Source organism: Labrus mixtus, chromosome 7 (assembly GCF_963584025.1).
Source record: "Labrus mixtus chromosome 7, fLabMix1.1, whole genome shotgun sequence".
Taxonomy (NCBI): Eukaryota; Metazoa; Chordata; class Actinopteri; order Labriformes; family Labridae; genus Labrus; species Labrus mixtus.
Window position 1 is genome coordinate 1,133,550 of NC_083618.1, and position 51,880 is coordinate 1,185,429.

Consider the following 51,880-nt stretch of genomic DNA (forward strand, 5'->3'; position numbering starts at 1 on the left):
TGGGATTGGGTCTAAAAGACAGGTTGACGGTTTCGACGCAGAAAAAATGGAATATAGCTCTGAAAGGTCGATTGGAGAAAAACAGTTGAGACTAATATCTGGTCCTGGAACTGTCTCTGCCATATCAGACGTATCTGCACCAGGTAAGGGCAGGAGGTTACCAATTTTGTCTCTGATGTCTAGAACTTTGTTGTTGAAAAAGCTCAGGAAGTCATTACTGCTGAGGGCTAAAGGAATACAAGGCTCAATGGAGCCATGACTCTCTGTCAGCCTGGCTACAGTGCTGAAAAGGTATCTAGGATTGCCTTTGTTTTCCTCGATTAGAGAGGAGTAGTAGGCAGCTCGAGCGTGACATAGAGCCTTCATATATCTTCTATGACTATCCTGCCAGAATAAACGAGATTGTACCGTTTTGGTCGAGCGCCATATTCTTTCAAAATTCCGCGACGATTGTTTCAGAGTACGGGTTTCTGAGTTGAACCATGGAGCCACTCTCCACCGCTTGACAACCTTCTGTTTCAGGGGAGCAATCGAATCAAGAGTAACTCTCAGCGAATCTACTGCACTATCAACAAACTGATCTAGCTGAGAGGGACTAAAGCTATCATAAGAGTTTCCAACTGGGTTGAAACACGGTACTGAATCAAAAACAGCTGAAATAGCTTCCTTAAATCTAGCCACAGCACTATCCGACAAACTTCTAGAGAGCACACCTCTTCCAGGCAGAGATAATTCTGGTAGGACAAAGTCGAATGTAATAAGGAAATGGTCTGATAGCAGAGGATTTTCTAGGAAAACTGTAAGGTTATGGATTTCAATTCCATAAGCTAAAACAAGATCCAGGGTGTGGTTAAAACGATGAGTAGGTTCGTTTACACCCTGGGTGAAACCAATAGAGTCTAATAGTGACATGAAAGCTGTGCTCAGGCTATCACTATCAACAGCCACATGGATATTGAAGTCACCTACAACAATTATTCTATCACTGCTAAGGACTAAGTCTGATAAAAATTCTGCAAATTCAGATAGAAACTCAGAATATGGGCGAGGAGGGCGGTAAACTACAGCAACTAGAACTGGCTGAAAGGTTCTTGAGACTGGATGTGAAAGACTAAGAACAAGGCTTTCAAAAGAAGAAAAATTCAGCTTTGGTCGAGGGTTAACTAGGAGACTGGAATTAAAAATAGCTGCTACTCCACCACCTCGTCCGGTGTCTCGAGGTATATGAGTACTAAAATGACTGGGAGGAGTGGATTCATTCAAACTAACATATTCATCTCGACACAGCCAGGTTTCAGTCAAACAAAGTAAATCAATATGCTGATCTGATATCAGATCATTCACTAAAAGAGATTTGGATGCTAAGGACCTAATGTTCAAAAGTCCGCAGTGAATTTTCTGATTTTTTAGCAAAATCGTATTCGTAGTTTTGATTCTAATGAGATTTTGACGATCCACACCGTTTGGATGACTTATAAAAACGGGTCTGGGCTGGGGGACAGACACATTACCTATAGTATAACTACAGTTCGATTCAGAATTACAGCTATAGTGACTGGGAGACAGATCTAAGGGAGGCGCAGAGAAGCGTGTAAGACTGCAGCTCTGCCTCCTGGTCTGAACTCTGTGTTGTTGTCAAGGTTTTGGTCAGCGCTTTACGCTTCCTGAATTAGACCTTGAGTTGGATCAGATATTGCAATTTTAAGGCTAATTGCGGCTGCAATCCAGTCTTAGTGAATCAGGCCCTAAGTGTATAGATTCCACTGCAGATTAGAGTATTTGCTAATAAAATATAGAAAAACAGTTCTGTATAAGACACTCTTTACATTACATGCATTTAAAGTGACATAGGACACATGTACGTACACACTGCCAGATGAATTCTGTCAAATGCGTCAACACCATCTCTGAATGTGGTCTGAGTGATCGTATCTCAATGTATGCTCAGCATCTGCACTTCATTCTTACCACTAGTCAACAGATCTCTTACAAAACTAAAACCAGGTGTTAACAGGACCAAAGAAAACATGTGCACACTCAGAGACATAACGTAGTCACTTTTTACACCGTACTGTAGGTGTTGCTGACTTTTTGTCTTTGATGTGTTAATTCTCTCACCTGTACACACGTGCACACAGTTAACAATACAACAATGCACGTTGTTATGAAAGCAAAGTAAAACATTACTGAGGTATTTGGCTGACCACCTGGGGAGGCCAGAGACCCTTACTCTGCTGTGAGGAAGAAATGTGGAAAATGTGAACTTTGAAACACACTTGTACAGAAACACACAGCCGGCCCTCATCAGCGTCTATGGACACAGCAGGGGCTGAAGATGGGGCAGCTCGCATGCGAAGCAAGTCGGAGGTGGAGTAAGAGAGACAGAATAAAAAGAGAGGAGGGACTCTGAAACACGCAAAAAGTGAGAGGAGGGTGGAGGGGAGGGAATAAAGGGTGGGTAGCAAATAAGAGAAAGTGGTATGAAAACATCTGCAATAGATTCAGAGGTAAGATTGCCAGAAAAGCCAGAAGCACATGCTGTTCCCACTCTTCATCATCTACCCCTCCTCTCTCTCTGTCTTCTCCACATGACACAGTCCTCTCTCGCTTTCTTTTTTTTTACATAGCCTATATGATTCATATCACAGAGCAGCAGACTAGCAGGAGCTGTATTTTGTCTCACATAACCGTCTGGCAGCAGTGACTCTGTTGTGCAATTTTGTCTCAAGGGCTCTGGCAAAGTGAAAGTGTGCACTTGTTTCTTAATCTACCAACCAGACAGGGAGACGGCAAACCCGTACAATAACACACACCTCATCGTCTTGCTACTGCGGTTCCTGTCTGCCAAAGCCCACAGTCTGCTACTGAAATGAAGTGAGAAAGCAAAAGAGGGTATTGTGGTGTGCTAATACTCCGTTTTCACCGCAGCACCTGCAAAACTTCTAATGGGAAATGCAGACTCTGTGAGAGGAAGAGGCTAATCAAAACTATCAGACGAGAACATTTTTTATCATGTGATTTAGGAGCTTCATCCTAATAATTTGCATATGATGAACACATGGTCCATGATGTTAAATCAAAGCTCTCTGGACTGCTTTATTATCTACAATGATTTGACAAGACAGAAATAAGCATATGGCTGTCACTCTGGTGAATAATGACTCTTTCAAAAAAGAATATGGTCTTTCTGTTTTTTGAAAAAAAAAAAAAAAAGATCCTGTCTCTGTTTTTTTTTTTACCACAGGGTTCAACGTGACTAGTTTCTGCAGAGAGGTGGGACCTCTTTCATACTCCAGGATGAAGATTTTACGACTGGATGGAAACAAGATGACCTACCAACAGCTGCCCCCTGACTGGGTCTTCTGTCTGCGAGTGCTTGAAAGTATTTACGTGTGACTCCACCTCCTGACACAGTATGTGACAGGCATTAAAGCTCTAAACCAGAGAAGAAGAGTCTGAGTAATCATTTCTTCAATATGTAGATCCACTGCCAGGCTCACTTAAGGGAAAACACCCCTTCAGACATGCCAGATTTTGAACTTGTACAATAAGCCAGTGTTACTTTAACATAATGCCAAAAGTTGTTGTGAAAACATTTCTTATTACAACAACACATTCCCAAGGGTTTCTTTCTTGTAGTCCATCTTTTCCAAGTTCTGCCTCAGCAGAGCTGTACATCTGTGTGTCATTACTGAATAGAAACAGTGTCAAACCCTTTCAGCTCTGACTGTACAGAATAATGAGCTCTGTTGAAACCAAGCTGTCAGAGGCAGACATGTATGAATGGTAAACATCGGTAGCTTTCCTGTAAGAGAATGTGACTCAGTAAGCCCAACCATATTTAACGGCCACACTGGGATGGAATATAAAAATGTTTGACTCAACTTTAAAATATCTTCACTTTATAAAACAGTTTTTTTGAAAACTGAAATAAAAGATCTAATGACCACTAACCTGAAAATCAAAACTATATTTGCAGAAGCAACAGAAAAAAACAAAGGTTGTAAAGATTATAAGGAGCAAGACAGCAACTCAATGAATATATTTTGACTCCCATATTGCTTAATTATGATTCCCTATCTCCTCATCTACTCAGCATTTAATACAATTGATCTGTAAGATGTGTAAAATGCCTACATAATGCTGTCAAACTTAATCGAAAAATAGTATGTACATTTATTTTAAATGCCATAGAGTTAGAAGGAAGTTTTGGGAATTTGAGAAAACAGCACCATGTGCCTGTTCACTCAAATGAAAGGTTGTTATGACCATGTGTTTCTTGTCTTTGAGTGAAAGAACCTCATAATTATGTAATTTTATTCTGTTGTTACGGGGTTTCACTATTGCATTCACACAGAGCCCTAGTTTCAGGAGCTGGGTGAATGCAATAGTGAAACTGTAACAACTGAATAAATGTACGTGATATACACCCGATATACACAGAAGAAATTACTTTTCACATTTCCTGTTATTATATATCTAACCATTTCTACCTTTTGGTTTGTTTATTATATGGAAAAGCTCTCAGAGTTGAATTACTTCTATCTTACCATTATTGGAAAAGTGTAGTGCAGTTATAAAAGATTCACTCAGAGACAAGAAACACATGGTCATAACAACCTTTCATTTGGTGCTGTTTTATCAAATCCCCACAACTTCATTCTAAATCTATGGCATTTAAAATAAATGTACATACTATTTTTCTATTACGTTTGACAGTATTATGCAGGCAATTTAAATTTTTTACAGATCAATTGTATTAAATGCTGAGTAGATGAGGAGATACGGAATCATAATTAAGCAATATGGGAGTTAAGATAAACTCTTTCAGTTGCTGTCTTGCTTCTTATAATCTTTACAATCTTTGTTTTTTTCTGTTGCTCCTGCTATCAAGTTAGTGGACATGAGCTCTTAAAAAGCTTTTGTGTGATTATTTATAAAAAAAATACTTTGTATTAATTGAAGATATTTTAAAGTTGAGTTAAACATTTTTATATTTTTATATTCCATCCCTGATTGGACCAGTGTGGCTGTTTAATATGGTCCAACTTACTGAGTCACAAAAACATATCAACTGAATACAAAAACATCTTACATTCCTTACAAAAGCAAACACATTGAAAACGATTCATAATGCAACACCCAGAATAACAAGAAGTCTCACTTGTGTTGAACATTGGCAAACTCAATTTGAAGACCACTCCATTCAGGCCAGGGAGAACATTGCAGGCGATGTGGATGAGGTCCTCTGACCTGACCAGGATCAGAGGCAGACATTTTTTTGTCAGTTCAGATGAACACTGTATTTCAGACAGAAATAAATACTTCTTTGCTACCTTTTTGTATCGGTGCACTGGTTTTCTTTGTAGTGTACATCCTTGTACATACATTGGGGAAACTACTGATTTTCGCTGCATACTACATAAAATAGGTAACAGTTGTATTATACATGTGGTACTGTAAATATAAAGAGCCTACACTTTACCAAAAAGGAAACTTATTTACACATACTGGTATGCATTTGAATATATATGCTTTTTTTTTTGTTAATGCAGCTGTAATGATAAATTGCAGCTCTTACCTGATTATGCATCTACAGGTCTCTCAGAGAGGGCAAGAATTACTCATTGAATATTATAATGTTCATGTTTTAATCATCTTCTGAAGAGTATCTTAACCCTCACACACAGCATGTGGATCTATGTAAAGTGTCTACAGCAGAGCTCTTGATGAAGTAAAGGTTGTATGGTGTGCACTCCCATTTTTTTCTCCAAATTGAATCTTGTCATGACTGTAAGAGCAGCTGAGAACTCAACAGGCTATTCCCGATGCCCTCTTAATAACGTAAAGTAACATAAAAGGTCATATTAAAAGTAGAAAACTGTTATCTTCTAACTCACTTGGGCCAGCTTTCATTCAAACATGCAGATGTTGTATGGAGATGCCACAGCAGGCTGTGAGTGTGTGACTGTGTGTGTTCAGTGTACCGTTACTGAAGCTACTGCCATATTTTCCAAGTGACACCATGTCTTTTAAACGCTGTGAGTGTGTTGGCTGGTCTCATCAGACTTGTGTTATGTCTGGACCCACATTAACTCACTCACAAAGGTTTCTTTGAGGGATGAGTATCAACACCGTCTTTGTAAGCTTTTTTAAAAGACTCCAGTTTACTAAGAAAGTATTGAGTCATGAATGAAAGCTCACATGTACCATGTGGCTAATGTGAAGCTGTAAACACAATACAAGTATATCAGCTATATCATTATTTTTAAAATATATTTTGCAAAATGGCCATTTCTTTTGCCTGGCTTTAGATGAGAAGAGAGGCCAGTCTCAAACCCATCAGTAATGGTTGAGGTAGGACATGGTTAGCTTAGCCAGGTATAGCCTGGTGTTCTACTGCCAAGAAATAGGCTAGTCACGTAACCCCCAACAATGTGTAAGAAAAGTTTTCTCTTGCACCATGTTTTTTTTTTTTTTTTTTTGTACAGGCTAAACTTAGAGGATTTATAAAGTAGCATAAGAAGATCTGGTAGGTATTTATTTTATTTTGTTTTTTCATTTGGACAGAGCCAGGTGAGCTGTTTCCCAGCTTTAGTTTCTATGAAATAAACAGAAATGAGAGTTTCAATTGTCCCATCCAACTCTTGGCAAGAAATCCAATAAGTGTATCTCCTAATCATCTAACCATGTTTGACTTCTTTTTGACTTTTATAGAGCAGTGGAGCCCCAACCCTTAATGACAGATATTAGCTCTCTGTCTCATCACAAACTCTATTTCACCAACCTATTTTTTTTCCTGCATGAACTCTCCGTTAGTCCTGTAAATCAGTCATGCTCACACACTAAAACAAGACCGGCTGCATTATTCATTTGAGATCAAATATTAGGCAAGGATTTATATTTGAAATATGTGGTACATTATCTGTTTTATGGAACACTCCCTAGTATCGCCCAACAAATCATAAAGACAGGAATTGCCATCTGGCATTACGGGATGCTTCAGTGCCAGATGGCACATGTGAGAACCTAAAGGGCTGAACCTGACTGATGGTGTTTTTGTTTGGTATTGAGGCATTTATCACACTTATTAGCAAATTGCTTTTTAACTTTTTTATTCACTGCTTCATGACTCAGTGATGTTCTTTGTTAAGTTAATCGAAGTTCAACTTGAAAAAAAAGTATGGACACATAAAGATAATTTAGAAAAAGTAATGTTTGCAGATTCCCTATGGTTAAATCCTCAGAGCTTTTTTTTTTTTTTAAATTGTGAGAAAATAAAAATAAAAAACAAGACAATGATTCAAGTTAGTCTAGATGTTATGTCTACTAAAGCTTCATAGTGAAGGGGCTTATTTATATGCAACCATTTAAAAATCAGATCAAAACTCAGACTGGTATAATCATTAAAACTAGATGGCCACTCATTCCTCTGAACTAAACTCAGCCTAGGAAACCACCCGTCAAAACAATATGCAGAGAGGCTCCCTGCGCTGTCATAAAAGCGAAATAGAAAAAAACTGCTCTGAAATATCACAATTCTATACTCTCTGTATAACATTAAATGTACAGGTCAGATATGACAAAAAGGTTCAACTACAAAAAAAAACTCATTGGTGTTTTCAGACAAAACAGTTCTGAGGACTTTTTGAAGAAGAACTATCCACAAGGGAGTTCCCTGAGAACTATACAACAGACAGGGCTTTTTTTCTGTCTGTATTCGCTCGGCCATGGTGATGGCTGATATGAATCTTAAATTGACGTAAGCCGGCCGACAGTTGCTAGAGCAACGTCACTTAAGCGACACAACTGGAAATATGAAGGAGCGTTGTTTTTTCTCTGTCGCATAAACCCTCGATAATGCCTAAACATAGTTTAGCAAAATAATCTAATATTTAGCACACATCATCTATTGCAGGACATGCTTGGCATATGTGAACCAAATGTTATTTTTCTTTTTCCTGACACAAATATACAAATATAACAAAAATTAAATCAACATTTGATCTTAGGTATAGTCTGTACAAAGACTATTAGTTATAGGGACTAGGAACTAAACACAATATAGTTCATTGTTCCTGGGGTGAGGAATCAATAAAAAAGGAGAGGGTTCCAACAGTTCATAGAACCATTTAAAAGTTCCTATTGCTCATGTCATCATTGAATCTCGTTTAGTTTTAGTTTAGTTTAGTTTTAGTTTTAGTTTATTTGCACATTTTTTTGAAAGAAGAATCAAACAGAAAAAAAAAATATATATATATATTTTTTTTTTACAATTTTCTTCAGCGCTTTTGACGTCACATGCTTATGAAAGGCTCCCGAGATGCATTTGGCTGAAAGTCACCAGTTAATGGTTAAACGTAACACCAGCAAGGACTGTGCCGTTTCTAGCGATTAAAATAATGTCCTGTGTGCTGTATAAGGATTGCAAGTGCCCAAAACTCACAGTTAATCTTAATATCTGTTTTTTACTTTGGTTGTCAGGTGATGTCAACATGCATCGTTTAGAGGAGATGAAAAATTAAAAAGCCTGTGCTGCAGTGTTTTCAAAACTGGCAGCAACTTTCCTTCGCTCTTTTTGGCCTCAAACCCTTCATGCTGGTGACGTGACAGAAAGCTTTGACTATGGTCTGTATTAGCGTTATTTAAATCTCAGATTGTTATACATTTATTGTGCATTATTTTGTAGGAAAACAAAAACATATTTTTAGCTTCTAAAAAGCTGGGAAGAGCTTGAAAGTCTGGGACCTGGATTGGGAAAACTTGCTGTGACATGCTTACATAAAGCTGTATGAGCCTACAACAGTTATGACCTTATAGCTATAACAGTAACAGTCTTTCAACTTATTGTTTTGGTTTCACGGCCAGCACACTTTGTGTTTTGGTTCACTATGATCAACTGGATCAACTTAGTGTCCAGCTGTAGCAGACAGCTGTTCTTAGGGGAAGCAGTCTAATAAACCCATCCAGATATTGAGGACAGTTGAAGCCCAAAACAGAGCTAAAAGAGTATGAATATTGCACAAACATGAATCAAGTGGTCAGAAAAACAACTCTACATGAATGATAATGATGCTCTGTATCTGTATTAGCCTAATATGATAATATGTCAGAGTTTTGTTCCCAGTTTAATTTAATTCTGCTTCCTGGTGGCCAAAACTAAAGTTTCAAAATTATTACTTCCAAGTATGCTTCTGATTTTATTGTAATGCAAACTTTAGTCTTAAAAACATACAAGAGGTCATGCAAGAGAATATGCCATCTAATTAAACAGACAATATTATTGGAAATTACTATTGTGCCATTGTGAGAATACAAATGGCAAGCATCTTGGCATTTTAAATAAATTATTTTCATCTCAGCTTTCCAACCTGCAAGCATAGGCTGGTTTGTGTTATTTGGTTACTGACTTCAGGCCTGGATGCCAGACAGGGGTGGAAGAAGAGCCAGGATATTCAACCCAAGAAACCTATTTTGTCTGCAGAGAAAGTTTACTCAGATAATAAAAAAATAGAAAAATAATGTGTGTAAGGAGTAACATTTTTATTTTTTATTTTATTTGAGTCCCTATGTCCAAACAATAATAAATCCATTCTTTATGGATGACACTTTGCAGCCTGTGCATACAATTGGCTACACATTATACATTTCTCCTTTGTATAGCTTAACTAGCTTTACACTCGAGGGAATAAGTCTCTTCAGTCACATTGCAGTCACTGTCACAGAGGTTGTCAAAAACAGCAGAAGGCCTCACACACCTCACTGAAGGTAGAAGCACCTTGTTGAAATTATAGGAGTCACTGAAGGGTCCACCTTGCAGTTTATGGTAGTTAGTCAGATTTACAATGCCATCCATGTGTAACCGTGCTCAGTTGCACTTCAAGGCAGCTGGCTAGTACAATAAATCCCTCGATTCTGTGTTGTGTGTAGAGTGATGAGCAGGAGGCTTGTTTGTCTGTTTGTACCGGCATTTATTATCTGAACAGGAACACCAGAGTAAGTACAGGTCAAGCATACAGTTGGCCCGTTACAGTAGCTCACATGCAGCACACTACAAAAGGATAGCAGGTTTAATTTAGCACAGAAGAAGCTAGCTGGCTAATGTGTATTCATTATTATGTGGACATTTTAGCACACAGAAAGTACAGTAAGCCACCTGGGCATATCTCATCAATATATCTACATTACAGCGCGTTTATGAGTCCATAAGTGTGAATACAAACATTAATACACCTCAAGTCTCTCATAGACTGGTAAAGCATTATGGCGGCACATTGAGTATCTGTCCTACACCTATGAAATGATGCCCTTGAGCCAAATACACAAAATAAATGTAAATCTCACAGTACGCAAATGGAATAACAGACAATCTTGGTCAGAAAACATATTAGGGTGTTTGATTTGGGTCACTATGATCATCTTTTGTGGCATTAAACAGGAATTTCCAGGGTATGGAAGAACGTAAATGCAACCCATAACCACACAAGATAATGATGAAATCTTGAATTTAGTTTAATTGTTTTTGCAAATTTTGGTTATGTTCACTATGCTTGCTGTTTCTCCCAGTTTGAGGATTAGCTGGATGTATTGATGCTCTGATTGTTTCATTAAATCAGCGTAATTAAAATCTATTATTATATATGACAAATAAGCATCACAAAAATGACTGGACAGAGTCAGACAAAATGCTTCTTAGATGAGAGTTATATACAGATATTTGGACCTCCCAGCTGGGAGAAGACTCTGTGTGTTGTTGGGTACAGAAACCATCTTAATCCAACACAGACACAAAATTGGTTGTGGTTATTGGCTGGATGACAAAGGAAGCCGTTAGTTTCATTTAAAGGCCTGTTTACAAGCCAGAAAACGACCTCCAGCCCCGTCATTAAACTCACAAACATTAAAACACACAGATGTTGATACTGCTTTGTTGTACTTCCTTTATCTTTGAATACTTATATTTTACAGCAATGCTTCTCACTGCAAAATAATTCTGACGTATGCAGGCAATCATTTTTTGAAAAAAAAATTCAGAAATATTGAAAGCCAAAAGCTTTCGGAGGTAAGCCTTAGAAGTAGGGCTTAACAAGTAAGCTGCTCAAAATCTTTGTTCTTCAGAAGACTAGCTTTAGCTAAAAAAAATGAGCAAGAGATACATACTTGTGGCACATGCTTTATTAAGTTTATCTTTTCATCAGAGTGATATCTAACATAGGAAAGATAGAGAATCATATCTGCTTGTAGTTCACTTTAAGATTAAAAGTCAGTATAGAGTTTCTTATATTGAAGGGTTTCTCATGGTCTCTACACGGTGCACTGCTGGATTGTTTCCTCAGGATCATGTTTAGGCAGCTGATAATCCAATTTAACTCAGAGTAGAGCGGGTAGTTGTGGTTTTACCCTGACAAACATTTTATTAGGTTGCTGACTAAACATTGAGAGAGGTGGGTGGTGGAAGGTGAAGTTGCATCAGAAAGTTAAACGAAGAAGACATGGAGTTTAGGCTCCCGACTGAGGCTGTATATGTGATCTTCATGAGATATTTGAGTACAGCTACCTGTGGAGTCTATATCTCATGTCAGGTATTTCAGTGATTATGTGAAACACATGAAGCTAGCCAGACACATTATGGACACATGCATTAGCACATACCATGACTCATGTGGGTATGTCAGCTAGTACTTCCTCTTATCTTAAAGCAAAGATTAAGAAGCTAAAATTCATGCCTCTCCTGAAGCACAAGGATTATTATCAAGATTTATTGATTTTATAATTGAATTAATTGCAACTATCTTATCCTCTCCAAAACAGCACTTTTCCATTAATAGCTTATCACCTGTTACATGGCATAGCAAGTTTGTCAAGCAGCAAACTTTAGCATGGGCTGGATAATGTCTGCTTAAATGCAGCGCAGATGAGTTTTTGTTTGGCCCAATATCCACGTGGCTCCTTGATGGTATATGCTTTACATTATGCTTATCACAGAAAACACGTTTCAGTTTAGAGTATGTGTAGTCTTGTTACATTCATTATATAAAGCTCCTTATCAGCTGTCTCTTGGATCCACAGCGACGTATAGTGTTCAGTGTGGGTTGACTTTTATAATCCACTGATATTTGTAGAATTGATAGGAACACATTTTTACCAAATTGATGATGCAGAAGTATTTTGCACTTGACTTCATAGATAAACAGCGGGCCTTCCAGCTAGCTGTCTTTTGTAATGAAATGTTGTTGTTTTTGGTATTCAGAGTGTCCTACACTGTAAAAACAAAAAAAGTCCTGATAACATAAAATGCGTTCACAGTGGCATTGGACTTCCTCCTCCGAAAATAAATTTACCGGCCTCGACACTCGAATCGCACTGATTGAAACTGTACACCAAGAAGTTCAGTCTCTAAGCCAAAGCCTTGAATTCAGCCAGGGACAACTTCCTGCAGATTCACACAAAGGAGTTATCAATTAGAACGCACCATAATTAAGCACCATTTAAAGTAAAATTGCAAAATTGTCCTTTGCTGGAGCTGCAATAACCTGTGGTCTGCATTGTTGTTAGCAGGCTAATGTTAGCACACTCAGTTAACTCATAGCTTCACATTGAACATAAATTGACACAGATTGACCGTGATCTAAACACACTTATGTGACATCCAAATAAGCAGTGAGTATGTTATTCTTCTTTTCTCTAGTCCTTGACTAAAATAACTTTAAACACAGCTCCAACAACAGCACAGCTGGGGCTTCTCACTCATTGTAGACAGTCATGACTCAGAGACATTTACAGAGGATATACTTGATTTCTGCTGTATTTATGTGTAAAATGTTGCACATTCTTCCTTTATCAAAACGTAGTTTTACTTATAGTTGCCATACACATTAATTTGGCTTACATGTGTTGATTTGAGGAATATGTTTACAGTATATAATATGTTTATCAGAGACAAACATTGTAAGAAGAGATATCCTTTATTAATCACACAGGGAGAAATTACTTTTTCACTCCATTATTGAGACATGCTACACACACATGAAGAGATGTTATAGTGATAGCCTGGCAAGAGTCCTTGGACAAGCAGAAGTCTATCTTTATTTGAGACTGGAGCCGAGTGTGTGGAGAGGTGGGATTAAAATTGTGCTTATCAGAAAATAAAAAAATAGCCCTTACAGAAGAGGGTCTCAACTAACCTCTTTCAAAAATCCTACATCCTTTATATCTACGGCTGCAATGACAAAAAGAGGAATTAATTTTGAATTTGGTCAAGGTCATGAGGCTGCGATAAAAATCTTAAATCTCTTTGATACCTGTCTCGACCTTTGCCATCGCAAGGATTGAAATGTGGAAAAACCTGTCCTTTATGAGTAGAAACACATTGTATATCCCTGTTGACAAAAACATAACACATATTACCATTACGTCACTCCGACGGAACCATGGAGAGCAATGATTCAGAGAATAATCCTGAAACACACTAACAGCACGGCTCCTTTTTTTTTTTATTGGTACAGAGTTTTCTCAGAATCATAAAAAGTTTACCTTCAGAACCCTCGTATTTCTGTGTGAGGAGATAGTGGTACGTTTTCTCGTCACCACTGGATTGTTTCTCTACCAAAACCTAAAAAAGAAGAACTCACATCTTAGGTAATGAAATCCATGGCATTATTACAACTGGTGACATCATAAAAGCCATAGGTGAAATCAGACAAACATCTCATGGCCAGACACAGGGTTTCACTTGTAGTGTGTCTTATAAACACTCTTACCCTGGTGAGAAGGATTCTCTTGTGGGGGACTGTTAGGGACCAAGTAGTAAGGCACGAGACACAGGCGTAAGTTTAAAGAAAAGGTAGGTTTTTATTTTACCCAAAAATAGAAAACCAAGTTTACAAACCAAACGGGCCTTGTGATCCGTCTCCAAGGTGAACTCTCGACCAAGAAGGTAGTATCGGAAGGAATCAAAGGCCCACTTGAGGCCAGTGCCTCCTTCTCCACCATCGAATACCGAACCTCTCTGGGGAACAGTTTCCAGCTTATGTAGGCGACTGGATGCCGATCATCCTGAAGTCCCTGAGTAACACAGCTCCCAAACCCCTGTCAGAAGCATCAGTTTGCAGAAGAAAATGTTCTTCAAAGTTTGGGTAGTACAGAAGAGGTTGCTTACTTAGTGATTGCTGGATATCACTGAAAGCTGCCACTGCCTCCTCTGGCCATTGGATCTGATTGGGACTCCGGGATCTAGTCAAGTCTGTGATTAGAGCTGCCCTGTTGGAGAAATGGGGTATGAAGCGGTGATAGAAGCCGGATAGCCCAAAAAGGATCGGAGCTGCTTCCTTGTTTGTAGCAGGGGACAGGACTCTATGTCCTGGGTTTTGTTGACCTGAGGGTGTATAACCCCATTGAAGATGACGTGGCCCTGGTACTCTGTCTCTGCAGCAGCGAAGACACACTTCGATGGGTTGCCATTCAGCCTGGCAGAATGCAGGCAATCCAACAGCTTGTAGGTGTTCCTGTCACGTGTTACTGTAAATGAATACAGTATATAGTGTGTGTTAGGAGGATGTCTCAGTGGTTGATTGGCTTTCACTTTCATCAAGGTTCATTTTCCAACTTGAAGTCAAAATGGACATAAACATGAGGTGCGTAATGTTACTTAAATAGTTTACTTTGACTTCGTAACTATAGTCATTTTAACACAAACACTGATCTTCATCTCATCCTTACCAAGATGTTTTAGTGTGCAATCGTTTCAAAAGGCTAACCACATATTCCTGTCAAGGGGTTTTATATATTGTTTTGGGACCCTATAATCTATAAATTTTGTTGGTTAGGTTTGAGGAAGTCTTTAACATTTGTAAGTACAGGCATCGTGTAGGGCAGTGTTTCTCAAATGGGGGTATATACCCCTGGGGGTATGTGGTACTTCAAGGGGCACGTGACAAATGTAATTTTTAAAAAGTTGCATCACAACAAGCCAAATTAATGATTTATAGGAAAATCCATACACTGATTTAAGACAACTTAATTAACAGCATATATTCTCTATGCAACTTCAAATAGGGCACTACTTCCATCTTGAGGATATTCATTTATAAAATAGCTTGCATTATGTGCAGAGCCCCTTCAACCAGAGGGCCTCCGTCTGTTGATGTGAATTGTTCAGCGAGCAAGCATGTACGTTCGCATGCTAACAAGAGCGCAGCCAGGAAGATAAAAATGAACAGGTTGTTGAAACAAGGTAACGAATCTGTTGGGGAAAATGAGGTGGAAGACGAAAAATGTTCTTGGCCGGACAAGGGGGTACTTGGCTGAAAAAAATTCTGAAAGGGGTTACACGAGCCAAAAAAGTTTGAGAATCCCTGGTGTAGGGGATACTGTATCATCTTGTTTTAGCGCGGCAATGCATGTAAAAGAAGCCTGTAAATGTTGGGGAGAAAATGAGTTTTCCCCTGACTGTGTTTCCTCTGGGAACATGTCTGTCTTAGGCTCATGCACGTCTCTTTAAATCCAACAGTCCAATCACCCAAATGATTGTAGATGACAGAACACACCGTTCTTAGAAGGTTCTCACATTATTATACAAACCAAGTCGTCGTGAGCTGGAGCTGGAGCCTGTCTCGCTCTCTTTGGAAAAACAGCTGCTTCATTATTAATTAGCAATGAGGACTGCTGCTTTCAGATTTCCTGCAATTAAAGGTTATTCGCATTTCAAACATCACTCTTCTTAAACAGGTTGAATACAGCCCTGAAACAGAACAACCTAGCATGTCAGTCCAGATGATCAGTATCTGAAGGCTGAAGACCAAACAGTCACATTCCACAGCCAATCTGACCTAGTTTTAACAAGCAAAAACACACCGCACAGTTTAATCCTCAAAGTTAGCTTTGTGAGCTCTATTTAACACACTGTGAAACAAAATACATAAAAACACATTCCTGGGATGGCATGCACAATACAGGAAGAATCATAGAAACATTTTGATGGACACAGACACAAAAGTCAAAGTTTGACAGAAAACCTGAAGCAATAAACAATGTCTTAAAGGCAGGGGCTTGTTTCCTGCAGCAGCTAAAGTGTAAATGTTTAAGAGATAGAAAATGAATTAAACTGTTCCATAGAAAAACAAACTGCTGCCTTTACACCAACATTGGGCGTATACAGTTTCAGGCTGTTTTTAAATAGCAAACCTTTACGGCAAGTGCAACAAAGTTCTGAAATTAAAACAAACAGATGATGCTCATTAAGTTAGCATAAGATTCAAAGCTACAGTAGAAAACGTAAATCTATCATAGAAACCGGGCTCGCATCCCGCCTGTGGCCTCCTTCCCGCATGTCGCTCCCCACTCTCTCTCCCTGATTTCCGACTCTATCCACTGTCCTATCTCTCCATTAAAGGCACAAAAGCCCCAAAAAATAAATCTTTAACAGTGAGACATGGTTTCCTCTTAATCTATGTGTAAGAATATTATATCTCCTACAGTTCAGCATTGAAAAGTCAGACCTGACCCAATGTCTGATGACTTCAACATTTTTGTGTACAGTTTTTCTAATATCTCTCCTCTCTACAGTATGCATACAAATTAAACCCCCGGGAAATTCATAGGAGTTCAAACAATCCCTGTGCACTTTGCTAACTTTCCGCCGACCAATGGCTAAGTAATAATTGTGAGTCAGTGCTAAACTTGAATACAGTTTATGCAGAGAGATCTCAATCCCCCTGATAGTTATGATTTTACACAATTTCATTTGGAGTCTTGACACAGAAATGTGCTGTGATGTCAGAAGACAAACATTGTTCTCTGTGTGGGTGTGTGAAGAGTTAAGAAAAAAGAAAAAGCCTCAAAATATTACAACTAAATTTATTTTAAAAGCTGCAGTGAAATCAGGCATTTCAGGAAACAACAATCCGAAATATGGCCTGACAAAAAAAAAAAAAAAAAATATATATATATATATATATATATATTGCAGTCCATGGCAAATTTTCACTGAACTAAGACCTGAGTTTTTTCTAAAAATGTTGGAACTGCTTTATACTGCTATCTCTCTTCTCTCAAGGCATCTGGTTAGAATTCTGAAGGAATGAGGCCTACACACTAATGTATTAATACGTATCTTAGGATAAACTTACCATGATTACTAAGTGTTTATCAGCTAAGACTCCAAAATAAAATGGTCTGAATAAAGGAGTAATATGTCCTACACATTTATTTAAAAAAGTGGGACTGGTTATTCCTGGTGTTTCTCTGTCTCTTACGATAATGGAACATGATTGGCTGCATCAGGCCTACTTTGTTTTTGATACCAACAATATTTTGCACACATCATCATAAGAATGACCTTTCGGTAATGCTATACTAAATATAAATTTTTAATGTGCTGTACTGTTCTAAGTCAATTTTTCACAATATTATAAGGACATGACACACAAAACATTCAGCTAAATAATGAGCAGTTATTTCCAATGATGTCATCCCTACAGGCAGAACAAAATAACTTTTAGAGGAAATGAGGTCACTATGGTTGATCGGTGATTCTTGGCCTCTCCCTCTATGGTAGCAGAAAAGATGAGAGAGAAAAAAGCAGCCACCCAAAAATTGACGTATCTGTTATATACTCCCATTTCTCTCCCTGTGTCCTATTAGTTGAAGTTCTTTTCTTGTTGGGACCAGTCTGGACCAGATGTTTGGCCCAGCTGAGCTCAGTATCCAAGATGTGTAGACAGCAGAGCGGTTAGGAGAATTTATGAAAAGAAAAAAAAAGTGAGCGAGAAAGTGGGGGAAGGAGGCACATGTATGTTCATCCTCACATATGTTCACCTCATTATCCTCCTGCTGCAGCTCACTCTGCAGGAATGCAGGGAAGCAAACACATGTCCCAGTACTAACCCTTAGTGACACATAAACATGCACACGCACACACAGACACACACACACATACACTGATAAACACAGTGCCACATAGCCCTCCACAACACCTCCTGCATGCCCCAGCTGGATCAGTAATCAGACTGTTTTAACCGATGCTGGAGGGCAGTAAAATATCCTGCTGGACATGTAAGTGATGAAGAAAAGATGGAGAGATGCTACTAATGAAAAGCATATGAGTGAAGGAGGAGTTCAGTCACCTAAACAATAGTTGGGTGGGTGGGAGCCATAGGGAAAATGCAATTTCAGCTGGGCTTTCCCTTACAGAGTGGACCAGTGTCCACAGCAGTTCTCAGACTTTTCATACTGAAACATTGCTTTTTCATGCACACAAATATGTAAACATACTCATGCATCCTTTCTTGTGTATTTGATAGAAACCTTCTCATGCAATGCTGGCACAGAACAAAATACTAACAAACTGTGACACGGTTCAGACACATGAAAGAGCCTGCGGTCTTCCCAAAGGGAATTAAGATTAAACCTCACTGGGCTTGAGCGAGCAAGCGGAGGGGGAGAAAAGAACCACCATGACCTTCAGAGGGAAAAGAGCCAGGGAACAAACCCAACAGGCAGCCTTGTCCACCAGGGGAGGGAGAGGAAGAGAGAGGGGAGGGGAGGGTGAGGGACCCAGAGAAACGGAGGAAGAAGGGGAGGGGGAGGGAGAGGGAGGGAGAGGGAGGGAGAGGGAGGGAGAGGAAAAGAATTAGAGAGGTACAGAGAAGTCAAGACAGAAAACTTGTGACTTGACAAAAGAGGGCAGGTACCAGAGGCAGGTAAGACACTTTTCTGTGCTGTTTCCGGGGGGGGGGGATGAGCTTTTAATGATAAGAAAATAAATGCAGAGTGTGTGTTGATCTGTGGAAAAGAGGCAGAAAGAGCAAATGTGTGTTTGGGTTTCTGGATTGAGGGGAAATCCTGGCACTGGCACCCTTAAGCCATGCTGGTGTGTTTCTGTACAAATGCAATGCCACACAGAGGGGCACTGTGTCCTGCAGGGTGCTGCTGCACACTTGGATTCTACCGATTTTCTCCATACCTGCAAACACACACCCATTTAATTCTAATTTCCTTTAATCCTCTTAAAATCTTTACCTAAGTTGATAAATGAAGAGAGTCTTATCACACTGATGACTCCCTTTTGCTGACTTTGGCTTGTGAGAAATAATTTTCCTTTTTGCAGCTCATCAGACGGATCCTCAAGCAATTTCAAGGCAGTGCTTGATTTCATATTATGCAGTGGTATTTTAATCCAGTTTTTCATAGAAAACATATCTTGAAGTAGTTCTGACCAAAGACCAGAGTTGAACTGAAAAGAAATATTCTTAGTCATGCATTTTCAGACTTCCTAAAGTCAGGATTGACTCGAGATACAATGATTTTGTTTAATTTAATTAACAATTTCATCCTCTGCTTTCAACGGTGCATCTTCTAACCCCTCCAGCTCCTAACATCCATATTGCTCTTCATAGATGTAGATCTAGTCTTTGCACAGGCACTGCAGAGACTGCCACACCCGCATGAGGAAATATTTTGGCTATTTTCTAATACAGAGTATCTGCTTGTGATGAATGTTTCACAAGGAGGGCAGATGCTTCTAAAATATTTCCAGTGTATGTATGCCCAGTAATTTTAATATGTTAAGATTTTTTTTCCTTTTTTTGGTGGTGGGGGGGCAGGTCTTAGCTTTTTTTTTTGATATATAGAGATAATTATTTTCAAAGTTGGAAGATGCAAAATCTTTGACATCACCTATTTCATAAATTCTGTTATTATGAGAGTTTTAAACTGTACTGATTAGTCACAGATATTTTCAGATTGATCTGAGTCAGATTTCTGAATTGTGCTGTGCATGACGTGGCTCTTAATCAACGCTTTTAAGGTCTTCATCATTTTCAGTAAAAGGAATGACCCTGCCTGTCTGCCAAAAAAAAGAAAGGGGAATTGGAAAGAGCTAATCTTCAAAGGCTTTGTGCTGACAAGTCACTGTGAATTATGTTTTCTATAATCTTCATCTTCTTCACAATGTAAACCACAGTTTGGTAAAACAGCTCTGACTTGGACTACAGAGGGCTTCCACCCATCACCTTTAATTGTTTTTCTGGTTCCGATATTAGAACCATTTTTTATTTATTTATTTTATTTTCAAAATGTTGCAGTTTGAAATGTCTTTAAATGGACTTGACTGTCAGTTTTATAATTTTATTTATAATTCTACCAATAGTTGTAACTTTACCTAACAGTAGGTGTAAAAAAACAAAACACTTAGGGCCAAATTACAACCAAACTTACAACTGCTGTCCTCACTCCCCCAAACCAACCACTCCATGCAAGGCTCATGAAAAAGCAAAATTCCCTCTGAAGAGAAAGATTTGGTTTCTTAGTAAAGGGATACTATCAGAACATGTTAGCACAGCATGGCAACCTTTTTCATTCCTTACATAGATATAAAGGGTTGTTGCACACTTAAAAGACTTGATTCATATTTTCAGGTGATTCTACACCAATGAAAACATACTTTAGATTGTTTTATTACTTCTCACTTTGTTAATAGTTCCCTGTTCTTTCCACATTTTTTAGACGCCTTAAATGTGGAAAAGTCTGTGTATTTCTTATTTCTGAGGTGTTTATTTCGAGGTATGGTTAATGTAAGAGCATATTTACCATTTTCTGGAATAAGTAAAAAGTCATTCAGGAGTCCAAGAGAGTTAACCTCGACAACAGCATTACCAGCCATAGTTCCACTAAACAGAGAAAAAAAATATATATATAACATTTCAAAGACATAAAGTGTTTTCTGTTTTCTTAACATCTGCAAGTAAACAGGTGATTTAAAATGAATGAACCAAGTGAATAAACATTTTTTCAGGGAACATTTCTTTAAGTTGTGTTTTTGTAGGGATGAAATTGGTGAAAGCTCTTTTTTTCCAGCTTATTATGCCTTTATCTGATAGGACAGAGGATAGACTATAAGAAATTGGGAGAGGGAGTGGGCAGATGATATGCTGGAAGGGATCCACAGGTCGGACTTGAACCCTTGCCAAAAGGACAATGGCCGAGTGTGACCTAACTGGTACAGTAGGCCACAGGGAGAAGTCAAAATATCTTGAAGAAACTATCTCACCAAATCTGTAATTCATTAATTCTTTTGGGAAAAAAAACAATCATGTGTTTCCCAGGGATTCTGTACCATGTGGTAGTCGTTCTTGAGCTTTGGATCACATTATTTGAGCTTCATCTGAAGACGTAGTTTTCCATTCGGTCACAGATGAATCATCAAACAACCTGTGAACCATAGGGTGTTGTGTCCTTTAAATGATGTTAAGAATAAAAGGCCATTTCCTCATTCAAATCATTAGAAGAGCAGTGATATGTAAAGGGAATATATTCAATGTGTAATGATGATATTCTAATAAATTCTGTTTTCAAACTGATATGATTACAAATAACAAACCAATCAGCTCTGACTTAGGACCTTCACTTGTTTGCCAGGTTCATAGTTTACACAACAGCACCACAAGAGGAAGGAGAGCTGGTTCTGTTCTTGGAGGGCTGAGAGGAAAAGGAAGGGCAGTGCCAGGGAACACCGTCAAAGAAATATTCAGATTTGTTTTTCCAGGCAGGACAAATACTGACTCCCGATTCCTGCCTCGTGATTCTCTTGTGATGTTTATCAACTGGCCGCTAGCGTGCCTCACTCAAGCAGAGTGATTGAAAACTAATGATGAATCTGTGCAGAAGAATAATGTCAAATGTTTGGACAGCTGTTTGGTGATTACTAACATCAGGCTTAAGATAACAATGGAAAGTGTACGGACACAAATGCATGCAAAAATTCAAAAGTTTAAGATGAAGACATGAGAGGTGGATTAATCTCCACTCTGACACATAAACAGCTGTGAGGCTACACATCTGCATCCGTGTGTCGGTCTCAGTTGGGGCAGGGTTGTTATATATTGTGGACACATAACAGCCAAGGCCACTTAAGTATACAATGTAAAAAATATATATTTATTATCGTACACACCTTAATGAACTCGCTTCTGCTAGTCTAATCAAGGTTCAGACTCTTGAATGAATCTAAACACAAATGTGTTCAAATATTTTCACATTTCAACCATTTACAGTCTATGATTTCAACACTGATGGTTTTAAAATATGAATATATAATAGAATTAGCCAAAAGCACTTCACATCACAACAACACTAATAAAAAAAATATTTACTTTTCCCTAAAAAGTTAAAGGCTGTTACAGTAAACGTCAGCTCTCTACAAGTGAACTTGTCGCTCCTAGCAACAGTTTTGTGTTTATGATGGTTTAAAGACACATGTTGCCTCCATCAAAGTCTCAGTGGGATTTATCTCGGTTTCCTTTGAGCTCTCTCGTGGGGTCAAGGAGCTTTAACCTTCCAGACCTGCAGTTTTCCCCTTCACAAATCTCCCTCTGGGCCGGAGCAACAATAGAGCCTTTATCCCAAAACTCGCTCCCTCATAAGTACTTATTTCCTGTATCAGTATCTACCCCTCCTCTACTGCCTGCTCTCTTGCTCACTTTATTTCACTTACATAACCTAACCGCAGGCACAAATCTTCTATTTGTCTAAAACACCAATTACTTAGCAATGCATCTGACAGTACAACAATAAGTTATTGCAAAGAGTCTACTAAAAAGTTGTTTTCTGACTGATCGTGGTTTAAGATTAAAGAAACAGAAACAGTTATAAGAAGACTTTGGAACTTAAACTGCTCTCTCTTGGTGTATATTTCTTGAGGATGTAATATTTGAAGATGAAATAAAAGGGGAGATAAAGTTGCCAGCTTAATGTATTTTTTTTAACAGATATACAGTCTCAGTGTATTCATGGATACGATTTTTTGAATGATTCATGTTGGTTTGAGATTCTAGTTTCCTGGACATTTTAATGGAAATAGTTTTGTCTGGATAAAACAATTCTCTCAAGCCCTGTTCCAAAAGAAGAACAACTACAAATACAATCAGCCGCTTTCATGAGTTTTAAGTGTAACTTAGTTTGCTTCTCTTCTTCCAAACAGAGCCAGACACACAAAAACAATCTGTGTAACATAGTGTGGGTAGGACAGGCAGACACATGGCTAACCAGCTGGTAATCTGTTGTGAGGAGAAATGTTCTCACATTATGTAACCGTACATCAGCAGAGTCTCTAAATTCTGTTTTGCTCTGTTGCAGGACCATGAAGGCCGGCGTGGGACTACTCTCTGCATTGACGCTGTTCCTCCTCCTGGGGGCAGTGCTCACCCAGAAACCTCGGCCAAAGAAGCCTACCAGGCGCCCAGCCACCACCAGGAAGCCTTTTGTCCCCCGGCCTCCTGGACCTGCACAGCCAGAGCCCCAGGAGCCTACAGATTTTCCACCACCCATCCTGGGCCCCCCCTCCATGTATCCCGACTGCCCAAGAGAGTGTTTATGTTCCCCAAGTTATCCCAATTCTCTCAATTGTGAGAACAGGAACATCCGTGTGATCCCTGTCATCCCGTTTAGAACCCACTACCTGTACCTGCAGAACAACTACATCTCAGAGTTGACAGCAGAGCCTTTCCAGAACGCCACTGAGGTGCGCTGGATCAACTTGGCAAATAACCGCATTCATCAAATACACAAACAGGTAATGAAGCTTCTTTGATTTATTGCATTATGCACTTGTTGTCATACATGGACATTAGAAATAGTCTAACGGAGTTACCTTATGAAACCAATACAATTAAAAATATATATTCACATAATTGTGGGATAACCAACAGTAAAAATATAATTATTGTTAGAGATGCACTTTGCTATTGTCACAGTAATAATAATGTACCTGTAATCATCAATCAATTGATTTTTATTTTTGTTATTTGTTATTTTTGTTATTTTTATTTTTAGTAGTAATCATTCATTTCAGTCACAAGAAAAAACTAAAACATTTTGACCGAAAAGGTGTAGGCTGAAGTTTTAGCTTATTACACCCACCCTTGTTACAAATCTTATTATTTAAGACAAAAATGGTTACAAAAAACAAAACATATCAGAACAAAATTTGTTCCAAGAATTTCTTTCAAAACAAAACAAATGAAACAAATAAAAAACAAAACAGAAGTCACACTCACAAAAAATAATCAAACTGACCTTTTATATTTGCTAAACACCATTTTTTGAAACAATATTTTTTGTTATTTGTTAGTTTTCTGTGTGGTGTCTTGACTGTGATTGCAGTTGCTGCTTTGACATTGTAATTTCCTGCAAAGGATTAATAAAGTACCTATCTATCTATCTATCTATCTATCTATCTATCTATATATATATATATCTAATCAGTTGGTTTCTTAAAGGATTAATACATTCAGGAATTTAATTAGTGTGTTTGCTGGTATTCTCATTGATCTCGTCGCATTTTTCATTCATCGGAGTCCAGCACTGATAATTATACTAAGATTAGGGTTTCTGTATTTATTTCTCGTGCAGGTGTTTGAGAAGATCCCAGCACTGCTGTACCTGTATGCACAGCGTAACCAGCTCAAAGAGGTGCCTTCAGGTCTCCCAGCCAGCCTGGAACAGCTCCGCCTCGGTAGGAACCGGATTTCTAAGATCCCCTCAAATGCTTTCAGCAAAATGGGGAACCTGACTCTGCTTGACCTTTACCACAACCAGGTAAACCTCTGTTTTATGACTATATTCCTACTGTACGTTGTACTGTTAACCATACGTAACCATGGTAACCATAAGAGTCTTATGACCCGTCTTCCAGCTGAGTGACAACGGCCTCGGACAAAACTCATTTAAGGACCTGAAGAGTCTCATGCAGCTCAATCTGGCTCACAACGCCCTGAAGAAGATGCCTGCTGGTGTACCCAATGGCCTCATACAGCTTTTCCTGGACAAGAACAGCATAGATGACATCCCAAAGCAAGTACACAGTGCACAGATGGTTACATATGCATAACATTGGTTGGATCTTAAATTTTCACTGTTGTTCCTGTCATGCATTGTCTTCTTGTTAGAGACTACTTCAAAGACTTCAATCACCTGGCATTCGTGAGGCTGAATCGCAACCAGCTGAGTGATAAAGGTCTTCCTAAGAATGTCTTTAACATATCCACTCTTCTGGACCTGCAGCTGTCCCACAACCAGCTCGCTTCTGTTCCTCACTTCAGTAGTCACCTGGAACACCTGCACCTCGACCACAACAGCATTGAGAGTAAGCAATCAGCAGGATCATATGAACCCAGTTTACAACAACCATAGGGCACAAAATGGCTGATGGAAAGTTAACCTGAGTTGGTTAAAACAGTTAAAGGGATACTTCACCCGTTGAAACATGAATCTGTATTGACATTGGGTCATATATGTAGAAATGTGAAATACATTTTGAAGTTGGTGCCTTCTTGGCCGAGAAAAGACAGAAAGTGTCTTTTTGGCTCATGTAGATGAAAGACACCAACTCCCAGAATGCACAGCACCACAGGCCACTCCCACTAAGGTCCTCGATTTCAGAATCAGAAATACTTTATTAATCCCAGAGGGAAATTCGATCGTTACAGTTTCTCTAAAATATACAGTATAGCAGTAGAAATATAGTAATGAAAACATTTACAGACATATTTACTTCAACACATGAGACCATTTCCTCAAGTGATTCAGAGAGAAAACAGACTCTATGTCTGTGTCCATAGGCAAACAGTGAGAGCACCGACACTACCAGTCCGCCCCAGCTCGAGCCGGCCCCGGCTCTTCGTCCTCACTGCCGCAGCGGCCAGCAATATAGCCGTGAGACGGTTGCTGCTAGCGGCCAGCAGTGTCAGTAGCGGGCGGCGGGCAGCGGTCAGTGGCGGCCCCGGTGGGCAGCGGCCGCAGCAGCCAAAACACAAGACCGGCCTGTCGGCAGCAACCATCTCACCGCTATATTTATATTTTTTTGGCCATTATCAGATTTCTCCATAGAGCCTGTTAGCATAGATTCCAAGCAATATGGCGGACGTTAAGTTTGGATTCTGGGAGTGAGTTCCCACCCACTGATCTGTGATTGGTCTGTAGCTTCAGTGGTCGAAAATATGAGGAACTAGCGTTGAAGTTTCACCCCGCTAACCGCAACAGCTTCCAGTGACGCAATTATCGCCATTTTGCGTCACTGGAAGCTCCTTTTCAGACTCAGAAATACAAAGATTTCCCATCTCAGGGGAAAATGAGGGCGGGATGCACGACCATTCAAAATTAATACCAGGTTTCTAATGATACAAAGATTAATGCAAATGGGTGAAGTATCCCTTTAAGGACTAGTTTAGCAGGCTGTGAGAAAGATTTTTCGTGAAGATTGGGGAAAAAACTAAAACCAGGCTTCAGATAGTATTAGACCTACATATGACAGCTCAGCAGAAACCCAACGCAGACTGTTTTATAGCTAACACCATAGTAAACCCATCAATATTATTCACGTTTTGATGACAAAAAGATAACCTCACTGTGAATGTTTCACAAGAAAACAGAGGCTAAAGGGTACATTGTGCATCACTATGAGACTCTGAGGGGGCTTGTTTGTATTTGAAAACCTTGGAATAAGAACTAGTGGATTCATTCATTGTGGATTATGAGAAAAAATACTTTAATCCAAGAAACTCCTTTTAAGGCAGTAATTTTATTTACTTAACATAACTTATTCTGATTCAAGACCAAAGCTGAACTTGTTTTTCCAGATTGGGCCGCAACACTTAGCTTAAAGCTAGCAGACAATAAATCACCCTTCAGAAGTAATGCAGTAACTAGTATTAAAGTTAAGGAAGCTGTCTTTTATTCAACTGGTAGTTTCCTATTTCTTCCGTCTTGTTTGAAGGAAAGCATTTAGAAGGACTTAACATTCATGCCTGTGTGTTTCCCTGACAGGCATAAATGGCACCCTGATCTGCCCGTACAGCATTGACGCCGTCATGAATGATCACAATCTAGTGCCCAGTCTAAGGTACGTCAAACGCAGTCAGATCTTGGCTCTCAATAATACAAACGGGCACAGAGGCACACTTTAACAAGAAGTAAACAGGAACAACAATATTAATGGCAGTAATTGCAGTGTTATTAAAGAACCTGTTCTGATGCCTCAGGTACTTGCGTTTGGACGGGAATCATCTGAGCCCCCCCATCCCTGTAGATGTCATCATGTGCTTCAGACAGCTCCACTCTATCGTCATTTAGGAGAAGAACTGTGCCCTGCTGTAGAGGCCTGCGGGCATGCACGTGCACACAAACCACACACAAAGCACACAGTTACACACATCCAGTACGTACAAACTGCTGATCTAAGCACAATGTACATCCATGATACATTACTGACAGAGGGAATCTGTGTAAATGAAATAGCTGTAAAGTTGTTTAAGCTTTTTTAGTTTCATGGATGAAAAGAGACACAAAGGAGTCATCAAACTTAATTTTGAATCTTGAAAGAGTGGATATATCTACATTTAGGGTTTTGTTGTTTTTTCTTTGTTTTGTATTTTGAAATTAAAGGTACATTGACACACATGCTACAGATATGAGGGTAGTTATGTTAACTAGCAGATGTGCCCAGAGTAAAGTGGCAGTGAATGTCAAAAGAACCGATTAACCCCTGATGTGCCTGATATTTTCAAGGTGCTCCATGTAAAAATTGTATTTCTTTCTTTCGACTCCTACTCTCCTGTATATTATTCTTCTGTATAAATAAGCTTTGTACAAATAATAGAAAAATAAATTTTTTTTCTTCCATCATTTTATCGTGTTTGATGTTTAATTCTACTTAGATCACAAACTATAAGTTTGAAGTCTTTTTGTTTTAGACTGGGATTATTCGTAAATGTATCCTGTGCAGTTTGTTTCCATCAATGGTGCTTCTAAGCAATGTTTTCATTGGTCAGTCTCTTTCATTTGTATCATGCTCCTGCCTAAAGACATACGCAGATGTGAAATTATTGAAGGCATATTCTTGTAAAAAACACAAAAAAAACAAGAAAACATAACTCAGGAAACATATGGAAAGCCTGAAACTCATGTTCTTTGTTTAGTTTTGTGGCAGTTAATCTTGAACTAATGTACACATAGTTTACAATGTCTCAAGGGTAGCAGTTTCTCTACAGTGACATAGAGTAAATGTGTCAAATAAATACAAATGAAACAAGCTAAAGCTAGCATAAGAAGGCTAATTACTTTGAAAAAGAAAGCTGTCATCCACGCTGTGTGTATTTTATCATCTACATAATTTTAATTTACAGACTAAAGTCAGTGAAGAGCTAACGCCAACAGCAATACATCTGCAGAAATGTTCAAATCATGGGAACATAATGTTAAAATAACTCGAGAAAAAACTAAAACTGTAAAAAAACTCTTACACTGTAGCTCAATTTCCAATAAAGCTGCAGCAATAAGTCTGAAACCACAGCAACAGCCTGGCCTGCTCATGTTTTTCATCGTTACAGTTACCCCTTGAAACACTGCCAGTGTCAATCGAGCCACTTGGAGCTCAAATGCAATAAAATGTGTTTGAATATTTGGTTTTACTCAGGACATACAGCAGTATTACAGTGGAATTTGGTAGTTTGGTGGAATTTTTGATCAGCTGAATTTAAATAGCTTTACTTATTTACTTGTGTCTTGTTTAATTGTAGCCTTGATGTTTTCTTATACTGCAGTGCGTCAAGTGTGTTCAGCTCTCATTTCTGCTGCACAGTAAATATTTAAATGACATGTAAAAGCCAATGGTGCTCCATCTCAGAAACTATGTAACATACAGTAGGTTTGAAGCAAAGTAAACAAACAGGGAATAATATAAAGATTAATGATTTTGACTAACATGTACTATTTTAGCTACACAAAGCCAAACACTTGCTCACAAAGTTTTGTAACGACCTCTAGTGTTTCGAAACAGGCATTAAACACCTGAGCTATAGGAACTATTTATATATAAGCTATTTTTATCAAGCAAAATTTGGAAATGCTGCACTTCCCTGTTCACACTTGTTTAAACGTTGTTGGCACTTCCATGAACACAGGTCATACCAGTTTTCCTTGGACTTCCCTGTTTATTCTTTCCACTGTAAGAAAATTTTCAGCAATCATTATAGTCAACCTTCACTAGACAAGCAGCCGAACAGGTCGGGTAGGTGTTCCCATCAGGACTTGACCGACAGCTTATAACAATATCTCCAGGCAAGAGAGAGTTTCTCAAGCAAAATGAATATGAGGATTTAATTGGAGCATATATTGTAAATGAAAATGTAATAAACTTCCTGGAGCAGACACAGGTTTAAGTCCGAGGTCAGAGAGAACAGAAACACTTGGTGTTACTGTATTTGTGTAAAGCTCAACTATGCTGTAGATGACTTTAGTAGTTATGATCAACACATTTAAATATCATTACTCAATGATGCAATTACCTCTTCTTAGGAAGGAAGAATAATTCAATGCTGCAGAGGAATGACGACACACTACTACGCGCATAAATGACTCATTTGTTAATTATCCCTTACATCACTGACTGAGGTGTTGCTCTACAGTGAGCACATCAGTCATCACAGAAAAGGAAATCAATCAGGTGTTGGAACATCTGCTAGAATTTCCTTTATTTTCAAACACTTCCTCCTCCTGTAAATCAAATTGACTGCATGAACACATGTGCGTGTGTGTGTGTTTGTGTGTGCGTGTGTGTGTGTTTGTGTGTGTGTGTGTGTGTGTGTGTGTGTGTGTATGTGTGTGTGTTTGTGTGTGTGTGTGTGTGTGTGTGTGTGTTGTTGTGTTGTGCCTTACCTGGTAAAATCCCCTACAGTCCACTATAAGAGGAGAGAGCATGGAGACACAGAAGCACATCTTTCCAAGGACTCTTCCTCAGGTTTACACAAACACAGGTGAGTGTACACACAGGTGATGCTGCTCTTATCTTATAGACTTTATAATGATAAGGAATATATATTAAAACCATGATTTATGATTACAAATATCCTAATTGGTGAACGTTGATTCTCTTTAACTTTGAACTTTGTGTCTGTTAGCTTTTTCACCAGACGACCACAGTGATGAAGATGCTTCTGGGCTGCTTTCTCTGCCTGCTCGTCCTCCTCGGCTGGATGAGTGGATTTGTGGAGAGTGGGACTCTGCATCTGGACAGCTGCTCTGTCAGCGTTCACACACATGAACTACGCAAATATTACTCTGCAATAAGAACAAATGCGGTAAGTTGAACTTTGGCACAATCTTAATTTAATCAGAGGAATCAACAAATGTACCTGTCACATTTTACACGTAGGAGTAGATAAACACAGAAACTGAAGACAGTGAACATTGTTTATAAAAGTTTTCAGTTAATTGAAACCTGCCGAAAACTTGGGATAGACTTTTTTCTTTTGGACTTTGCCTTTCAGATAGAAGGAAACAGTGACATTGGAGTGAAACTCCTGGATAAAAAATTAATAAAGGATGTTCAGGTGAGTCCAGAGTGTTTGTTTTATACCATGTAGTGTTGGTTCCTTTCTCTTTTTTTTCTAATTTAAATTTCAATATTTCTCAGTCCTATTCCATGGATGGCTAAAGGTGTTATCACGAGTATAAGCTTATAATATTGGTAAGTGACCTCTATTTGTCTTTCTCTCAGGAGGGACAGACATGTTGTTTCCTGCGTCTTGTGCTGCGTTTCTACGTTGAGAGAGTGTTCAGCAACTACGCCTCGTCTCAGCCAACACAGCAACGCTGCACCAGCGCTTTGGCCAACGCTTTTGTCAGCATCAGAAGAGACATACATAAATGTGTAAGTTAGATCAAAACATTTGAGACTTGGTTTTGCTTCAATTAAAAACCAGCAAAAGAACAACTATATAATATTGTTTTTTTTCTCATTCGTTCAGCACTGCCAATGTGCAGAAGAGACACAGAGAACCATCGACTCCCTGCATGCTGAGTTTGATAAGGTATGTCTTATTATCAAAGCAGCTCCTTAAAATCATTAATATCTCTACATTGTGTTCAGCTTCCACTACATTTGGTTTACAATTCACACAATTCTATTTGGAAAATTGTATTATATTAAATAAAATCAGGCTTCACTCCTTGTTTTCTAAAAGCACAATCCCTCGTAACTTCATTAGTAAGAAATGGTTCTTTGGAGGTTATAGATAAATCAAATGATATGTTTTTGCTGAGTATCCTGAGAGGTGCAAACAAAGCAAATAACTGAATGGGCTTTAAATGTGACTTCTCACTTAAAATGTAGCTTAAATTGACCACTCAAGGTTACAGGACTCTGTTGCGCATTATTAAATCACTTGTTCTTTCTTCCTTTCTCGGAGCAGCTGGTGATTGACTCGGCGGCCCAGAAGGCTATGGGAGAACTGGACACTGTGCTGGAGTGGCTGGAGGCCCAGAAAACACACACATGATCAGGAGGAAGAAGAACCACAGCAGTCCCCAAAGTGTCTGCACCACTCTTACTGTTGTACAGTAAATGCTATTCTAGACCAGACAATACTTGTTGCTGGGTGAAGGTTAGAAATGTTTCTTAACCTCTGTTTCATTATGCATTTCTCTATTTTTGTACTTAAATTAACTTAATGTTTGTTACATGTGGACTGTTATTTGATACAATATTTATATCTAATATAAGAGAAATCTGTAAGTATTCATATTTATCAAAAATGTGAGATGCTAAGCTATCATATATTTTTTTTTACCATAACTTAATTATTCAGACAAAAGTGATGTTTTCAATATCAATAAAGAAAACAAAACCTACTCATTTGTCTCTTTTCAACATAAAGATGCAATATATACTGATAATGTTTTAGGTCTCTGTATAGGGTTCTTATTAGAGATGCATGGATACAAAAAAAATTCAGTTCCGATCCGATTCAGATATGTAATAATAATAATAATAATAATAATAATAATAATAATAATAATAGCTTTATTGATATAGCACCTTTAAAAACAAATGTTTACAAAGTGCTGTGTGACGTCACTTCACAGGCTGTAAACACAGAATGAAGATAAAAAAGAAGGGATAAACAGGACATTGGTTAAATGAATAAAGCAACAGAGAGCTGAAGAGTTAAACCATAAAAGGAGTAGGAATTTAAAAAGACTAAGAGCAGTAAAATGAATACATGAAGGGGATACATTTAAAGGCTAAAACATTTAAAGAAGAGAAAGATAAAAAGTAACGATACAGATATTGATATTTTTTAAAATCATAATTCATAGTGTTATTGTTGTAAGTATTACATGTAAGGCTACACAAAGCTTTAGTACACCCAGCATTGAATTTCTTATTTAAAGAGCAAGAAAATAAATAAATGAAGATTCACAAAAATTTAAATCAATCCAAAGAAATGTATTTGAACTTTGTGCTTGTCATGATTAGGTCTTTTTTAGTTTTGTTTTTTAGTGTTTCTTCATGTTCTAGTGTGTTTTGTTGAATTCTTGAGTTCTGTGTGTCTTTAGTGTTTCATGATTTAGTTTGTAGTTGTCCTCAGTGTTTCTTGTATTCCTGCCTCTGTGTGTTTCCCAGTGTGATTGTCCTCACCTGTGTCTTGTTAGTCTCACCTGTGTCTGATTACCCTGTCTATTTAGTCTCTGTGTTTCTTCCCCTCTGTGTCAGTTTATTGTATGTTGTTTCTATGGCGTTCGTTGGTATGTCTGTTTTTGCTCGTGCTCCTCTGTGGCTCCCTGTTTTTGATCCCTGTGTTTTTTGTTGTACTTTCTGAAGTGAGTTTTTGTTTGCCTTTTTGTTAAAATAAATAGTTAATTCTGCACTTGGGTCCGCACTCCCTTGTTTTTCTGACCGTTTGTGACAGTGCTGAGTTCACATACGAACAGGCAGTGGCAACAAGTGTGAGGTTTTCAAATCAAATATTTTAAAACTGAAGTGCAATAATTAATTTTGGCGCTGTCAGTCCAATAACCCATTTGTTAATTATGTCAATATACCCGATAACGATATTAAATTGGATCTGTCCCATCCCTAGTTGTTATGTCCAGCATCATCATCATTATTTACAGCAAGAGGACAATCATGATTTGTTTTTAACTCCTCAACTAAGCTGACGTTTAACAGCGGCACATCAATGTTAATCATGTGATTATTAACTGTCTTTGTACTATTTTGGAACTTGTCTGTCGTCTTTTTAAAAAAATTGCTACAAAAAGCTGAAACTATGAAAGGAAGCTGGCGTGCACACTGTGTGTCGGGTAATGTTGAGTAAAACAAGGTGCGCTCTAGTAGGGACAAACAGCAGAAGAAACAACACTATCTCTGCTTTAGCAAGAATCTTGCAGCAGCATCTTCACTCAGCCATCCCACTCCACCATGTTTGTCTCAGCTCAAGTTTTGTGACTGTACCAGTATGTTTAGCCAGTCAAAAAACAACTTCCTGTTTTACGGTGAACAATTTAACACACCCTTTGACGGCTACATAATATTTAGATACATTTTAATCTTTGACTTGTCAACATCAACCCGACCAATTTCTGAGTTCATCAGATGAAACACCTATGACGAGTTGGTTTAAGTATGAAGCCTGTAAATTTCCATATTTTGAAATTCAATTAAAATGGTGGACTTCCTTTAGGTTTTTGCACATAGTCAGAGTAGACTTTAGTTTGTCTCAACACGGTGCATATGCCCATCAATTGGCATGCAAGTAGGTTAAACGCACATAACAACAAAAACATTCGCTTTTTGCAATGTTAAGAAGCCGTGATGAAAAACACCTCAAAATTACACAAATTTGTCTGTGGTGAAGATCAGAAACATTTTTCATGTATTACCTGCCAGCAGACTCTGTTTTCTAAATGTTAAAGTCATTTAAACAACTGTTGTTCTGTGTATATCATTCATGCCATACTTCTGACCGCGTAAACAACTTCAAGATCCAACCAACACAGCAGCCACAATCTACGCATCTGTCAGACCACCGACAAACAAAAACTGATTCATTTCACTGTCGAGGTCTGCTGTGCTCTTCCAGTCTTGCATCAGCAAGCATCTCTATGATCCAAATCCAGTAAAAGATTTAATCCAAACACAAAACATCCAAAAAGATCCATCATTTGATTTAAAACATCGCTTTTAGCTCTGCACTAGTTTATCCATTTTGACCTATAGGAAGACACCACATTGGACCAATCATGACCTTCCATTCACCATTACCTGGCTACAATAGCCAATTTATCTTCCCTCCGTGGCGATGTGTTAGTTGAAAATAGTATAACAGCTGGACCAAACTACCACTCACTCTCATTGGACGAATCGCCACAGTTCAAATGAAAACCCTACCACAGATTAATTATTTATTCTCAATGCTCCCCATCACTCCCACTGACAAATGGTTTAAAACAATAGACTCATTATCATCACAATTTTACTGGAAAAACAAAAAAGCTAGAATTTTATTAAAAACATTACAGAACCATAAGTCACAGGGCGGCCTCGAAGCACCAAACTTTCTCTACTACCATCTGTCAAATCAATTACAATATTTATTCAACTGGACGCAAAAAGAAAAAAACAACAACCAATGTCTAGAACTGGAACAAAACCAATGTAAAACCACTTCAATTGCAGACCTTCCCTTCTCATTGTTATGTTACAAAAAGCACGTAAAAGACCTTACTTATTGTTATGTTACAAAAAGCAGGTAAAAGACCTTACTTATTGTTACGTTACAAAGACCCGGCATATCCATCATGGAGTGTAAGATGAGCATGGAAAGGGGGAAAACAAGATATATGAAAAATATATGCATGAAAAATCAAAGATCGACAAATTGTGCTGTGGACATATGGAAATTCAGAAGGGATTAAGATGGTGCTGGATTTAGCCAGGAGGTCTCTGGAAGAACTTGATCTCAGGGAACATTTTAGACAGTTGTGTCTGAGTTATAGAATGGATATTTGGGGAGTAAGGTCTTTTACCTGCTTTTTGTAACATAACAATGAGTAAGGTCTTTTACCTGCTTCTTGTAAAGTGTCTCGAGATAACACTTGTTATGAGTTGAAGCTATACAAATAAAAATTGATTGATTGATCTTCCTTTCATACAGACACCACTTCATCTTCCCTTTCCAATCTTTTAACTTCACCGCAGTAAGAATAGTTTTAATCCACGAAGACATGATTGTATCAAGTGTGTACATGGATATTGATCTGAACAACGATTAGCCTCTCATTGGGTATGATATTTCTTTCCAAATGAGCCGGATTGGATCAGTCTTTTTTTGTTTGATTTGTGTACAAGACGCTTATCCCAGTATCCTCCTTTCTTCCTCAAAGCTATATTATCTCATACCTATATTCTGACAGTGTTGAACAGACTCTGATTGTCCACAATGTGTTCACCTGCCAGTTGATTGTTTCTCTATGATGTTAAGTGACTGATTCAGCCCAGTATGTTCAAAAACTTAAAATGAATGAATAAAATGAGAAGCAGAATAGATGAAATACCTAGATATTAACATCACCAAAATCCTATCAAAGCTATTTCAAAGTTACTATGGACAGATCAACACCAATAGGAAAGACAAAGACGGTGAAAACAAACATATAGCAACATTTGATATATCTCTACCGTCAACATACAACAAGCTCAATTTATCAAATGGGATAAGCTTATCAAGATTTTTATTGAAAAGTTAAAGACTGCCACATTTCAGCTAACTAAAGACAAAGGGGGAATGGCTCTTACGAATATAACGGAATCTAGAAATGATTCAACAATGAGTGTCTAGGCTGAATGGGAAAGCAAGCTGAATGAGGATGTCCCCAAAGAAGATGTGGTTTGATATTTGGAAAACAATTCAAACTACGACATAATCACTGAGATGGAGAGAATTAATGTGGAAGAATCAAATGAGGTACTTCATCACACTTAAAATAAAGTTAAACAGATGAATGTTCAAAAACTATTCTGGAGATTATGCAACCACACAGAAAAAAAAACGTACACATTTTCTGAAACTACTAGGATTAAATTTGACTGTGAGAGTATCAATCAATCAATCAATCAATCAACTTTTATTTGTATAGCGTCAACTCATAACAAGTGTTATCTCGAGACACTTTACAAGAAGCAGGTAAAATACCTTACTCATTGTCTGTTAACATTACAAAAGAGCAGGTAAAAAGACCTTACTCATTGTTATGTTACAAAAAGCAGGTAAAAGACCTTACTTATTGCTATGTTACAAAGATCCGGCCTATCCATCATGAGCACTTTAGCAAAGCAGCAAAAGTTACAGTGGTAAGAAAAAACTGCCTTATTAAAAGGCAGAAATCTTCAGCCGGATCCCCGGCTCATGACGAAACAGTCTTCACAGGTCTAGACTGCGCCGGGCTTGGAAAGGGATAGGGGGAGAGATGGGATAAGATGCAGGAAGAGGGATAGAGAGCAAGGGGGTGGGGGGAGGTAGACTGTCCATCAGCAATCCGGTGGGGAGGGGAGGGGGTGTGGGGGGTTGTTCTGGCAGGCCGCCAACCCACGATCCGGTGGGGAGGGGGTAGTGGTGGGGTGGGGGTTGTTCTGGCAAGCCGTCAACCGACGATCTTGAGGAGCCTAGGAGAGCTCAAGAGCTCCCAGGAAAGTAGGTGGTTAGTGACTGAGATTTATAGATAGATACATGCAGTAATATGATGTACTGTATATGCAGAGAGAGAGAGAGAGAGAGAGAGAGAGAGAGAGAGGAGCTCAAGGTGCCAGTTCCCCCGGTAGTCTAAGCCTATAGCAGCATAACTAAGAGCTGGTCTACACCAGCACCAGCCCTAACTATAAGATTTATCAAAAAGGAAAGTTTTAAGTCTAATCTTAAAAATACAGACTGTGTCTGCCTCCCGGACCCCGCCTGGAAGGCGGTTCCAGAGGAGAGGAGCCCGATAACTGAAGGCTTTACCCCCCATAGTACACTTGGAGACTGTAGGTACCACCAGCAGGCCTGCACTCCGGGACCGCAACGCTCTCAAGGGACAGTACGGCACTAGTAGCTCCTTAAGATAAGATGGTGCCTGGCCATTTAGAGCTTTGTAGGTGAGAAGAAGGATCTTGAATTCTATTCTAGACTGTATAGGGAGCCAGTGCAGAGAAGCCAGGACAGGAGTAATGTGGTCCCATTTCCTGGTTCTGGTCAGTACACGAGCTGCAGCATTCTGGACCCGTTGAAGAGTCTTTAGAGATTTGCCAGAGCACCCTGACAAAAGAGAGTTACAATAATCCAGTCTGGAGGTAACAAATGCATGAACTAGTTTTTCTGCATCACTTTGCGACAGGATATTCCTGATCTTGGATATATTACGAAGGTGAAAGTAGGCTGTTCTTGAAACTTGACTGATGTGAGAGCTAAAAGACATATCTTGATCAAAAATAACTCCTAGATTCCTAACAGTGGTGCTAGATGCCAGGCTGATGTCATTAAGGACAGTCACATCACTAGAAAAAGTCTCTCTGAGGTTCTTAGGGCCTAGCACAATAACTTCAGTCTTGTCTGAGTTAAGTAGCAAAAAATTTCTGGTCATCCAGGTCCTAATGTCCTTAAGGCACGTTTCTAGCTGACATAACTGACTGGTACCATCGGGCTTCATTGATACATAAAGCTGAGTATCATCTGCATAACAATGAAACTGTATGGAGTGTTTCCTCATAATATTTCCCAGAGGAAGCATATATAATGTAAAAAGAATTGGTCCAAGCACTGAACCTTGTGGGACTTCATGGCAAACTTTAGTGTGCATAGAGGACTCATCATTAACATGTACAAACTGAGATCGGTCTGATAAGTAGGATTCAAACCAACTTAAAGCAGTCCCTGTAATTCCAAGCAAATGCTCTTGTATACATTCTGTTCTCAACAAAGTGTTTGGTAATGAAAGCCATTGTGTCTTCTTTTATACCTGGGATTATTGGAAGGAACTGTGCATTCAGGAGAATACTTGGTAAAGATTCTCCTCGCAGCTGGAAAGGAGACCAAATCTAAGAACTGGCTTAAGACTGATGATCCAAACCACAAAACAATGACGGTACGTCATAAGTCGTTTTCACATATGCACTCCAGATAATATCTAGATATTTACAAGAGGACTTCTCCGGAGATTCTCCCGAACTAGTCGTTCACATATGCTCCTCACAGCGGGGGACTTTCCCTGTCAGAGGGGAGGGGGCTGGGGGGTTTCCCGACGTAAGACGTGACGTAAATAAACAACGAGGAAGTAGCGGCCGAAGCAACAGAGTCCGCTACACGACGTTATAATGAGAATATTTACCTTTATATCAATGCTATGTGTAATCCAATGGAATGACAACATCCACAAAAGAGAGGAGAACAACATACTGATGAACAGAAGACAGAATGCAGACGTTTAATTACGTGCACAGAGATCGTAGTGGTCGCGTGCAGACACTTTATACAGTTACTGTATATAAACGTCATTCTCTTTCCATTGGCTCAAGTTGAAATCTCCGGAGTATATTCGGCCGCGTTCAGACATCAGCTCACTCGGATTTTCTGCGGAAAAAATACTAGGGGTCTGGAGGAGAAACTCCGGGTAAAGTCCACGCGAAAAATGTGTCTGTTTGCGTTCACACATAGCCTAAAGAACCTCCGGGTAGCCAAATTTTCAGGAGACTTCTGTATGTGTGAAAAGGGTTATAGATGATGACCTTGTGACAGAAAAGCTAACCTACAGGTTGAAAATTAAGGATGTGTATTTTGAAAAAAGGCTAGACAAAAATTTGAACAAAAAAAAACCACATAAGCAACATAAGCAATAAATGCAGTGTACAAAAATGAAATTCTCATCCATTTACAGGCTTTATGTATATGTCAGACTTTTTTACGCCTCTTCCAAACCTTAACTTGAACCAGTGAAACTATGATTCATCATGCAAATTGCATTAAGAAACTGTTATTTTTTACTTTCACCAATTCAGCATACAGATGTACAAACACTATAGGAAAGTATGACTTGTCAAAGGAAGACTGCTTACATAAATGCGGTTAACACCATCAGCGGCGTACATGGGTGAAGCCATACGCACGCAGGCACTTGCATCTGACCGTGAATCAAAACAGTTTGGCGAATTAAGTTTTATCATTATATGTACCACAATGTTTAAGTTAAAATAAAATATACAAGTAAAAAGTATATTTTTGGAAAGGACTCTAAAAAGTTGAAAAACATTCCCCTGCATTTTCTGATGTAAGGAAAAAGAAAGAAGCTTTCAGTGTTGACTCATAGGACAGATCCCAATTTTGCATTAGTCAGTGATACGCAACCTCAGCAGCATTCACAATGGCATCATCAAGTTCTTGAAAAAGGGGAAGAGAAGGCATGGTGTATATTTTGTCTTTCATGGAAACATTCCCTTTATGAAGCAGCTAAAAACCTCAAATCTCTTTAGATGGTGGAATGAAACTGTCTCAAGTATGTGGAGAAACTTACATTAAATGCTCAAATGAGTGTCAGATGTGTGCATTATGTGTGCATGTGTTGATTGTGTGCAACTAAATGATTTTCCTTTGACATTCTAACACAGTAGTTCCCAACCTGGGATGGCTCATTACCAACTTTAACTTCACAAAACTCTGGTGACACATACAGCTTTTTTTTTTTTTTTTTTTTTTTTTACATTTATTTGTTTTCAATCATGTTATAGTTTTTCTATTGTGTTGCAAGTAAACATTCTTTTTAGACCACATTAAGGCCCTTTATGTGAATATTATTGTGGACAGAGATAGAAATGCCCATATGCATGACTCTGGAAAAAAAAATCCCCCACATGTAACAAGCATGTTTAACCATTTCTCTGCAGTCTCCTCCCTTATAGATATCTGTCCCAATTTGGCTATAAATGGAGACACCACATGAGCCCAAAATATGTGCACTTATCTCCACAAGAATCCTGCAGCAGCATCTTCACCAAGGAACTGTAGGCTCCTCTCATCTGAAGACTTCAGCAACTATGACTCCTCGGTCTCTCCTCCTGTCCATTTTGCTCCTTCTGTCTTTCTTCAGCACTATGTCTTGCAGTCCCATGTGCAATAACCAGTGCTGTCATTTCGTGGAGAACTTCCCTGTCCGGCTAAGGAAGCTCCGACAGGACTACTCACAGATCCGAGATTTCTTTGTGAGTAAAACTGAAAAATATTTACCAAAGTGCAGCATCATATGGCCTGCATGTGATGCTGCATGTCACCACTGCTCTGTCAGCGTCACATCATACTGAGCCTGACATTTCTCTGTTTTAGGAAGCAAACGACGATCTCGACGAAGCGCTGCTGGACCAGAGCGTGGAGGACTCTTTCAAAGTGACATGTGATGAAAAAATAAAGTTTCTGTGGGTATGACATCCCTTCCTGGGGCGTGGCACACCATATTCAACAAGCTAGCAGTGAACCAGCAATGGAAAGCGCAATGATATAGCATTTTGAGATGGATGATGTTAAGGTCTTAAAAGTAAAAAAACAAATGGATAGCTTTTCATTTTGATATATATTGTATGGAATATAATGATGAATCAAAATAAAACAAAATGTAATTTATTTTATTTTTTTGGGCAATTTTGACACTGTCCCACTTCACCAATACACTATTGGCAAAGTGGGACAGTGCAATATTGGTAAAGTGGGACAGCCATTCAAGTCATTTTAATTGGGAAATGTAGTTCCTTTTTAACATATCCTCATAAAATTAGCTAGCTAGCTAGGTGTTTAACCAAGGATTTACTGAAATGTGTACTTACTTTAATGCTAATTGCTAACTGGTAACATGCAAAAGTAGCATACAGATATAAAAATAAATAGCTATAGGCTATAGTTAACATAGTCAATTTACCAACTTCAGGATGACATACTAATGCTTACTATGATAATTTTTTTTTTTCAGAATCCAATGGTAGAAATTAGAAGGGCAATGAAGCAGAAGAGAAAGGAGATAAATAAATCAAAATAAAACAAAATGCCAGGATGCCATGGTTGTTTTGATAAGTGACTCAGGCTATCAAACACAGTAACAATAATTTTGACTCAGGCTTTTCCGCTGGTGTGTCCTATCAAACCTAACAATGAATTAGTTGTTCAGTCAGATCCTGGCTTGGTCTACATGTTTTCTCACTTTTCTACTTTGCTTCCTTTGACTCCACTCTAGATGTTTATGTTCGCCTATAGTCTGATGACTGTTTTGTGCCTGTGTTTGCAATTAAATTTAGCATGTGTAATTAATGATCTATGATATTTTTATGAATGTTCATTATTTAAATGTTTAGATTAAATTATTTAAAAAGTGATAATTGTTGTTATTGATATTATTATTGTGTTTTTAATTGAAAAAACTTAATGTGATTTAAGTATCCCAGTTTACCAATTACAGGTGTCCCACTTTGCCAGTAGTCCCAGGGAAATTTTTGTTTAGGGTCAATATTTGTTTGAGGAAGAGCCATCTGTCCTGTGTTTAATAATTCTCTCTGTTTTCTTCTCTATAGTATAGAAGACCGCTTAAGCTATTTAGAATAGTATAATATGAGGGGATTTGACAAATAAATCATAATTAAAATCGACACAGAAGGCAAAATTTTATAAAGTACTACAATACATTTTTTATTGATCAATAAAAAAGAATTTCAGGAAAACTCCATTTGAATTCCTTGGGACCCCAAATTGGGTCGGGACCCCCAAGGTAGAGAAAGTCTATCCTATGTTTCCTGTCCCAAGAATGTGCCTACATTAAAAGTAGAAACTATATTTGATCAATAAATGTGATGAGCTCTGTGAGGATGAGACACGGGAAACTAGACTTTATCAGGTATGAAGCATAGCAAATTCAAGCTGGCTGTATTTAAAAAAAAAAATGTTCCCACCGTGGCCTGCAGAGGGTGCTGAAGAGCTATTTAACCTTTGAAATAAATAACTCAGTTTCAAACAGTTATAGAAATGTCTTTTCCAATTCACAAATGTTTCGTAAGAAATTGATGTTGTCAATCTAATTGCTGTTTTAACTTTTTGATCTTGAGTACCTTTATACCTTGTTAAGAAATTTGCTATATAAATAGAATATTGTGGTTTTATCACCTGTCATTCAATTCAACCTTCAAAGAGAAGGTGTAACATTCATACTAATGGAAACCACATGTATCTGGATTTGATGTAGGTCTAAGAGTACCCATAAGACTTTAAAGTAACCATATTCTGTTAATCCAGTGTAATCATCATCTCAGGACATTAAAGCAGCTACAGTACCTTTCCTTTTGTGTTCTTTCTGTCAGTTCAGGATGACTTAACCATAAGACTTTCCTTTTTGCTGATCTTGATCTGTAAATTGTGAAGTATTCTCTGAACAAACATTTCTTCCTGATTCCTTTTAACTGCTCATGCACTTCTCCCTGTGAAACGTTTTCTGGGAAAGGTTCAAACAAAGCCCTTTCTCTCTGTGGACTGCCATTTCTTCATGGAAAAAAGTCAATCTTCTAGCTAATGGTCTTGTGGGTGGACTTTTGGTAGGTTACAAGGAGACACTAAATTGACACTTTTTTTAAAAACAGTTAAAAACGCCCAATAGTTAAGTTCACATTTCCAGGAAAATTGAGATTGCAAGATCTTGAAAGTTAAATCACAGGTATGCTGATATTTTCTGGATGAAAAAAAAGTGAGATCCTCCAACCTATTATTCAACAGTAACAACAGTAATAAGTGTGGCAAAATAAGCATACAGGATGTATTGATTATGTAGTGTATTATAGACTGCTCTGTTTTCTGTTTTTCTGTTTTGAAGGAAGCTCTCCCTCTGTATGAACATCAACTTTTTGTACATGGATCATGGATTTTCAGTTTGTGCGAGGACTATCAGCTGCCAAGTCTCTTAGCATCTACAATAATAAATAAACTCTTATAAAGAACATAAACTCTTTAATCCATAACACAGATCTGTGTGTCTTCGGAAGCAGAGAAAGTAACAGACGTGAAGGTATGATCAGATTAAAAATAAAGAATACAATGTCCTAATTATAAAACTGTATAATCATTCTTTACATTAAATAGATCAAAATAAATCCACCTTCATTTAAGACTCCTGTGAGGAGTTTCTATCTGATTATGGAACATACTGAAATTCACAGTGATGCCTCTTTATGACCAACAAAAGCAAACCAGACTATCAGCATGAGGATCAACTATTTCTTTATATTTGTTTCTTAATATATGAGCCTACTGTCGCCGGGTATCAGGCAAAGTGATTTACAGCAGACAGACTTTTTATCCCACACCAAATAATCTTGTTGAGGTAAATGTTTCATCAGTTAACATGGCTGATTAAATGCTACATTCAAAGAAACACGACTTTCCAGACAAAATCAGCAGGGACAAGAGGGACCAATTTGTCCACAGGTGGGTGCCAAAATGAACGCAAACCAAAAGGCAGCACTTGAAATTCCCGCGCCGTTCTGCTTAAACCTGGACATGGTTCTCTTGGGGTCTTGTGGGTCTGTTCTGCTTAAACCTGGACATGGTTCTCTGGGGGTCTTGTGGGTCTGTTCTGCTTAAACCTGGACATGGTTCTCTGGGGGTCTTGTGGGTCTGTTCTGCTTAAACCTGGACATGGTTCTCTTGGGGTCTTGTGGGTCTGTTCTGCTTAAACCTGGACATGGTTCTCTGGGGGTCTTGTGGGTCTGTTCTGCTTAAACCTGGACATGGTTCTCTTGGGGTCTTGTGGGTCTGTTCTGCTTAAACCTGGACATGGTTCTCTTGGGGTCTTGTGGGTCTGTTCTGCTTAAACCTGGACATGGTTCTCTGGGGGTCTTGTGGGTCTGTTCTGCTTAAACCTGGACATGGTTCTCTTGGGGTCTTGTGGGTCTGTTCTGCTTAAACCTGGACATGGTTCTCTTGGGGTCTTGTGGGTCAGAGGTCATGATGAGAAGAAACCTACAGACAGAAATCTTTGGTGTAGTATTTCAGCTAAATATGAAACATGTAATACCAATCATACTTTATAAGTTGTTCTGTAAAAGATGTACGTTTTCCCATACAGGAATATATCTCTAAATAGTTCTGCACACACTATATTTGTTTTAACTTCACATTCAGAAGCTTTAGGTCCAAAAAACAGTGAAATAAAAAAACAGTGAAACTATGATTCATCATGCAAATTGCATTAAGAAACTGTTATTTTTTACTTTCACCAATTCAGCATACAGATGTACAAACACTATAGGAAAGTATGACTTGTCAAAGGAAGACTGCTTACATAAATGCGGTTAACACCATCAGCGGCGTACATGGGTGAAGCCATACGCACGCAGGCACTTGCGCACTTGCATCTGACCGTGAATCAAAACAGTTTGGCGAATTAAGTTTCATAATTTTGGCAGCAAGCAATCATTTTATTAGTGTATCAATCAAGCTGAGGAGTTTTTAATCTTACATAACTGACAATTTCCAGGTCAAATTTTAAACAGTGTACAAAGGAAGTGTTGAAGTTTCATCTCCTCCTCAAAAGATGCTTGGCCAGCAGAATGGCAATGCTACTTTAGTTTCAGGTTCATGACGATGCATTCATCTACTGTAGCCTGCTCACGTCTGCAGAAGTTATAAGGTTTCTGAGAAATACTCTTTTGAACTTATTGGACTTAAAATTCACAAGTAATATTTTAAATGTGCAGGTTTCAGTTTAAGGTCCTAGCACAGACATGCAGTTAATCAGATCTACAGGGTGAAGTGACATGCCAACCAGAAGATAGTTCACATTTGCCCTATAGGTGAACTGAGATGAAGTCTGGCTACAAAGAAGAATGTTCTCTGTCATACTCAGGAAACAAGAATTTTTGCTCTTCCGGTATGCTCAATCCTCATAATGGGCTTCCGCCCACCTAATATCCGCTGTGATGCATGGTTGAGTCTTTGTGAGTGATAGGGAAGGGCGCTGTCACCCTGTTGTAATATCCTTTGGACATTTGTTCACTTCATGAACATCTCTGATAGTTTCCTCTTTTTTAACCTTATTGCAAAACTCTAAAAAGCTACAGCTTGAATGTTTAACTGAAATGAATCTACTATATATATATATATATATATATATATATATATATATATATATACATGACATAAACAGAAACTGAAAAAAATGTTCAGGGATGAAGCTATACCTATGTACACAAAGAAAAACATCAGGCAGACAGCTTGTGTAAAAGTGAAAGAATAATGCAGTGAACCTGTTTGCTGAGACAGACAGATTTCCTCTAAAGACGCAAGTGAAAGAAATGTGTTAAGGCACATTTTGCAGCTCATCTTGCAAAGCCGAACGAAGACAAGATGATGAAGCAAAGTGCTTGTAGAAACAAAAACAATATCTCTTTTTCATATTTATTTTTGGGCTTTTTCGTTCCTTGATTGGAGCGACAGGACAGTGGATTAAAGTCAGAAATTGAGCGGGAGAGTGAGTGGGGAATGACATGCGGGGAAAAGAACCACAGGTCGGATTAGAGCACGGGCCACTTATAATAATAATAATAATAAAGTTTATTTATAAAGCACTTATCAAAACAAACGTCACAAAGTGCTTTACAGAAAAAAGAAAAATCCCAACAGTCAAATACACAACAATAAAACCCTATTAAAAAAGCATGAAAAATAAAACAACAGTGCAGCAATCATCCAACGAACAGAGAAAAGAGAAACAACCGAGACAGAGATTGGCTAAAGTTAACAGTAAAACAAATAAAACATCATGGATGAAACAAGGATTATAAGAAGGCCTTACCATAAAAATGTGTTTTTAAAAGAAGATAGACATGACACTTGTAGGACTACAGCCCTACAGTGAAAATTTACCACTCGGCCAATGGTGCCGCAAAACAATCTTTTTGAAAGATTATTATTTGGGCTTTTATGTCTTTACCTGAGAGGACACAGGACAGAGTAGGACATTGGGTAGAGAGAGTGAGGAATGACATGTGGGGAAGGCGAGGCCACCATCACCCCACCAAAACAATTTTTTTGACTTGAATTTTTTGATTTCTTTCAGTGCATTGTAATTCACGCTTAGGTGCAGCATCTCTGACTGCAGGCTCTGATCGCTGTTGACAACCTCAGACGGTGAGTTTCGAGGATGAGCTGGCAAGACTGCATCACCACACTAGCACATGATCATCTCAAAAGCAGATGACGCTTTGCTGTGTATTACTCAGACAAAGTGATTAAAGTCAAGATTGGACTGATTTAATATGTGCACACGAAGGGGACTGGTTCCTGGTAGAGCTGACACTGATCAGATACCTTATCAATCTACACTCACTGATACATGGATCCTCTACATCAACACATTTAAGTGTCACGTTCAAAAGGGCATGACAGTATTACGAGAAACAATAACTTGATGCTTCTTCTCTCTGAATTATATACTTCTGCAAACTCTAAAAAGAGAAGCAAATTTAATTATAGCTTGAAAATGTACTGAGTTTATGTAAAACAATTTGAATTATTGTACACTTTGTTGTGTGTCACAGGTTTTGGCATGTAGAAATAATCTATGTATATAACGTCTCTCAGAGAATGAAGGGCAGGAGGCGTCATTGTTTGATTAACACAAAAATCACAGTATGAATGGATATGCAGCATGAAGGGAGTTTTTGTTAAATAGAAACTAAAGGCCCTTATGTGAGTGAATTCACAGACTGGTGCAGGTCATCCTTCCTGGACATGAATGTCCTAAAGACTAAAGAAATAACAGTAGATTTCAGGAAAAAATCCCTCTGTCATTTCTCCTGTTTTTATTAACAACCAGGCTGTGAGGTGGTGCACCAATACAAGAACCTGGGGACCATCATCGATGACAAACTCACCTTCGAGCTCCAAACTGAAGCTGTCTGCAAAGAAACTTATCAGCGTGTGCACTTTCTGAGGAAGATTAGGAATTTGAACATTGATAGCACTTTTATGAAGATGTTTTATTCCTGTTTTATTGAATCAGTTTTAACATTCTGCATGGTACCTGATACGGATCATTCGGCATCAAAAACCGCAACAAAATACAGAGCATTTTTAAACTGTGTGTCAGAATCACAGGATCGTCCCTTTCTGACCTTTCTTATTTATATAAAACAAAGTGTCTTAAGAAAGCTCAGTCAATCTTGGCAGATCAAAGTCATCCTTTGTCCAAGGATTTTAAGTTGCTGCCGTCAGGCCACAGATTCAGCCTGCCAGCATGCAGGACAAAGAGGTTGAGAAACTAATTTGTTCCTGCTGCCATCACCTTCTTAAACCACTAACTGTGTGTTGTGTTTCTTATCTACTGTATTTATTTACTGTCCTTTCTATGTTGTTTGCTCATTTTGGGCTGTATGTATGTGTGTGTTTTTACTGCTGACTGCAAAACAAATTGCCCTCTCGCAGGGATAATAAAGACAACCTTGAAAGAATGAATGTTGCATTCAAAAGAGCATGATGTTACAAAGCAATAATAATAAAAAAAATGATTTGTTGCAATGGTGAATATGAGAAAAATGCCTGTCATGTGTTATAGATAGCTAATGATGAATAATGAAATTCTTATCATCAGATCATGACACATGATTGAATAAAAAACATCTTACAGTTTATTGTATTTTATGCTTTTCTTTTACGTCTATAAGCTTTTTATGTAAATGATTAACTTTAATAAAGAGAACACTGTGTCATCCTCAGCATGATAAAAGCTTCATCCAGTAAATGAACTTCAACTTCTTGGCCCATGACTGATCGTCCTGAATTTTATTTGTACGGATTGTAAAGTCTTCATCATGTGCAAAACATCACGTCGGGAATGATTCTAAATGTAATACTTTCAAAATACCAGTGTTGCCAAACAAAAATGGGTTAAGTGGACATTCCATAACAGAAAAGTACTGAAGGGAAAACACCCCTTACGAGTCCCAAACTACTTCTCTATGCAGTTTATCCTGTAAATATGCTGTTTATATGTAAACCTCATGACACAGGAAGACACCTACTGAGAGCACCTACCGAGAGCTACCAGCAGAGATGAGTAAAGTCAGCTGTAGCCATTGTTGTCAGTCATATTACGCATGTCTGACACAGGGAATCCAAAGTGTCGTCAAATTCAAACCACAACTGCATATCATTTCCACCTAGGTGGTACTATTGTCTCTGTTATTATGCATACGAGGAATAATAAAACGTGATTCATTGCACTTCACGTAAATTCACAGAAACTTTTGCGCCTAAGAATCTATTAGGATGACTATATCTAATCTAGTTCAGTGAATAAGGGCAATGAATCTGATATGGAACTTCTGGCTGTAGTTGTCATACTAATATGGGCTGGCCCCCGTCTGTGGAATCAACTGCTTCCCTCCATCAGACAAATCAACGCGTTAAATCCATTCAAATCAAAACTCACCTCTTTTCCCTGGCATTTAAAACAAGTTGAAACAGATCCCATATATTTAGCTTAGGTATGTATCTGTATGTATGCATGTGCATGTAGGTATGAGGGTATGTATGTGTTTGTGATATGTATGTATGCTGCATGTATATATGTTTGTGTGTGTATTATGTGTATGTATATGTACGTGTATATGTGTATATATATATATATGTGTATGTGCATATGTATAAATACATTTTTTATTTCTTGCTTTTACGCATTGCCTGTAAAGCACTTTGGTCAGATGAAGCTGTTTTTAAATGTGCTATACAAATAAACTTGATTTGATTTGATAATATAAATACAAGAAATAGTACAAAAATGATAGTAATATGAGTAATAAAATGCAGAAATAAAACATGTATTTAATGCATAATATTTTGGTGAGTTAACAGACATAAATGCACATTTAAAAAAAATAAAAATAAATGACATCATAACAAAATTCCACTGATGCTGCGTTATAATTATTTCCTTGAGAGTAAAAGATGGTGAGATCTATCAATAATATCAGCCTCATGGGAGGAGCAGCCCCATATGCATGACTCTGGAAAAAAAAATCCCCCACATGTAACAAGCATGTTTAACCATTTCTCTGCAGTCTCCTCCCTTATAGATATCTGTCCCAATTTGGCTATAAATGGAGACACCACATGAGCCCAAAATATGTGCACTTATCTCCACAAGAATCCTGCAGCAGCATCTTCACCAAGGAACTGTAGGCTCCTCTCATCTGAAGACTTCAGCAACTATGACTCCTCGGTCTCTCCTCCTGTCCATTTTGCTCCTTCTGTCTTTCTTCAGCACTATGTCTTGCAGTCCCATGTGCAATAACCAGTGCTGTCGTTTCGTGGAGAACTTCCCTGTCCGGCTAAGGAAGCTCCGACAGGACTACTCACAGATCCGAGATTTCTTTGTGAGTAAAACTGAAAAATATTTACCAAAGTGCAGCATCATATGGCCTGCATGTGATGCTGCATGTCACCACTGCTCTGTCAGCGTCACATCATACTGAGCCTGACATTTCTCTGTTTTAGGAAGCAAACGACGATCTCGACGAAGCGCTGCTGGACCAGAGCGTGGAGGACTCTTTCAAAGTAAGAAACAAACAATACTGGAGCCAAGTAGATACTTTTCAGCTTGAATTAGATGAGCCTTTAGTGAGACACTAAAGGGTTAAAGGACATTAAATAATCTGGTTGGTTTCTTCCTCCTCCCCTGTCAGAGCGAGTTCGCCTGTCACGCCATAAACAGCATCCTGGACTTTTATCTCGGCACGGTTCTGCCCACAGCTCTGGCCGGAGTGACAGACGAGACCAGGGGCTTGAAGCCGCACATGGAGTCGATACAGCAGATCTTCGACGCTCTCAAGGGTGATGTCACGAAATGTGTAAGTAGCCGAAACACGTGTTTACTCCTACGGGAGGTTAAAGATGTCAATACGCGCAGTAGTAGAGTTAGATCCGTGTATTTGTCCACGTTTCATTTGGTGACAAGACGATTTTTGTTGTCCTCGAGTAAAATCGTTAAACTCTAGAATATTTAGAAAGGAAATGATCTGTATAAATTGAAATGGGACCTTCAAGTTAAAAAAATAAAATCCGAATTTAAAAAAACAACAACAACATTGGCTTCTTTTGGTCCAAACAGACTTTAATTTAAAATGTTAAACTCTAGCTAAGGTTTTCCACAGCCAGATCACTGAAGCCATTGCTCTGGATTGGACTTCTTCCAAAAAGTGTCAAAATATTCCCATGAGGTCAATGGCAGACCACTGCAGACAGAGTGCAAACGAGTTCCCCATAATATTGCATTAGTCAGTGGTACATAAACTACAGCAGCTTGCAAAACCGTGCACCAGTTTCCTTACCCTGTTATAACCTCTGCTATGACACAAATCCCAAATGAAACTTTAGGGAGGGTGAGGCAAAAGGTTGATCCTGTGAAATATATTAAAGCTGTCTGATTTTCCTCTTACAGAGACATTACTTCTCATGCAAGACACAGTTTGACATCAAACATCTGAACTCTACGTACACTCAGGTAAGTTCCACAACGTCATCCTTTATGGTGAAAGATGTAGATTTTAGATGTGTATGGGGATATGTGAATAATCTGAAACATGTGTGTCCACAGATGGAGAGTAAAGGTCTGTATAAGGCCATGGGGGAGCTGGACCTGCTGTTTAACTACATTGAAGCATACCTGGCTTCTAAACGACACAGAAACCTCGAGACCTCTTCATGAAGTGTTGATGACCCTGATCAAAATGTGACCTTGTTCCTCTGAGGAATAAGAAAAATAGTCAACTAAATCATGCACTCTTGTGCAGACAGTCCGTTATTTTCATTGCTGTTGATTTACTTATTTCATGTTGAACTGAGTTCTGTTGGTCTGACAATTGTTTTACTTTTTTGTCCTGGGGACAATTTTTTCTGTGTTGACCATATTGAGTCCAACAAAAGTCCTACAAACTGTCACTGAAGAGAATATTTATTTTTGTATCAAACATCTTAAATTATGTATTTTTTGTATTTATGCTGTTTATTGTTTTTAAAATAAATTACTCATTTGACTCCTTATATGGCTGCTACAGATCGTGTATTCTTACTGTACCATCATTTAGGAATGTGTAGAATGTGTAAAAACATATAACATCCTGCAGTGCTGCAGTCTTTATGTGGGGAACCACTCGAGTGTAAAGTCAACAGGCTGATGCACTAACCTCAAACATGACCCATTTGATCACTTACCAGCAGCCCTGCTATACCTTTACTTACAGTAACTGTAACTAGCCAGCTTCACCCTCATGCCATATGCACACACTTGCAGACACCCTATCACATGCATGCATAAGCAATCTCACTTCCACACATCATGCATCATCAGAAATCATAAAACAGTATAATAGAGAAGTTAAACAAAATAAATATTACCTGCATTGAGAGTTTTATCACTTTCTTTTCAGAGAGGGAATTTGTCATGAAGTGGAATTAATGCATTAACAGAAAAGACACAAACCTATATGTTCTGCATCCTATTTAACCATCTGTATATACTGAATGTAGTACATATTGCAAACCGGTGTGTGTGCTACTCTGACAGCAAAGTGTTCCTGACTTGACTGATTTACGGTCTTGACTCAGGTCTCTGCGCCGAAACTACTTCATCAGCCACATGCTAAGTACCGTGGGATGATCTGGTAGTATTACTCCAGCAATGACTACCATTATTCAAAAAGTATAATTGACAACTGTTAGCCAATGAAGCATGACTATTATATCTCAAATAATGTTGCATGCTGTTTCCTTGAGGATTAATCACATAACCAATATGGACTATTCAGATCATGACTAGCTGTCATGGAGATACAAGGTGCTTCTCTTCAGAGGTGAATGGTTAAGAGGTGAGAAAAACATGGAGGACAAAGCTGATCTTTATTACCTTCAACTAATTGATCATTAACAGTTTAGCTTCTGAGGCTAAATGTCAAATCACTGTTCATAATGAGTACAATAAATAGTCAACAGTGGTAACAACA

General features: G+C 38.4%; 4 protein-coding genes across 7 annotated transcripts in view; all 4 read left to right on the top strand.

Annotated features, from left to right (window-relative positions):
* The window catches only part of zgc:113307 (uncharacterized protein LOC553753 homolog), a 12,294-nt gene extending 8,840 nt beyond the window's left edge, over nt 1-3,454 (top strand). For 3 of the 4 annotated variants that reach the window (XM_061041969.1, XM_061041970.1, XM_061041971.1), the window contains one exon: nt 3,245-3,454. In XM_061041969.1, coding sequence (XP_060897952.1) covers nt 3,245-3,396 — 152 coding nt within the window. In that variant the 3' untranslated portion in view covers nt 3,397-3,454. Of the gene's footprint in view, nt 1-2,928; nt 2,992-3,241 lie in introns of all 4 variants that reach the window. The other variant, XM_061041973.1, reaches the window with a different exon arrangement.
* A 15,171-nt stretch (nt 3,455-18,625) lies between these two features.
* On the top strand, nt 18,626-27,667 carry prelp (proline/arginine-rich end leucine-rich repeat protein). The gene is made up of 7 exons (XM_061041982.1): nt 18,626-18,694; nt 23,131-23,566; nt 24,406-24,591; nt 24,689-24,846; nt 24,942-25,138; nt 26,818-26,893; nt 27,033-27,667. The coding sequence occupies exons 2-7, from the start codon at nt 23,135-23,137 to the stop codon at nt 27,121-27,123; spliced, it is 1,140 nt and encodes a 379-aa protein (XP_060897965.1). The 5' UTR covers nt 18,626-18,694; nt 23,131-23,134; the 3' UTR covers nt 27,124-27,667.
* A 1,967-nt stretch (nt 27,668-29,634) lies between these two features.
* Nucleotides 29,635-31,634, top strand: il19l (interleukin 19 like). Its single transcript, XM_061041979.1, has 5 exons — nt 29,635-30,128; nt 30,318-30,380; nt 30,548-30,700; nt 30,798-30,860; nt 31,242-31,634. Exons 1-5 carry the CDS (start codon nt 29,973-29,975, stop codon nt 31,326-31,328), a joined length of 522 nt encoding a protein of 173 aa, XP_060897962.1. The 5' UTR covers nt 29,635-29,972; the 3' UTR covers nt 31,329-31,634.
* Nucleotides 31,635-48,977: 17,343 nt separating this feature from the next.
* On the top strand, nt 48,978-50,921 carry il10 (interleukin 10). The gene is made up of 5 exons (XM_061041976.1): nt 48,978-49,255; nt 49,377-49,436; nt 49,565-49,729; nt 50,320-50,382; nt 50,476-50,921. The coding sequence occupies exons 1-5, from the start codon at nt 48,980-48,982 to the stop codon at nt 50,584-50,586; spliced, it is 675 nt and encodes a 224-aa protein (XP_060897959.1). The 5' UTR covers nt 48,978-48,979; the 3' UTR covers nt 50,587-50,921.
* The last annotated feature ends 959 nt before the right edge of the window (nt 50,922-51,880 follow it).

Bases quoted from the DNA above. Each gene is read 5' to 3' on its own strand.
- il10 (XM_061041976.1), top strand. From the start codon at position 48,980: ATGGAGACACCACATGAGCCCAAAATATGTGCACTTATCTCCACAAGA. The intron at 49,256-49,376 runs GTGAGTAAAACT...TCTCTGTTTTAG, and splicing joins CACAGATCCGAGATTTCTTT to GAAGCAAACGACGATCTCGA. The intron at 49,437-49,564 runs GTAAGAAACAAA...CTCCCCTGTCAG, and splicing joins GCGTGGAGGACTCTTTCAAA to AGCGAGTTCGCCTGTCACGC.
- prelp (XM_061041982.1), top strand. From the start codon at position 23,135: ATGAAGGCCGGCGTGGGACTACTCTCTGCATTGACGCTGTTCCTCCTC. The intron at 24,592-24,688 runs GTAAACCTCTGT...CCCGTCTTCCAG, and splicing joins TTGACCTTTACCACAACCAG to CTGAGTGACAACGGCCTCGG. The intron at 26,894-27,032 runs GTACGTCAAACG...CTGATGCCTCAG, and splicing joins AATCTAGTGCCCAGTCTAAG to GTACTTGCGTTTGGACGGGA.
- il19l (XM_061041979.1), top strand. From the start codon at position 29,973: ATGAAGATGCTTCTGGGCTGCTTTCTCTGCCTGCTCGTCCTCCTCGGC. The intron at 30,381-30,547 runs GTGAGTCCAGAG...TCTTTCTCTCAG, and splicing joins AATTAATAAAGGATGTTCAG to GAGGGACAGACATGTTGTTT. The intron at 30,701-30,797 runs GTAAGTTAGATC...TCATTCGTTCAG, and splicing joins GAAGAGACATACATAAATGT to CACTGCCAATGTGCAGAAGA.